This window comes from Anolis carolinensis, unplaced genomic scaffold (assembly GCF_035594765.1).
Source record: "Anolis carolinensis isolate JA03-04 unplaced genomic scaffold, rAnoCar3.1.pri scaffold_13, whole genome shotgun sequence".
NCBI classification, from domain to species: domain Eukaryota; kingdom Metazoa; phylum Chordata; class Lepidosauria; order Squamata; family Dactyloidae; genus Anolis; species Anolis carolinensis.
Genome location: NW_026943824.1, coordinates 539,541 through 611,629, shown reverse-complemented (window position 1 = coordinate 611,629; position 72,089 = coordinate 539,541). Strand labels below are relative to the sequence as shown.

Here is a 72,089-nt window from a genome sequence, read left to right as displayed (position 1 = left end):
GTCCGCCTGTCTTCCCAAGAGATTTGCAGGATTTTTTGAAGACAACGCTGATGGAATCGCTCCAGGAGTTGAGTATGATGTCTGTAGACATACTGTAGACATCGTCCACATTTCGCAGGCATATAGCAGGGTTGGACAATTGATGTTCAACGAGAGGCTGAGCTTCTCATATGCTTCTGCAGAAGTGTTGAGAGTGGCTTGTAGGTCTTCTTCTGAATGCGCACAGACTACGTTATCATCAGCGTATTGGAGTTCTATATGTTATTGTGACCTTGGTGTTGGCTTTCAGTCTGCTGAGGTTAAATGGCTTGCCTTCTGTCCGATAGATGATTTCCACTCCGGTGGGAAGCTTCCCATCAACAAGATGCAGAGATGCAGAGGAACCAATCACTTAGTCTCAGTGTGTTAAATATTGCCCAGAAATGGGTCGAAGGAGGAGAGGAATGAATGACAACTTTAGAAACAGCGGCCTCAAACTCAGTGTTGCTCCGTCAAGACCCAAGGTCTTTTTCAGTTTTGCTTTTGGTTTGGTGTTGTTTATAAGATGTGTGATCTTTCAATGTGCAGGAGCAGGCCAGGAAAGCAAGGAAAGCGTCAGCAGTGATGTGTTTGACCCTTCCTGCAAAGATCACTAACCAATTATCTTCCTAACAGCTCGGGAGATTAGTTGAACTCTATTAGCATGCATCTGTGTGTGCAGGCCGCGGATTTCGCCCGCAAGGGGACCACCTAGGGCTTGCCCGGGGAGACCTCTGCATACTTGACTCTGGTGGCCTGGCGTGAAGCCATTTGGAAAAGAAGCAGATTTGCGTTGAGACAAAACCGAGGAGCCATTAAGGCAACGAGGGGATTCCAAGCAAGGCGCTTTCCTAAACTACCTGCCCCTCGATCCCGCTGAAATTCCTCTCCTGTGCTGGACACAGCCTGACACCAAACACCAGAAACCCTTCCCGGCAAAGACAGCCTCGCAAAGCTTGCTCTCTGTAGTTATTTCATTTCATTTTTAGACTCTGAGACCACCCAGGAGTTAGAGAGTGAGTGAGTGGCATTCAGGACAGAGGATGTTAGATCCATAAACAAGAATGGTTTTGTTCAAGATCAGCATCTTTAAGGTAAAGGTAAAGGTTTCCCCCTGACATTAAGTCCAGTCATGTCCAACTCTGGGGGTTGGTGCTCATCTCCATTCTAAGCCCAAGAGCCAGCATTGTCCATAGACATCTCCATGGTCATCTGGCCACTGGCATGACTGCCTGGAGCGCCGTTACCTTCCTGCCGGAATGGTACCTATAAATCTACTCACATTCGCATGTTTTTGAACTGCTGGGTTGGCAGAAGCACGGGACGGGCAAGTTGATGCCAGAGCCTAAGGCCTGGCAATCCTGGAAGTTGTGCGTTTTCAGCAAACAATGCAAAACGGCCTGCGAGCCTCCCCGGGGCTTACAAGGGGGAGAAAAGCCACCTAACTATTAAAATAATGTATAATTATTAAAATAAATATAGTGCCCCTACTTTGTGGATTTTCACTTTTCGCAGGTGGTCCTGGAACGTAAATAAGTGAGGGAACACTGTGATATATATATATATACTAGCTGTGCCCGGCCACGCGTTGCTGTGGCGAAGTCTGGTGGTCTGGGAAATAAAGTATTGAGGAACTGGTGGTAGTTAAGGTAAAGGGTAAAGGTTTTCCCCTGACATTAAGTCCATTATAAATGGGTTATATAGCTGTGTGGAAGGGCCTTGAGTCTACACTGCCATATAATCCAGTTAAAATCTGATAATCTGTATTTTATAGGCAGTGTGGAAGAGGCCTAAGTGAGGCCTAACTCTGCCTGTCCCCTGGGCTGAGTGGGTTGCTAGGAGACCAAGCGGGCGGAGCTTAGCCTTCTAACTGGCAGCAATTGGATAAAAACAATTATTCCTCTCCCTCTAATTAGGACTTTGTTTTTCTTTTCTTTTTGTTGTATGAACGTAGAGGCATGGATGAGGGGTTGTGCTGCCAAGTGTAGTGTTTCTGGGATGTGTCGTTTTGTTGTTTTGTCCTAGGCCGAAATTTCATTACCTATATATATATATATATATATATATATATATATATATATATCTCCAGAACTGATACTGACCCCTCCATCCCTCGACCTTCTGCTTCCAAGGGAGGTGGGATCCTAATTGGAGAGCAAAGGCGGTTGGAAGACCTCTGTTTGGAAGCCATGTCTGCACAAAAACCACAAATCATTTCAGGTGCTAATAAAACCCGCAGAGTCGTGTCCCGGCCCCCTCCTTCCTCTCCAAACTTCCTCAAGCGTGCCTCTAATGAATCCCACCGCAGGATTAGCAATTAGCCAAAGAGATTCTGGGGTTGATGTGCCTTCGTTCGAGGAGGGAGGGAGGGAGGACCGAAAGCAAAGAAGCGCCCAAAATGTCAGGGAAGAACAACAACATCTGCTCGCATTTCAGAAGCGTTCTCCTTCAAAGGAAGAGTCCCTGCTGTTTTCGCAGGCGAGTCGGGAAAGTTGGACAGAAGTTTGCCGCACAATTCGGAAGCCAGGTTCGGATGCTCCTGCCAGATCCCCGAGTTCTTGCTTCCAATCTCCAAATCCCAGGATGAGAAATGAGTTCATGTCTTCTCCATGTATGGCACCGTTACACCACAACTCCTCCCAACAAGAGATAGTTATAACTAGATCCATGCATGGAAGACAAAGTCATCCATGGCTACTAGTCGGAAGGGCGATGGGTCACCTCTATGATCAGGCTTAGCACTTTTCTGGGTACGCGTTGATGAGATGATTGGCGCAGTTGCACTTGTGAGTGACTGATGGGTTTCTCAGATCCGCTGGGAGAGCAGAACATTGGATTCGATAGATAGGGCATTTGTTGTGCCACGATGACACAATGGATTAAACCCTTGTGCTGCTGAACTGCTGACCTGAAGGTTGGCCGTTCGAATCCGCATTGTGGAGTGAGCTCCTGTTGTTAGCTCTAGCTCTTCGAAAACATGTTGCAATACAATGAGATACACATACACAAGCAAAGGCTTCTCCTTTCATTTCCGGCTCTGGAGGCAGTGCGCATCTCTGGCTCTGGGGGAGGTACTCTTCTCCATTTCCAAAAAATGTGAGTAGATAAATAGGTACTGCTTTGGTGGGAAAAGGCAAAGAGATGGTCCAAGTAATCTTGCTGGCCACATGACCAGGAGATGAGAACGAAGGCTCCTCAGCTTGGAAATGGAGAAGAGTACCTCTCCAGAGCCAGAGATGAGCACCGCTTCCAGAGCCGGAAATGAAAGAAGAAGCCTTTGCCTTTGTTTGTGTTTGTGTATCTCATTGTATTGTAACAAGCCATTGAAAGTTTGCCTGTATCAAGATGCTGTTTCGTATAGGGATCAATCTATTGTTGCTTTCCAAGACTGGGCTACAGGTAGTTTTCTGGAGCAATACAGGGTCAGGGAAGCAGGCATTGTGGAACAATGTGGTTCAGAGGCCAAAGCAGAGCAGAGGAGCAGATGGCTTCCTAGACATCAAGGGGAAAAATGCATGACATGTCAAAACTCAGGTGGACCACTGGAACACATTCCTGAAGTATCAGGATTCTCATTCATAGGTGAACCAAACACATTTCTCACCTATCGCTATTCCAGGTCCTGTCACTTGAGATTCTCTAAATGGGGATTGAATAAGGGACGTTCTGCTAATGCTCCACCAACCAAGCTCTGCCTGCTATTCACCTCTTAAGGCGTTTGCTTGGGCTCCTTGAGGCCTTTGTTCCCCTCCATCCATGCTTACCTAAGTAGCTCCCTGAATGTGGCAAGAAGCATTCTCGGAAAGCTCGGAATGTGGCCGGAAGGAAGGTGAGCACCATGCTCTGAAAGGCTTTGAAAGACGGAACGATATACGCCAAGATAAACCACATCATGTTCTGCTTTTTACAGTGTTTTTTGTGTTCCATATTGTTTTAGATGTTCCATTCGAACTTATATGGTAAGCCACTGGGTCTTCTTAAATTCAGATACAAACGAATACGCGCCGCCTCTCCTGGGAGCACACATCTCCAGATTGAGAGCCCTCCTCTCCACATTCCCAAATGTTCTGATGCCACTGCCAGCTCCAAAAACATACCCAAATATATTTAGAAACTCTGCTTCCAAGAGAGAAAATGAATTTAGAAATGTCAAAACAATGGAAATGTGCATTCTAAGGCATATTTCAATGAAGAGTTTTCAGAGGCAAACCAGTAGCCAAAGGCGATGGGGAGAGGTTTAGGGCTTCAAGGTTAGGTCAAGGTTTTCCCAACATGAAGTCCAGTCATGTCTGACTCTGGGGGTTGGGGCTCATCTCCATTTCTGATCCGAAGAGCCGGCGTTGTCCGTAGACACCTCCAAGGTCATGTTGCCGGCATGACTGCATGCTTCCCGCCGGAGCGGTACCTATTGATCTACTCACATTTGCATGTTTTCAAACTGCTAGGTTGGCAGAAGCTGGAGCTAACGGCAGGCTCTCACTCCGCTCCCGGGATTTGAACCTGCGACCTTTCGGTCTGCTAGTTCAATAGCTCAGTGCTTTAACACACTTTGCCACCGGGGCTCCTCTAAAGCTTATATATATATATATATATATATATATATATATATATATATACACACACACATACACACACACACATATAGACATACACACACACACACACACCGGAGGCTGTGGTGTCACAATGGGTTAAACCACTGAACTGTTGAACTTGCTGACTGGAAGGTTGGTGGTTCGAATCCCATCTTATTTCTGGCATCTTGGAGGCTGTGCTCAACCCCAGTTGTTGCTCCATCTTCACTGCCGAGGAGCTTTGTCATCCTCCCGATTGATGTTCTTAAGGTGCCTTTATTGCCTCCCCACTAAAGGCCGTACCTATTTATCTACTCCCATTTCTGATTTCGATCTGCTAGGTGGGCAGGGAGCTGGGGCTAATGGCGGGTGCTCACCCCGACCCGGGTTCAAACTGCCGACCTTTTGATCAGCAAGATTTTTGTGCATGTTGCGGTATAACCCACTGTGCTAAGCCCGGCCCACTTAAGTCATCCGCAGTCATAATTTTTCCTTTCTTAATATTCAACAGTAGCCGTACATTCTTCCTTGACTTTTCTCGTCATTCCAAGTTGTTGTTATTTTCTGCTACAAGTGCAGTGTCATCTACATATATTAAATGGTTGGTGTTCTTTCCTCCAATTTTCACGTCTCTTTCCTCTAAGCCTAATCTAACTAACCTCCTGCATATGCTGTTAATATGTCAGGGTTTTATTTAATGCCTTGTTTTTATCAGCTTTCCTTTTTTAAATATTGAGAAAATGAGTTTTGTTTGTTTGTTTGTTTTGAGAGAGAAAAAGCAAGCTCAAGCCGCAAGAGAACAAACAGAAGGAAGCAAACAACCTATTTTTCAAGATCAGTGACTGAAGCGTGCCGCAAACCTTTTGCTCCCCGCGGAGAAGAAGAAAACGCCGCAAAGAAATGTCATTAATGTTGATATTTTTCCAGCCGGCAAAGGAACACAACTCGCTGCCTGGCTTTCCCTTTTGAAAATCAAATTTCCACTGAGTCACCTTGCCCAATAAAACGGCAATCAATAGCCGCCGTGCCGATATTAAAAAGCCGTCTCGTAAACCCTGCGAGGAAGCTTTTTGGCATCGAGATGAAATGATCTCAGGGAAGTAAAATACAAAGTATGGATTATTTTCCCCTTGTAATTGCTGCAAAGGAACTTGAAAGCAACAGTCCTGAGCGCTGAATTGACCAGCTGTCAGATTCGGCTGCCGTCGTCTTACGGGCGTCTGGGCAATCTATCCGAGCGGAGAGAAAACCAGCAGCAAAGTCACCTTGCGGATCAAAGGAGCCCGGCTTTGGCTCAGAATATTGGGAAGGAAATATGCAAACTCTGTCTCTGGACTTCCTCCTGGATGTGGTCGCTTCACGTTCTGAAGACCAGCATCTTACTCAGTGTTCCCAAACTTGAGTAGACCCCTTGGATCAATGGGATTTTCCAATGAGTTGAGTCACAATTGAGGGTCCCAGGAATGAGATTCCAGAGGTGCATCTACACCAGTGGTTCTCAACCTCCCAACTTAATACAGTTCCTCATGTTGTGGTGACCCTCAACCATCACATTATTTTCATTGCTACGTCATACCTCTAATTCTGCTGCCGTTATTAATCATAATTAAGCTCGGGCTGTGGCGCAGGCTGGAGAGCAAGCCAGCTTTAACCAGCTGCAATGAATCACTCTGACCTGGAAGTCATAAGTTCGAGGCCCGCTCGGAGCCTATGTTTATCTTGTCTTTGTTCTATGTTAAAAGGCATTGAATGTTTGCCTATATGTGTCATGTGATCCGCCCTGAGTCCCCTTCGGGGTGAGAAGGGCGGAATATAAATACTGTAAATAAATACATAAATAAATAAATAATGCAAATATCTGATCTGCAGGATGGACTTTCATTCACTGGACACAAATATCCAATACGCCCAAATTTGAATACTGGTAGGATTGGGAGGAGCATTGATTTTGCCATTTAGGAGTTGTAGTTGCTGGGATTTATAGTTTAGCTACAAGTGAAGAGCGTTCTGAACTCCACCAACGATGGAATTGAACCAAATTTCATACAGAGAACTCGAACAGAAAATACTAGAAGGGTTTGGTGAGCATTGACCTTGAGTTTGGGAGTTGTAGCTCACCTACATCCAGAGAGCGCTGTGGACTCCAAACAATGATGGATCGGGACCAAGCTTGGCTCAAATACCCAATATGCCCAAATGTAAACACTGGTGGAGTTTGGGGAAAATAGACCTTTGCATTTTGGAGATGTAGTTGCTGGGATTTATAGTTCATCTACAATCAAAGAGCGTTCTGAACTCCACCAACGATGAAACTGAACCAAACTTCGTACACAGAACTCCCATGACCAACAGAAAATACTGGAAGGGTTTGGTGGGCATTGACCTTATAGGTGATAACCAACACTTTGAATTGGGATTGGACATTTATTGGCAGCCAGTGGAGCTGTTTCCATAGGGGGATAGTCCTCTCCTTATAGTTTTCTCCCATTGGTAAACCGCAGCTTGTTGTACTAGTTGAAGTTTCAGAGCCGTCTTCAAAGGCAGTCCCACCTAGAGTGCATCGCAGTAGTCCAATCTGGAGGTAACTAAGGCGTGGACCACTGTGGACAAGTCAGGCTTCGTGAGTTATAGTTGCAGGTGTGCACAAGCCTTAATTGTGCAAAGGCACAACACACAACAACCCTGTGCAAAGGCCCTCCCAGACGTGGCCGACACCTGAGCTTCAGCATCAGCGCAGAGTCCTTTGGAGGAAGGAAGCGCTTGTGTCAGCCTGCGAAGTTGACAGAAGTTCCTACATGTCCATGTTTAAGATGGCAAAAAGTCACCCCAGAGCAATTTTGGCCGCTTTCCCAGAACACCGGCTGCTCAAAAGGAACAGAGAAGTCCTGGTTTCGTACAACTTCCTTGGTCTGGTAGATCAGATAAGTTGGCTCTGGATTAGTTTAGCTAAGAAAATAACTTAGCGTACAGGTGGCCACCGAGCCGAGCCATCCCTGTGCTTAGAGATATATACACAGTGTTCCCTCGCTACTTCGTGGTTCACTTTTCATGGGAAACTGGTTGGATCTTCTGCCGGCACTGGCCTTCACTGACCTTGGAGGTGTCTACGGACAACGCCGGCTCTTCAGCTTAGAAATGGAGATGAGCACCAACCCCCAGAGTCAGTCACGACTGGTCTTAACATCAGGGGAAACCTTTACCTTTACCTTTACCTTTTATATGAGCTTTGGGTGGCATAGGGAAGGGTGAACACCCTCGTGGCGTTTCCTTTGCTCCCTGTGCCCCTCTTCCGAAGCTTTTACCTCATTTTCTGTCCTGGTGAGAATGGGATTTTGAACAATGTGGCTTGTTGTGGAAACAAGGATTGGGGATACAGACCCCTTTCCCACATGATAATAACTCTTCTAGGAGTGGAGTCCCCTTCCTTCCGAGGGGAAGATTCCTCTCCTTTCCTGTTGTCTCACCTGTTTCGGATGTTTCGAAGTCGGATGTTTCGGAAGTCGGATGTTTCGGAAGTTGGATGTTTCAGAAGTCAGATGTTTCAGAAGTCGGATGTTTCAAAAGTCGGATGTTTCGGAAATCAGATGTTTCAGAAGTCGGATGTTTCGGAAATCTGATGTTTCGGAAATCTGATGTTTTGGAAATTGGATGTTTCAGAAGTCGGATGTTTCGGAAGTTGGATGTTTCGGAAATTGGATGTTTCGGAAATTGGATGTTTCAGAAGTCGGATGTTTGTAACTCGGGGGCTCCTTGTATATACACACAATCCGATTTAATACGGGGATGTTCAGGCTCTATGCCACAAATTATTCAGCAACCTGCCGCATTGTCTCTCTTGTCCCCTTCACATGGCCATTCCCACCTCCCTGCGCGACAGCCGTGAGAAATGCTTTCCCCTAAAGATCTCCAACAAAGATCATGCCAAACAGCAGGAGTGGGATGTGGAAATGAAAGCCATGGAGACAGCGAGCCTTGATGGACAGAAACGGACAATATGAGCCTCAATCATGTTGCGGGTATCACAGGGAGGGCAACCAGGTGAGCAGAGCAGGAGAGGCCGGTTCCCACACAAACCTGATCCTTCGGCAGGAACAAAAGAACAAGGATGTCTTCAGCACCAAGGAAACTCCAGCCATTCATTTTCCAACCAATCACTCAATGGATTACGAAAATTATAGGTATTGGGTTTTTTGGAGTACAAAGACCCGCCGTGCTAGTTCTTCTCCTTCTACGTTTTAATAAAAGTTCCCCTTCTTCATTGTGTTTAATCCAGGCATGGGCCAACTTCAGCCGTCCAGGTGTTTTGGACTGCAACTCCCACCATTCCTCACAGCCTCAGGCCGTTTCCTTTTCCCTCTCTGCCTTTTATGTCCGGATTCTCCAGTGATGTATTACTCTTTAAATAATGTTGGTCGAGAGCAAGACTTGCTGTGGCAAATATCCCCCTAATTACAGGAAGGAAGGGGGAAAAGGAGGGAGGCATTTGTCTTTTAGGAGATTCATCATGCTAGAATCGCATTTCTGTCACCAGGTTTGAACATCGATGGAGCATCAAGCTGATGATGTGGATTATCTGCTTGGCAACATTCCAAGTGTGCTTGAAATGCTGATTGGTGGGTTTATTTTTCTGAAAAATAAACTTCTGAAAATATTGCAAAGCCAGGTAAGGGAAATGACTCTGCTGGTCCAGCGAGTCGCCTGGATTCCGGATGGCTTCCTTCCTGCTGCTGGGTTTTTGCAGAAAGCAATGGCGAGCATGACACAGGGCTTCGTTTCTGAAAGTGACCTTTCCTCCCAGCTGCTCCTGGGGCTGCAGGAATGGCATGGCTGCTCCCTGAAATTGCTTGCCGGCTGTGCCGTTTCTGCAGCTCGCCATGGTTAGCTGCATGGCCAACCTGAAGGAGAGCCTTCGCCTCAATTACTTGCTGCTGTAAAATGTCAACAATAGGGAAGAACGGAGATGGAGGGGACGGTGGCGAGGGCAGGAGGACCGCTGCCCAGAAATAGCATCAAATGGCTCTTATAAAACAGATCAGAATTGACACTGGGTTGTTTATGCTTAACTATTAATACAGTAAGGTTGGTATCCTGTTAGTGATACACACACGTAGCGGGCATTGCAGTAATTCAACCTGGATGTAACTAAGGTGTGGACCACCGTGGCCAAGTCAGACTTCTTAATATAATAATAATAATAATAATAATAATAATAATAATAATAATAATAATACAGTAGAGTCTCACTTATCCAACATAAACGGGCCAGCAGAACGTTGGATAAGCAAATATGTTGGATAATAAGGAGAGATTAAGAAAAAACCTATTAAACATTAAAAAAAAATTTGTGTCAGGAGCAACCTGAGTTGCTTCTGGAGTGAGAGAATTGGCCGCCTGCAAGGACGTTGCCTAGGGGACATTGCCCGGATGTTTTGATGTTTTTACCATACTTGTGGGAGGCTTCTCTCATGTCCCCGCATGGAGCTGGAGCTAACAGAGGAAGCTCATCCGCACTTTCCCCGGGTGAGATCCGAACCTGGCAGCCTTCAGGTCAGCAACCCAACCTTCAAGTCACAAGGCTTTTATCCCCTAGGCCACTGGAGGCTCAAAATAGGTTATGATTTTACAAATTAAGCACCCAAACATCATGTTATACAACAAATTTGACAGAAAAAGTAGTTCAATACGCAGTAATGCTATGTAGTGATTACTGTATTTACGAATTTAGCACCAAAATATCACAATGCGTTGAAAACATTGACTACAAAAATGCGTTGGATAATCCAGAACGTTGGATAAGTGAGACTTTACTATACTTTATTTTTCTATCCCGCCACCATCTCCCCGAAGGGACTCGGACCCCCAAGCTCCAGACCTGCGTTCTCAGGGGGAGTGTGACCCTATCGAGCCCAGGTTGCCACCCTAGACCTCGATCGGCCTTGCGACTGACCGGCTTTGGCATCACATGACAAGCGTGAGTTCTTTTCTGATAGAAGATACATGTAATTTTCAAAACTTTGACAATGTGTGTCATAGTCCTTGAGATGCAGACACAGATGTCCTCATGACACAAACGCAAGGTTCCTCTTCCCCATCGGCCTCCTTTCTCCACTACGTTCATTCTATTCTTCATTCTTTGTTTTCCTTTGTGTGAGAAAAAACTTATGGAAGAAAAGAAAACCCAAGTTGACCTCTCGCCATGGCAAGAAAGGGGCAAGGGCATGGGATGTGAGGCCAAGCTTTGGACATTCCCATCACTCGTGGTGAAGCTTTGGAGTGGGAAGAAGATGTACTACTTTCCTTAAGCTGGAATTCCACCTCGGAGGGTGTGTTTATAGCTGAGTGGAGGACGGAGAGCACAAATGGCTCCAGGTTGCATCACAGACGGAGTGGTTACTCATTGCCCAAAGACCACGGCGTGAACCTGCCGATGGCATTTCTGACTCCACGTCTCTCTATCATTTGCAGATAAGGGAAGCCCAGCACCGTTCAACCTGCCAGCCTAATTGCTCCCCGTCATCCTCTCATTTATCAAACACAAACATCCATCCCTCCGCAAGCTGAGGAAGGCATCCCGGGAATTCCTAAATGCCCAGGGTCTTAAGTCTTCTCAGTTACAACCACCAAAGCCAGCGGCTAAGCAAATAGTCCATCATCGTTCACCACCCGACTGGATTTCAATCAGTTGTGAAAGGGCTTATCAACTAAATAGGTGAATCATTAACAACTGCACAAGGGCAGCTCTTATTAATACAAATTAACTAACTCGGTGTAAGTTAGTACAGGTTTGAGTTCATGGCATGGGACGGGGCTACAGGGAGGTGGAAGGAAGCTAATGGATAAGCCTGTAAACTTGAACTGTTTTGTGGTCCTATTTGCTTTCTCCAAACACCGAGTATTCCATAGCAATGAGCCATATCAGTTCAAGTGGTGTCAAACTGCATTAATACTTCAGTGTAGATCCACCCTAAGCTGGTCTGATACCCACACCATACCATAGAGCAATTGTGTCCAAACTATTGCCAGAGGTGGACTGAGGTTCAAGGGTTGAGTCAGGTGTCTCTTCATTTCAAGACAGCAAAAGAGATGGGAAAGTTACTTTTTTAACTGACTGTTCCCATCATCCTCTGGTCAACACACGTGTATTGACACAATTTACAAGTCCACCCAATGTATAGTAGATAGTATTATCTAGACCACATTTGGCTAGTTTGTTTGCAAGAAGATCGTGGAGGACCTTGTCGGAGGCCTTACTGAAATCAAGATATGTTACATCTACAGCATTCCTTGCATCTACCAAACTTGTAACTCTATTGTAGAAAAGAGGTAAGTTATGATAGTTGCATATAAATATTGAATACTTAAGAAATCTTTGGGAGCCTTCCGAGGTTTACAAAACTAAAATGAAAAAGTATGGGGTTAGTTTCGATTCTAAAATATTTGGTGTGGACTACGCAAACGCTTCAAATATGGCTTCCGACTTACAAAACTTACGATTTTCTTACGATTTCCAAAACTTCTGATTTTTTTTTTTTGCACAAGCCTAGATATTAGCATTCCATCGCATGTCATTGTCCATTCAGACTTATTTTCATATCAATGCAAGCCAATTATTGGGCCCAATGGTGCAAATAGAAAAACCCCCACTGAACTTTAGCTTATAGCATTTGAAAAGCAGCAAATTACTCATACCTGGGAGAAGAATTACAAACACACAGCCCATGATTTTGAAACCACATTTGCTATCTACTTTCAAATATATATACCGATATATATATATATATATATATATATATATATATATATATATACGTTCACATTCACCCAATTAACCTCAGATTCTCATTGTGAGCCAAAGAAGATCCCCATTTTGAGTGAAAAGATATGGCTGATTTAGCTCCAAATCCAGCCATGTTCCAACTAAATCTTTCGACAAAGCCACGGATGACAGGTGTGTTTTCTCTCCAGTGTTCCCATTAAATCCCCCTTTTTTCCTCCCTTGTTCAAACCAAGAACAAATCCGAAATTAAATCTCTCATTTCTATAATCCAAGCACAGAGGGATGTGTGAAAACGGAATTAGGCCGAATGAATTACGCTGGGATTCAGTTGAGCACTCGATGTAATCCCACGAAAGTCAACCCGGTGAAACTTGCCAAAATCCAAGCGCTTGAGGTGGTTGGGTCAGGCTATAAAACCTTGGAGAGCTCTGGATCCGACCACATTTGCATCTCGCACACAAAAGAATTTCAGACAGATTAGGAAAAGATTAGCCTTCACAGAGACTGGAATGCCATTATTCGTATTTCGTACAAACGAAAACCTGACCATTGTCCGCTGATCGGTGATATCTGTTTCCTCGTTGCACATTAGTTTTCAAAAACGCATTTCTCTTATAGGAAACTGTAATTTAAGAGCCTTTAATAATCCCAGGGGTGCGCAACGCATGTTGCAAAGTGAAAAGCGTCTCCCGCTATCATTATGGATTCTGAAAACGGCTCAGCATTTTCGTAACGCAATTACGTGCGATGCATTTCTGCTGTGCTCTAACTAAATCCAGTGGCCTGGGTCGATTTTCTTCAATCAATTGCGAAATGCTGAAATAAATCCCATTGATTCAATGTGTCTGCGGCATCTCAGACCAAGAATTCAGACCAGAGTTTTCCAAACTGTGTGTCAGGACACACTACTCGTGTGTCGCCTGCAGTCCGCAAGTGTGTTGCATGAAGAACGTCAACACACATAAACATTGTGGGACATACCAAGAAACCCACCTTTGCTTTGCCAAAGGCTAGAATTGATTTTGCTAAGCTCCAGGCGGATAGTTTGGCTGCCTCTATATGACTCTTCCAGTTCGCACTATATGAGAAGTGTATTGTCATGATCTCCGATCTTTGACATCTCCGGACACAGAGCAAGCACGGACAAAGAACAGATGCCAGCCATAAAATGGGCCAGCCATCAAACCTCAATTACCCTCTGGTATGTGAGAGCCCCTATATAAATGGGCTACAGAGAAGATTCTGGTATTCCGTACATTAAAACCTGTTGGAATCTACCAGCGTGTGTCTTGATGCTTTCTTCTGGTGGAAGACTTACCCACAGCACAACTGGAAGAAGAGAACCTAACAATCCATAAAACCTCAATGACTCTCTGGTATGTGAGAGCCCCTATATAAATGGGCTACAGAGAAGATTCTGGTATTCCGTACATTAAAACCTGTTGGAATCTACCAACGTGTGTCTTCGTGCTTTCTTCTGGTGGAAGACTTAACCACAGCACAACTGGAAGAAGAGAACCTCACATGTATGCCCAAGTATTTAAAGCTGGGACACTGTTCTATTGGGAGGCCATCCAGTTGCCATTTCGGTATTTGCTTCCTCTTGGAGAATATCATCGCTTTGGTTTTGGAATGACGAATCCTCAACTTCTCTATGAGTCCAGGGAGAGCCGTGTCGACTGCTCAAGATTATATGTGGCCATTTATATGGGTTTTTTGTAGGCTTCTTCCCCAATGCTCTTCCCCAGTCACTACCTCGGAAGACTTTCAAATGCACAAGAGTATGATACGACATGATTTTACATGCGTCTGTAGAGACAGGATCTGTTCAGATTTGCTGCAGGGGGGTTGACTGCTGGCAGCGAGAGGGAAGGAACCGTGTAAAAGCAAAAACATTCGGCAGAATATCAAACATTTCCTCAGAAGAGATTTATGAGACTGATGGGAACAAGAAATTCGAGACCTTTGATGAAGGGAGGGAAAAATGGAGAAGAAAACCCATTGCCCTCTATGAGGCATGGAGATAAAACCACGTGGATGCCTCATTCAGCTCCTCAAAGAATTGCCAAAGAGGAAAGGAAATTAAGCACAGGTTGAAGTGTTGAGGACTATCAGTATCCCATATTTTAGAGTTTTTCAGATTTTAGAATACGCCCATAAACACAATGAGATATTGTGGAAATAGGACTCAAGTCTAAACAAAAAAAAATCATTTATGTTTCATCTGCACCTTAGGCACAGGACCTCAAGGTAATATCGCACACAATATTTTTAAAATAATTTTGGTGCGTGAAAGGTTGTGCTAGGGTTATGTTTTGAGGTAAACTTGACCCGTTTCGTGTCCTGGCCTTTGGTGGGGGCCCCGATCCATTTATGGGAGTCTCCCAAAATCAGGAGGACAGATATCTGCTTTCACTCTGGACTATAGAAAAATATGTTTTTATTGGCCCATTATGGGGGGAGGGGGCTTCCCAGGCCCCCTTCCCATCATTTTAGGCACTAAAACTGTTTTATTCTAGAGGAGAGGTGCTTGGCTGCAGGCAGGCACTTTAAGGAGGCTTATTACCTTTTTATTTTCTAGAGGAGAGGCGCTCGGCTGCAGGCAGGCACTCGTTTTAAGGAGGCTTCTTACCTGTTTAGAGGAGAGGTGCTCAGCTGCAGGCAGGCACCCACTTTAAGGAGGCTTCTTACCTGTTTATACTCTAGAGGAGAGGTGCTCGGCTGCAGGCATGCACCCACCCACTTTAAGGAGACTTGTTACCTGTTTATACTCTAGAGGAGAGGCGCTCAGCTGCAGGCAGGCACCCACTCACTTTAAGGATACTTTTTACCTCTTTAGAGGAGAGGCGCTTGGCTGCAGGCAGGCACTCACTTTAAGGAGACTTCTAACCTGTTTATACTCTAGAGGAGAGGTGCAGGCAGGCACTTTAAGGAGGCTTCTTACCTGTTTATACTCTAGAGGAGAGGCGTTCGGCTGCAGGCAGGCACTCACTTTAAGGAGACTTCTTACCTGTTTAGAGGAGAGGTGCTCAGCTGCAGGCAGGCATCTACTTTAAGGAGACTTCTTACCTGTTTATATTCTAGAGGAGAGGTGCCTGGCTGCAGGCAGGCACCCACTTTAAGGAGGCTTCTTACCTGTTTATACTCTAGAGAAGAGGCGCTCGACTGCAGGCAGGCACTCACTTTAAGGAGGCTTCTTACCTGTTTATACTTTAGAGGAGAGGCGCTCGGCTGCAGGCAGGTATGCTTGCTTTCTGGGCCTGCGCACCACTCAATGTGACGTGAGAAGATGTGTGAGTCATGGTTTCTTAAGGTGGATGCTGCCCCTAAGAAGAAGCCCGAGAGCCAGAGGTGTGAGTCACTTTTGCTTCCTCTCCTCCATTCCCTCCAGTTACACTCACGATCAAGGTCATTCTTTGAGTCATCTTGGCAGAGAGGATGACTACCTTTTCCCACTGGGCAAGGGCCAAATCAGGCTTTGATGAGACAATTTGAAGAAGAAGAAACACCTCGGGCAATGCAAAAGCATGCTTTGCAGTTCGAGCAACATCAACTTTTGATTAGGAAAAAGCAAAACTTTCAGTAGCTTTAGAGGGACGTGTGGTTTGTCCATCCCAATGCTCTCCGTGCAGGACGTCCTTCGCTCCCCATGGCGTGATGGCAGAAACGTCATTTCCAACCACAGACAAACGGGAGAGTCATGTTCAACTGATTAGGGATGTTCTGCTTTTACAAGTCGTCCCTAATCTTAATTTAATTTGTCATTAAAGTATTGACCTTTTGGAGACTCGACATTAAACTCCAGAGATTAAAGGAGGAAAATAAGAAAACTCTTTTGGGCAAACTTGCAAGGCTATATATATATATATATATTTGCTGTGATAATTACAGGCTTGTGTAAATTTTTTCCAAAGGCTTCTTGAAGAAGAAGAAGAAGAAGAAGAGGCTTAAAAGGAGATAAATGCAGACTTAAGAAGCCAATGCACTGAAACGACCGAAGGAAGATGTCAGTGTGATTTAAGCAACTTATTTCATGTGGGCTTCGGAGCTATTAAAGGGGGCTGAATGGGTGCCATTTGTGTAGCGTTTGGGTGAAGGACGGGTAAAGAGAGAGGCAAGATCTAAGCAGAACGTGGTCGGTTCCTTCTCCAAAGGGCATCATCACAGGCCTTTCATGTGGTGAAACCACCACGACGGGGCTGAGAGGGCTTCGGGCTGGCAGGTCTCGGAAACCCCAAAGCAAACACCACTTCTCTTCATGTTTTCCCCACTTATGCCCAATCGAAACGTACAGAAAGGGTTTGGCAGAAGGGCAAGGGTTGAGGAGGAACGAGACATGGAAGCCAAACCATCTTCCCGGCGAGAGCTTTGATTTTAGCTAAAGCAAAACTTTCCCTTCAGGATGTCATTCCTCCCGTCTTCGCCGCTTTTCTCCTTTCGGCTTTCGGACATGTCCATTTCCAAACACTTTTCACCATTTGGGACTCCATCTGTACAAAATATATTTCCGTGGATCAGATTTTTATAATTTTTTTTCACTGGCAATTAGGATTGTGTGAAACAGCAGAAATCTGTTCTTTTTTGGTTCCATTTTAGAATATCCCTCCATTCTGTTTTCTGGAAAATTGGGGAGATTCGGGAGGGGTGGTTTGATCCATAATTCGAAATATGGAGTAATTGGGGCCCGGCGGTGCAATGGGTTAAACCCTTGTGCTGCTTAACTGCTAACCTGAAAGTTGGCAGTTCGAATCTGTGGGACGGGGTGAGCTCCTGCTGTTAGCCCCAGCTCCTGCCAACCTAGCAGTTCAAAAACATGCAAATGGCAGTAGTTAAGTAGATACTGTTCTGGCAGAAAAAGGCAAAAGACACTACAAGCATTCATGCCGACCACACAACTGGGAGGTCTCTATGGACAATGCAGTCTCCTCAGCTTGGAAATGGAAAAAGAGCCGGAAATGAAAGGAGAAGCCTTTGCCTTTGCCTGTGTATTTGTCATTATATGTCACTGCAACAAGGCATTCAACGTTTGCCTGTGTATGTTTATATACTGTAATACATTCTGAGTTCCCTCGGGGAGGAGGACAGAATATAAATATAGTGTTACTATATTATCATCATCATCATCATCATCATCTGCTTTGATAATCTGGATGATATGATACAACCTCTCCGTTTTAATCCATGTTTTTATTAAGTTTTGGTCATTTATTTTTATTGGTAATGTTTAAATTTTTATAATTTTGCATGTCTCTTGTCTATTGTTGTGTTTTATATTGTTATTGATTTTATTCGGGCTTGGCCCCATGTAAGCCGCCCTGAGTCCTCTTTGGGGAGATAGAGGCGGGATATAAAAATAAAGTTATTTATTTATTTTTTATTATTATTATTACAGTAGAGTCTCACTTATCCAACACTCACTTATCCAACGTTCTGGATTATCCAACGCATTTTTGTAGTCAATGTTTTCAATATATTGTGATATTTTGGTGCTAAATTTGTAAATACAGTAATTACTACATAGCATTACTGCGTATTGAACTACGTTTTCTGTCAAATTTGTTGTAGAACATGATGTTTTGGTGCTTAATTTGTAAAATCATAACTTAATTTAATGTTTAATAGGCTTTTCCTTAATCTCTCCTTATTATCCAACGTATTCGCTTATCCAACGTTCGGCCGGCCCGTTTATGTTGGATAAGTGAGACTCTACTGTATTATTATTATTATTATTATTATTATTATTATTATTATTATTATTATTATTATTATTTGGCAGTGTCGATCCATTCCAAGACAATTTGAAGGCCAGCCACAACAACAATGGGCTCAGAACACTAAACAGCCCGGGGCTGTGGCGCAGACGGGAGAGCAATGAGTCACTGACCAGGAGGTCATAAGTTCGAGGCCCGCTCGGAGCTATGTTTGTTTGTCCTGTGTTAAAAAGGCATTGAATGTTTGCCTAATATGTGTAATGTGATCTGCCCTGAGTCCCCTTCGGGGTGAGAAGGGCGGAATATAAATGATGTAAATAAATAAATAAATAAATAAACGATGCTGAGGCCCACAGGATTGTCGCTCTCGTCTTGAATTATAATAACCATGCACTGCATTGCCAAATTCAGAAGGCAAGAGCATAGCTATGGGGACAGCAACATAAGGGCACGCCCCCCCCAATGAGAGCTATCTTTCCCCCTTCCCAGTGGAATTTTGCCTCACTCCCCACATTTCCAGCATTGCAGTAACTTAAAACCTAACTTGAGCATTTATAAATAGAGTTACCAAAGGAAGACGAACATAAGAACGCTAAGCATTCTTAGGTGTGAACAGTTTTCACTTTCCGGGGAATTAATATAATATTCGGGGCAGGGTGGTCAGAACACTCATTTGAAAGGGTTCTGACCAATGGGTTGAAAAGAATCATTTTTCTCGGATGCAGAACAAAAACGCCAATTCGGCAGCGCATCGGTTTTCGGGAGGAACGTGAAAACGGATATGCAGAGCTTCCGATATCCAAATAGCAATTCACCCGAAATGCACAAGCCTAATGTTTGCTATAGTACGTTAAATGGCAGTGTAGATGCTGCACCAGAGTCCTAGTCCATCACTTAATCCACTACTCTCTCTTTTCTCAGTGCCCTCAACTCAAGAGTCTCCTGGACATTTGGACATTCCAGTCTGATTCCAGTTTGGCATCCTAGCTCAACTATACAAGTGTCAATTTTACACACACACACACACATATAAAAACTTTGCATCTCTTTTTTTGTTGCCATTTGCACGGGATACGTACATAGAGCTTCTGAGGCATTCCTGGAAGCGTGAGTCATACAATAGACATAAATTAAGCGGCAAAATCGCAACCGATTAGGATAAATCATGCTGTCAAAGGACTTAGGCAAGCTGATACAGAACTTGAGCACCGGCTCCACAACAGAATCCTCCTGTCTTGCAGACCGGAGGGGAGAGGAATGGCGGCTACTGTAAATGGTTTAATTGGGAAATTGGAAAGAACATTTTCCTTTCACTCTTGCTTTTTCCCCCTAAGAGGCGTAACAAAGCAGCCAGTGTTTCAGCTTTTGACAACAAAGGCAGGAATGATAAAAGGCCTGTTTGTAGGATTTCGTTTAGGAGGGAGATTTACTTCCAAGACAATGTTCCCAAACCGGTATTTTTCCCCAAGTCCCTGTAAACATCAGCAGTAAGAAGAGCATTCTTGCGACTGGGTTGTTGGGAGTTTTCTGGGCTGTCTGGCCATGTTCCAGAAGCATTCTCTCCTGACGTTTTGCCCACAACTATGGCAGGCGTCCTCTATCGTGTACAATATAGCTGTGGACAAGTCTACATAGGGACCACCCAAACACAACCGCATTGCCCAAACACAAATCAAGCACTATAATTCTGCAGTGTGAATGGTTCTCAGGCCTCTTCTACACTGCCATATAATCCAGATTACCGAATCAAATAATCCACATTATCTGATTTGAATTGGATTATATGAAGCCCCACCTATGCTGCCATATAAAATCCAAAATTATCTGCTTTGGACTGGATTATATGGCAATGTAGACTAAGGTAATCCGGTTCAAAGCAGATAGTGTGGATGATTTCAACAATCTGGATTATGAGGCAGTGTAGAGGGGGGCTGAGTCTACACTGATATATAATCCAGTTCAAAGCAGATAATCTGGATTTCATATGGTAGCATAGAAAGGGCCTGAGTCTACACTGATATATAATCCAGTTCAATGCAGGCGATCTAGATTTCATATGGCAGCGTAGAAGGAGCCTGAGTCTATACTGCCATATAACCCAGTTCAAAGCAGATAATCTGGATTTCATATGGCAGCATAGAAAGGGCCTGAGTCTACACTGATATATAATCCAGTTCAAAGCAGGTAATCTAGATTTCATATGGCAGCGTAGAAGGAGCCTGAGTCTACACTGATATATAATCCAGTTCATTGCAGGTATTCTGGATTATATATGGCAGCATAGAAGGAGCCTGAGTCTACACTGCCAAATAACCCAGTTCAATGCAGTTAATCTGGATTTTATGTGGAAGCGTAGAAGGGTCTTTTGACAGGAGCTGTTTCCCACCCAGGATGCCAACCAAAGACTTGAATTATGCAAAAGCTGGTCTGTCATCATGAGATGTGTATGGGTTTGGGGGATCCGCCAAGATCTACCATCATGTGAGAGCCCTTAGATCTTGGAAGAGACCACCTCACCGAGGCCTCCCAATGGAGTTCTCTTGACAATCCGACATCCCCTAAATCTCTGGAATGACTATCCACAGTTGAGAATTGTGTCACCCTTCCTATCCGGCATAACCAACGGTGAGATACTTAGAGTATCAGCCCACCCACATCTGGATATTATTGGATTCCCATCTGAGCATTCCTTGCTGTTGGGCTGTCATGATCTCCGATCTTTGACATCTCGGGACACAGAGCAAGCGCTGACAAAGAACAGATGCCAGCCATAAAACGGGCCAGCCATAAAACCTCAATTACCCTCTGGTATGTGAGAGCCCCTATATAAATGGGCTACAGAGAAGATTCTGGTACTCTGTACAATAATGATGTCATGATCTCCAATCTTTGACATCTCCGGACACAGAGCAAGCGCTGGCAAAGAACAGATGCCAGCCATAAACGGGCCAGTCATAAAACCTCAATTATCCTCTGGTATGTGAGAGCCCCTATATAAATGGGCTACAGAGAAGATTCTGGTACTCTGTACAATAATGATGTCATGATCTCCAATCTTTGACATCTCGGGACACAGAGCAAGCGCTGGCAAAGAACAGATGCCAGCCATAAACGGGCCAGTCATAAAACCTCAATTATCCTCTGGTATGTGAGAGCCCCTATATAAATGGGCTACAGAGAAGATTCTGGTACTCTGTACAATAAGGATGTCATGATCTCCGATCTTTGACATCTCTGGACACAGAGCAAGCGCTGGCAAAGAACAGATGCCAGCCATAAACAGGCCAGTCAAAAAACCTCATTTACCCCCTGGTATGTGAGAGCCCCTATATAAATGGGCTACAGAGAAGATTCTGGTACTCTGTACAATAAGGATGTCATGATCTCCGATCTTTGACATCTCCGGACACAGAGCAAGCGCTGGCAAAGAACAGGTGCCAGGCATAAACGGGCCAGCCATCAAACCTCAATTACCCTCTGGTATGTGAGAGCCCCTATATAAATGGGCTACAGAGAAGATTCTGGTATTCTGTACAATAAAAACCTGTTGGAATCTACCCAGCGTGTGTCTTGGTGCTTTCTCCTGGGGAAGTCTTACCCACAGCACAACTGGAAGAAGAGACTCTAACATGGGCGCACTGAATGGAGCTGCTGGGATTCCCAGTCCAAGAAGAGCTGGAAGCCCACGTGCTTCTCCCCTGTGTAGGTGTGAGGCTATTGCGCAACGAGGCCTACAAATAAGCCAAACCCATTCATGGGTATTCCTGGAAGGAATCCAGACCCCTCTCCCTGCCAAAAGCCACAGATGCCTCCTTGCAGAGGCCCTTCCATCTGTGCGTGTTATGGCCCTTGGAATGTGGGAACGGCATGCCATAGGAGGGCAGGGTACCTCCCCGATGACTTAATAGGTCAGACCTATCTTTAAGCCTGCGATCCAAAATAGAAGCCAGCGCTTGCCACTGGAGCCCTTTGGAAAGTTATCACTGTGAGCAAAAAACAAATACCCAGGGCTCGTTTGCTCTCCTTCTCTTGGGGAGTTTACCCCACAGGAATGTGCCAAGATGCTAAAGTGACGCAACGTGGCGCATGCTGTAAAGAAAAGTCACATTCGCTGCATCGGTATAAAGAACGCAATGGATGGTGCCGCCAGGCCCAAGGCATATTTCTCCAGGAGCGTGTGATCAAATTCATGCTGAGCGAGCTGCAGTGACTGATGCGAGCCTCTCTAGTGGTGTCAAGGAAGTCTGCTCTATTTTTAGAACCTAATGCTTGCTCAGGTGTAGGCTTTGCGATGGCTCCGTCTGCAAAAGCAAAACTGAGGAGGAAAATCAATAAGCATCATGTCAGATATGGGCTCGTAGGAGAATTGCCTCAGGCAGGCTGCTCTGCCACAGGCTTCTCCAAACTGTAAATAAAGGAAAGGAGCCAAAGACGCCATAAGTATCCATGGCCATCTGCCATGCAATGGAAACCACATACCATTGGCCACCATGTTGTGAGAGTGGAATCTAGGCAATAAACAATACATGACATGTGAAGCTGTTAACCAGTTTGGTTTAACCAATTCGGTGTTGTCTACTCTCAGTTGAGCCTGGTGAAGTTGACGTGTTGTTGAAGGCTTTCATGACCAGCATTACTGGGTTGCTCTCAGTTTTTTGAGCTGTGTGGCCATGTTCCAGAACATGTTCTGGAACATACATACAGCCCGAAAAACTCACAGCAACCCAACTTGGAGAAATTCCTTTTTGCATTGGTGGAGATTTCTGGAAGTTGGAATCTCCCAAGAGCAACTTTTCCAAACTTTGGTCCATAGTATCAGTCTTGATTTGCAATAATTTACAACTTCACTTAGACATGCAAATACCCGGATTTGGGACTCCCTGCATCTAACAGACATGTTCTTCCTACAACATAGTGTGTATGATCTAGTGGTTTAAATGTTGGCTTACAACTCTATAGACCGGCTTAGAGTCCCTATTTGGCCATGAAAATCGACAGACCCCATAATATCTTCAACTTAGAGTTGCCATAAGTTGGAAAGGACTGAAAGGCACACAACAAAAACAACATATCTGTTCTGTAGCAGCTATTTCTCCAAGTGTTGAGACAACTGGGTTCCCATCGAAAGACTTTATTATCCTGGGATTTTCTTTTTCAAAACTCCCAAAATAATAATAATGGCCAAGGATAAGGGAGCTGTGAGATATAAGGCACCTTATCTTCTCTTGAATCCCTTCCAGTTTTAGAAATCCAAGGTCTAAGATACGGGCAGAGCCAGAAATGTGAAACTCAAAATAAATGGTATCCAGGAATGTGAGGGTCATCTTCTAATGAGTGGTCTCACAGGAAGGCCCGTGCCAAGAACACGGCCTTCCTTGGATGGGAATGTGTCGATTCCCCTGGACCACGTCCAGACCACCGAAAGGAAAACGAGGCAGAGATGAGCAAGGGCTTTGCCAAGAGGTATCTCGCTCACGCAAGTGGCGGACCGAGCGATACAACTGGCAAAGGAGGATCGGCATTGGCACGGAGCCTCCGTTTCAGACAACGGGAGAGCAGGCACCGTTCCAGCCGAGGTCAGCATTCGGGCGGGAGGGGGTGCCCGTGCCTGCAAACACACTCGCAAATAGCTTTGCTGGTGATTAAGTCTGGCTGCAACACCAACCCATGGACCCAACGGCAGAAATATTCACTTATTGGACTCAGAGAGAAAAAAGAGCAGAAGCAAGAGATGTCTATAATTCATCCAGTCAAATGGACAATATCCTACTGATGTTTAGGGTTTAGGATTATTTGGGATTTTCAGAGCCCCAATTTCTTTCCTTTGATGGGAGTCAGCGTGGTCTAATGACCTAAACATTAAAATACAACTCCCTAATCTTATCCTCATAGGAAGGTAGTGGCAAATCTTGTTTGCCTTGGGGTTGGCACTAGGCTTGTGCAATCCAGGTAAACCGCAATCCGTTTCAGTGTCCTGATTTATTTATTTATTTATTTTATTTACAGTATTTATATTCCGCCCTTCTCACCCCGAAGAGGACTCAGGGTGGATCACATTATATACATATAGGACAAACATTCAATGCCCATATACACATAGAACTGAGACAGAGACAGACAGACGCAGCGGCAATTTAACCTTCTCTTGAGGGGATGTTCGATTCTGGCCACAGGGGGAGGGAGCAGCTGCTTCATCATCCACTGTGACAACACTTCCTCATTCCAACGTCGTAAATTAGTTAAATTTGCCTCCCCACTTTATAAGTGGTACCTTATTTCCTACTTGATAGATGCAACTATCTTTTGGGTTGCTAGGTCAGCAACGAGCAGGGGATATTTTTATTTTTAATTGACGGGTACTCACCCCGCCACGGGCTGGCCTCGAACTCAGGAGGACAGAAATCCATTTCCGGTCCGGGAAGCCAAAATATTCCTATTCTATCCAGCCCATTATGAGTGGGGTAGACTTCCCAGGCTCCCCTTCCAGTCGTTTTAGGCATTGTTTGTTCTTTTATCCATCATTAAGACCTGTATTAAAAGCATAAGATAGCACTCTTTCTGCAAATCTGGGATTTGTAGAGGGACGGAGTGCTGAAATTCCTCTATGAAACATTCCTAGAGGACCACACCGAGCAACGAGTCCCATAAGTTCCACGAGAGAGAAGCTCCAGGGCTATGCTTCATGGTCTTGTTTCTCTTTCCCTTCTCGCCCTCCTCTCTTTTGAAAAAAAATTGCAAACAGAGGAGGAAAACATAGCTGTAACTCTTCCCAGTGTGGAACGCAGCCCAATTGTCAATTACAACCCACCAGTGGAAGAACAATCGTGCAAAAAACCCGTTCCCATAACATTTCACCCAACATTACACCGCTAATGAATTATGACTTGCTCGTTTGTCATCCTTTTCCAAAATAGCCCATGCCTATTATACTCCACAACCACTTTCCCAACCTCCACTTACACCCAGGACAACAAACAAGGTTTTTGTAAACTCGGCCGGCTTTTCTCCCTCTGCGCAAAGAGATGACAATGAGGCAGCACAAATTTTTCATCCTGAACAAACTTGGGTGGGCTCCTCTGATCTTCTCGCCAGAGCAAGGGAATGTTTATTGGTGAACGGAGGGCTAATGGCAAAGTGGTGTTTGAAGGAACTTGACTTGGGAATAGCCAGGCTGAAGCGTCTCACAACCTGATACTTGGCATCCTGCAGAAAAGTAGTCTCTCCCTCTCAGTACAAGATTATTGGCCAGGATCCTACATCTCAGATGAAGTGTGCAATTCTTGCATCTGAGAATTCGGCACCACTTGAACTTGATGCTTGATGCTTTGGAATCACGGGAACTGTAGTTTGGTGAAGCTCCTTCCTTGGAAACCTTTAAACCAGGGATACTCAGCCTGTGGGTCCCCAGATGTCTTGGCCTTCAACTCCCAGAAATCCTCAAAGCTGGAAAACTGGATGTGATTTCTGGGAGTTGTAGGCCAACCGGGAGACCACAGGTTGAGAACCACCATAGGTTGAGAATCACCACAGGTTGAGAATCACCATAGGTCGGGAACCACCACAGGTTGAGAATCATCACAGGTTGAGAACCACCACAGGTTGAGAACCACCAAAGGCTGAGAACTACCACAGGTTGAGAACCACCACAGGCTGAGAACCACCACAGGCTGAGAACCACCACAGGTTGAGAACCACCACAGGTTGAGAATCATCACACGTTGAGAACCACCACAGGTTGAGAACCACCACAGGTTGAGACACACCACAGGTTGAGAACCACCACAAGTTGAGAACCACCAAAGGCTGAGAACTACCACAGGTTGAGAACCACCACAGGTTGAGAACCACCAAAGGCTGAGAACTACCACAGGTTGAGAACCACCACAGGCTGAGAACCACCACAGGCTGAGAACCACCACAGGTTGAGAACCACCACAGGTTGAGAATCATCACACGTTGAGAACCACCACAGGTTGAGAACCACCACAGGTTGAGACACACCACAGGTTGAGAACCACCACAAGTTGAGAATCACCACAGGTTGAGAACCACCACAGGTTGAGAACCACCACAGGTAGAGAACCACCACAGGTTGAGAACCACCACAGGTTGAGAACCACTGTTTTATACAGAGGTTAGATGGTCATGTGTCAGGGATACTTTGATGGTGCTTCTCCTGCAAGGCAGAATGGGTTTGGACTAGATGGACCATGTGGTCCCTTCCAGTTCTGTTACTCTACAATTCCAAGGTGCCAACGCAGGTTGACCTTCTCCTTGCACTGTCTTCATCTAATATATGCTTCTGCTAGAAAAGTCAGTTGGGTGAATTTAACTATTTTATAATTGGTAAATTTCGATGCATGTCAAATTCCTGAAATGGGATCCGAGATGAAAGAAGGTTCATGGAAGAGATCTAAGTTGAGAGTGCCTTCCTTCTGACGTCTTGTGTAATGGCTTTCCCTGCCTCTTGGAGATATCTCCAACAAAGCCATCTCAATTCACGCCGCGTTCTGGAGGAACCGAGCCCACGGAGGACGGATAGAGACGCATCATCATCCCGGCCCCTCCGTTCCCTGTTTCCGAGATGTCTTAGAGTCGTCTGGCTGCTGAGTCGCGAGGGGTGCGCAGTCCAATTTAATAGCTCGGAAATGGATTGCAACTCAATCTCATTTTCCACCGTGGTAAATATTATATCTCCAGGTAATGTCTGAATAGCCGTGGATGTCTTATTTGTGTTCAAGGAGAAGGGAGCCTCGGGAAGCACAAAAGGCACCTGCTGTGGTTAAGATAGCAAAGGGACAGCAGTGGTAATCCCAGCGCCAGGCCGGGCAGGTTTCTTTAGCGGCATATCATTTGGGAGCCAAGGATTGCCACAGACTCCATCGGCAGATGAGAGTAATTCATGAATTAATTTGTTTTAGTGGGTTGCTGTGAGTTTCCCAGGTTGTATGGCCATGTTCCAGAAGCATTCTCTCCTGACGTTTTTCCCGGATCTATGTTGATATTACTTTGCACGCCCTTTTCTGCCGATCCTCCCCACCTTCTTCCATCAAAACAGTCTAATTTCCAGAGAAATCGCCCTCCCGGACCAAAAAGCCTTGGTTGCAGGCAACGTTGTTCCTTCTGAGATGCCTTCTCGATGGGTCGAGCGCAACTCAAGTCCTCTCGCGTAGATCTGAAGCTTTCCTCCAAACCTCTCGATTCCTTATATGGCCAAACGTTCGAAAACGAGGAGTTATTTATATCGTATTTCTTTTCTTTCCTTTTTGGATTTTCGGAGGAGAGGCTGGAATGTTTGCAGTTCAACCGGAGTGTCATGAAGGAAACGGGGAATCTTCAAACGGCCCTGCAACGTGGTGATTAGAGCTATCTCCTTGGCCATTCGAATGTTTGTGGCCATGGCTTTGCAGCCATAGGAACAGGCTTGCAAAAAGGAATCTCGGGATGTGCAGACAAGGCGGGAGAGAGTATTTATTTTCGTGTTCTAAGCCAAGGAAAGATTCTAAGAGACCCTTGCCAAAGAAACGGGTTGTCGGCGGGGAGGGTTGGTCTGGTCCTAGCCATGGTCAGACTGGGTTGCGGAGAGTTTTCCGTGCTGTCTGGCCATGTTCCAGAAGCATTCTCTCCTGACGTATTGTCGAAAGTTTTCATGGCCAGAATCACTGGATTGCTGTGAGTCTTTCGGGCTGTCTGGCCATGTTCCAGAAGAAACACAACTTAAAGAGCAACATTAGGCTTGTGCATTTCGGGAGAATCACTATCCATTTCTGCTTCTTCTGCTTCTTCCAGAAGCCCACTCCATAGCGTGTTTTTGTTTACTGATCTATTGTTTACTGTTACTGTTTTTATCTAATATTATCTGTGAGCCGCCCCAAGTTCCTTTTGGGGGAGATGGAGGCGGTGTATAAATAAACTTATTATTATTATTATTATTATTATTATTATTATTATTATTATTATTATTATTATAACACAGCAAACAAGAGAGATATGCTGGATTTCATATCACAAAATCACAAGTCGAACACTTCCCAAGTGTCTAGGACTCTGTGTTGTATTTTTGGATGATGCGCACAGATCCCAGCAGGGTGGCCTTTTGCAGTTGGCGAATAATAATAAAAATTTATTATTATTATTATTATTATTGTTGTTGTTGTTGTTGTTGTTGTTTTTATTATTATTGCATTGAGCAATGACAGTTCCTAGAATCCTAGAGTTGAAAGAGACCTCATGGGCCATCCAGTCCAACTGCCTGCTAAGAAGCAGGAAAGTCACATTCAAAGCATCCCCGACAGATGGCCATCCAGCCTCTTGAGACTGGTTTGTAGATCAAAGCCTCCAAAGAAGAAGCCTCCACCACACTCTGGGGCAGAGAGTTCCACTGCTGAACAGCTCTCTCTCACACACAGTTAGGAAGTTCTTCCTTGTGTTCAGGTGGAATCTTTCTATACTGGTCTCCAAGGCAGACTGTTCAGTTAAAGTCATATCAAATTGTATTAATTTTGCAGCGTAGATATCCTGGAGGATATGGATATGGAAGACACTTGAAATGGTGGACCCCACACATCCAAATGCCGCTCGGGTGGTATTGTTAGGAAGGAACATGGCTGGGAAAACCGTTTGAAAGAAAACTGTTGGGAGACGCTGGCAGCAGCCAAATATCATTTTGTGCTTCAAAAATGCAACCTGTTTACTTGCATGGAAATGGCTGACCTTTTGTCTTAATGGCAGGAGATTTCTCCAAGGACTTGGTCTCAGAAGGTTCGAGGCACCATTGCCCTGCTACCCTTTCCAAATGTCAGCTGCTTTGCGCTTTCTGCTTGGGAGGAAACATGCTCGGAAGCAGGGAGGGAACAGCAAGAAAGGACTCCAATCCTCTCTTTGCCAGCGGTGAGAAATTGTGGGAGTTGGAGTCCAAAACACCTGGAGGGCTGAAGTTTGCCCATGCCTGTGCTCGCCCCTCTTTCCATGGAAGGGACAGATTTTCTTTAACTGCTTGTATTTTTAGAATCACCAGCATGACATGGGAAGATTTGGTGTTAGATTTGAGCTACTTTGGCACTACTGTTGGGTCTACATTCGTTGTTCGTTTCTTCCCTTCCTTCCTTCCTTCCTTCCTTCCTTCCTTCCTTCCTTCCTTCCTTCCTTCCTTCCTTCCTTCCTTCCCAAAACAGCAAACAAACAAATCAGTGCAACTCGTAAATGACAAATGGGAAACTGCAATGCCCAAACGGCTGGCTCCGAAAGCATGTTGCCATGGGAATGACGGCTGTGTGCTGGGGTAAATAGTAAAGCAAACCAAGTCTTGCGGAATTGCTGGACCGACGGAAATGAGCAGGGGGAAGGGGACAGCCAGGCTGTGGATCCGATGATGATCCTATGTTGAAAGTTGCCATGTGTGTGTGTGTATGCGCACGTATGCAGTACGCACATGCACATGTAGCAAGAAGGATAGGAAAAGACATGGCTTTTGTAGGCCAACCCTAATCCAAACCCAAAAGCTTTGTGACTGCTTTTTTGTGAGCACTTTGGTTTTCTCGATGTTCAAGGAGAGGCCAAGCTTCTCGTATGCTTCAGCAAAGGTGTCGAGACTGGTTTGTAGATCTTCTTCTGAATGCGCACAGACTATGTTATCATCGACATATTGGAATTCTATAACTGATGTGTAGGTCTTCTTCTGAATGCGCACAGACTGCATTATCATCGACATATTGGAATTCTATAACTGATGTGTAGGTCTTCTTCTGAATGCGCACAGACTGCATTATCATCGGCATATTGGAGTTCTATAACGGATGTGTAGATCTTCTGAATACGCACAGATTACGTTATCATCGGCATATTGGAGTTCTATAACTGATGTGTAGGTCTTCTTCTGAATGCGCACAGACTGCATTATCATCGGCATATTGGAGTTCTATAACAGATGTTGTTGTGACACATGTTGGTGTGTACATATGCAGTATGCAAAAAGTGTGAGATAACACACCCCGCCTTTGTACCCCAACCCTAATCCAAACCCAAAAGCTTTGCGACTGCTTTAACAACAATGCACTGGGAGCTGCAAACAGACACTCCAATTAACAAGTGATTTGGTCTTGTTGTTGTCGCCCATTGAAGCTGTAAACAAACACTGTGGTGGCTTCGAGGCAGAGAAAATGCTCGCTCCCCCCGCAACATGAAATGTCTGTTTCCAGAAGCAAAAAACCATAGAATATTAATGGGACACAGTCAGGACCAAAGACGTGAAATTCCAATTACGTAAAGAGCAGACAGCTGCATGTTCCGATAAAGCAACCCTTTAATTTCTCCTCCTCCTTCCCCTCTCTCTTGCTCTCGCTCATTTCCACGCTGTCTGTGCAGGCAAAATAATATAATTTCTTTCGTTGGCAGCCATCAAGGCGGTAATTTGGAAAGACACGTTAGACAAAAAAAAAAGCCTTGCCGTGTGAGATAAAATGGAAGGAAATAACTTGGCCGACGTGTTGGCGCTGGAAGCCAGGGCGAGTGTGTGGCTCAAATCTGCCCCAGTTTTAATGGCACGAGGCCTCGGCAGATTGGCTCCGCAAATTAGCAAATCAGACAGTGTCTGAAGGGAACAGGTTGTTGTCCGCTTAATGTCATTCCAGCCGTCCCTCCGCATTGGCGGGTTTGGTTTTTGTAGATTTTTCACTATTTGTGAGATGTTGTCTATAGAAATCTCTGGGCCAACGATGGGGCAACAGCTCGTCCAAGTTTGGCCCCAAAGTGTCTCATAAGGACTTCACCCTAAACTATTTTAAATAACACTGGGCAACACACATCTTGCAGCCTCAAATATTAGATCTATTTCAGTGGTCCTCAACCTGGGGTCCCCAGATGTTTTTGGCCGACAACTACAAAGACAAGTACCCACTATTACAGTAATACAGAAATCATTAAACCTAAATTTAGTTCAATACATCAATATGAAAACAGATACAAAAGGCGTTGTTAAACAATCAAACCAAGGACTGTTACATTCACAGCAGAAACAATATTTTTCTCTTGAAGGATGAATTTACTCCTCTTCTCATAAACAATAAATGTTCTTTAGTTCTTTGATTGTTCCACATACACAAACTGTTTAACAACGCCTTTTGTATCTGTTTTTATATTGATGTATTGAACTAAATTTAGGTTTAATGATTTCTGTATTACTGTAACAGTGGATACTTGTCTTTGTAGTTCCAGGGAACCCATTTTCTTTTTTGGCCTACAACTCCCAGAAATACCAACCAGTTTACCAGCTGTTAGAATGTGGCCACTGGCATGACGGAATGGAGTGCCGTTACCTTCCCGCCAATAGCAGCCGTACCTATTGATCTACTCACATTTGCATGTTTTCGAACTGCTAGGTCGCCAGAAGCAGGGGCTAACAGCAGGAACTCACCCCGCTCCCCAGATTCAAACTTCTGATCTTTCAGTCAGCAAGTTCAGCAGCTCAGCATGCTACCGGGAGCTCCATCCCATGCTTAGTACTGGGTTTTAGGACATAATATTTGGAAAGTAGTGCAAACCCAAAGGTAAATGAATGACTTAGCTGCACACTACAGAACACTTTTGCTCAAGCGCATCCGTCTTCTCGTTCGCCCACATCCTCTGATCTCTCTCTGCCACCGTACGAAGGCCGGCAGAGATCCAGGGAGCATTTACAGGGCATTTAAATAAATTGTTCTAAGAAAGGCAACCAAAGAGAGAGAGAGATAAAAAAAAAAACATTTGCGGAGATATAAATCAGAGGCGGCCGTCAAGTTCTACATTATGAGACCAAGGTCGCCGAAGGTTCACAAATAGAAAAAGGCTCCTCTGAAATATGAAATTACACCAAAGGGTTTTCTTTCAGAAGCAGATGGCGGCTGCGGCGTTTGTGACTTCACAACAAGTTGCAGCAAGCCTGCCCATTCCTCCCGCTCATTCCTTCCTCACTTCAGAGGTTTTGCTCTGCCTCGAGTTGCCAATCATTTCCAGTTCTGCAAAGGTTCTTTCAGACCAGGCCTGGGCCAACTTGGGCCCTCCCTCCGGGGGTTTTGGACTCCAACTCCCACCATTCCTAACAGCCTCAGGCCCCTTCCTTTCCCCCCTCAGCTGTTTAATGAATGAGAATGAGAGGAAAGATTGTTTTCAAAGTGAGGAGTCTGTAAGTCAATGATGGGCAAGCTTTTGCGCTTGGTGTGTCAAAATTAACCAAAAAACCTAGCATGACTTGGGTGGTGTGTCACTTGGAGAGAAAAAACCATAATTTCACAATATATATAGTTTAAATAACAAAAATATATAATTTTAATATATAACTGTATTTAATAAATCAAAAACTATTTACTACCATTATTTCCATGTACAACAATCTATGGTACCTCTTTGCAGTTACCCGCTGATTTCTCTCTATTCTAGTTTCAATGTAGTCATGAATAATGAATAATATAATAATAATATAATAGTAATAATATAATAATATACTACAATAATAATAGAATAATAGAATGAGATATATAGATGATAGATAGATAGATAGATCGATAGATAGATAGGTAATGTGCATAGATATGTAATGTGCATAATGTGCATAATTCCCATGGAGTAAACAACAAAACCACTGGACCAAATCACACCAAATTTGGCCACAAAAGACATTAGTCATCCAATCAATCTGCATGTGGCAGCGTGGCAGCAAAAATGGCTAGGCGTGTCAGTGCTGACACACGTGTCATAGGTTGGCCATCAGGATTCCTATGTTCATTCCCAGGCAACAAGGGAAAGTGAAAATTCCAGTTCCCTTAAAAAAAGGTATTGGGATGATGAGGAGTTTTCTCGGGAAACAAGATTATGCCTGAGAACACAAGGAGTGAAAAATAGACAAACGGGGTAAAGACCTCGAAGGCCAGGTGTCTTTGGTATGATTTCATGGGTGCCTGGAGGGGCTTAAATTAAGTGGTGGAGGCTTCAAGCCTCTCAATGTTGCCATAAGGGATGACTATGTTTTTAGGGCACTTTTTCTAGCCCCTTCCCCGTGTGGGGTGAGCACAGCGGATCCTGAAAAGGGCTGCTCACTCATGGATACAGCTGCCGGACTACTCAACTGCCTCGCTCCTTGAGCTAGAGCGACTGAGTCCATATCCATCGCCCATGTGCCAGTCTGTGACTCGGGGCTTCCGGATTTCACAGTCCTGCCCCCGTCACCATTCGCGGATCGCCATGGGACTTTTGTTGGTTTGTGTTTATTTTTCTTGGAATACACCTGTGCGTGATTTTTTTTAATGTGTGGAGGTCGGTGCACGGCTGGTCAACACACAGTCTTCACAGAGTGAGGTCCCAGCAGTGGTGTGGTTAACACAACTACTATAGCTTCTCAGTCTGTTGCAGCCTTCTTCCGCCTTGCGGACAAATGTCAGCGTGCTTGAGGAAGCAAAGACCACCAGCATTGAAGCCATGCTCCTACGCCACCAACTCCGCTGGACTGGCCACGTTGTCCGAATGCCCAAAGATCACAGTCTCCCAAAGCAGCTACTCTACTCCGAACTCAAGAACGGGAAACGTAATGTTTCGGGCAGGAAAAGAGATTGTAAGATGGGCTTAAAGCCAACCTTAAAAACTGTGGCAGAGACACTGAGAATTGGGAAGCCCTGGCCCTTGAGCGCTCTAATTGGAGGTCAGCTGTGACCAGCAGTGCTGTGGAGTGCCGGTTAGCTACTAAACCTTTGAAGTCTCCATTTCCCACAGAGCATGTGTGAAACTGCGCAGAGGCACTGGGTTGGCCATTCTGAATAACAGAGCACTTAAGACAAATGCCGTAACTTGAGCCGTGCATGCCTGGCTCAGCTCTGTGGGAATAAATGTCTATTTCACGTGGGAGATGCTGAATGTATTGACTTTCATTCCATCCTTGGAAGCAAAACAAACCAATTTCCGAGGGTTCTTCGGCTCACTAATTGGGGGACTGCCTGATATCCAAGGCTTCACATATTTTACAAAGCGAAATGCCTCCTTACACAACGTGGTCAGAGGAAAGGATGGCTCTGTTTCTATTTCGGAGGAAAAAAAATATTGTTTATGTAAAGTAAATTGAGCGGGAGCGGGAAAGAAAGAGGGAAACCAATTACTGGCTTCCAATACCACTTGTGGGAAGCTGGAGAAACAGATGTATCGCTCAGCTCCATTACACAATGCCACTTGAAAGAGTCTGAGAAATGACATTTTTATAATGCTAAAGAATGTTCTAGTAGCATTCTCTCCTGACGTTTTGCCCACACCAATGGCAGGCATCCTCAGAGGTTGTGAGGTATGTTGGGGTTTATATATCTCCAGGGTGGAGAAAGAAAAAAACTCTTGTCTGTTGGAAGCAGACGTAAATGTTGCAATTGGCCGGATTGATTAGCATGGAATAGCCTTGCAGCTTCAAAGCCTGGCTGATTCCCGTCTGGGGGAACCCTTTGTTGAATGAAACCATGTCTTTTAAGACAGAAGTTTGACTAAGAAGACGATCTCCATGCTATTTTTGCAATACGTCTGATTAAGTCCTCGAAGTGCTCTGGCTCCATGCTATTCAATCCTGGAAGTTGTAAATTTCACAAAGTCTTGAGAGTTCTCAGCAGGCAACACATTCCCATGGTTCTTGAAATCACCACTTTATATCCAGGCATAAAATTGAGAGAAGGCATAATAGCGGAAGAAAGGGAGTGCGAGCATGTCATAAAGCATCTGATAGACTGTTGCCGAACTGAAGGATCTACGAGTCCGAATTTGCTGAATTGGCACGGCCTTTGCATGCTCCGCTGCCAAGGGAGTCATGGGAGAGTGGCTGTTTTGATGGGCAGGAAATGACTTGCTGATGATAGCACAACAACCTCCTTCTCCGGAGCGTTATTATTTATCTGTTATGATAAACGGGGCCAGGACTGGGTTTCCATCTGCCTAACGTTCCCTTCGAAGAGATGGCATGGCTTCAAGGAGGATAACGTGGGTCTCATGAGGCCAACGAGGTCACTCAGAGATGACACCCAAAATCCAATTGTCGGCATCTCAAGACAATTCTATCTAGAAGAGTCCCATCCTTATCAGCTTTGAGGAGAAGCTTGGCTTGAAACTTCCAAGAAAACCCAAGGATTTTCAGGTCTCTTTCAGAGATACTGGTACTGAACGTGCCCTTAGGGCTTACAGTCTCAGACGTATAATTACGGGAAAGCTCTTCATCCAATCTTCAATTTCCCATTCCTTTGAAGTTAAAAATCTTGGACTGGCATTGATAAGGTACATGCCTTTACATGCTGGCCCTCTCGTTTTGGGAGAAGCACATTTCTTCGAAGGGAACATTGTTTTCCTTCAGGCTGAAACCCGATCCATTCCCTACTTACCTGGATGCGGGTCCAAGGACATTCTGGGACTTATTCTTGAATAGACAATAATAGCTATGCAACCAATATGCACACATTTGGGACAGTTTCCTCAATGATCGTAATTTAGTTCTGCGCATGCGCAATTACTGTAACAAAATAGTACCGGTGATCCGAGATAAACGGGCAGGCCGAATGTCAGATAACCAGAAATGTTGGATAATAGGGAGGCCCTATTATCCTTCCCGGCAAGCCGGGCGCTTTCCGAAGGGAAGAGCCTCCTACCTTCAGCAAGCGCCCGGTTTAGAGAAGTCCAGGCCTGGGCTTCTTCAAAATGTGGGTGCTTGCCGGAGGGAAAAGGCTCTTCCCTTCAGCAAGCACCCAGTTTAGGGAAGTCCAGGCACGGGCTTTTCCAAAGTGTGGGTGCTTGCCGGAGGGAAAAGGCTCTTCACTTCAGCAAGCACCCAGTTTAGGGAAGTCCAGGCCCGGGCTTTTCCAAAGTGTGGGTGCTTGCCGGAGGGAAAAGGCTCTTCACTTCAGCAAGCACCCAGTTTAGGGAAGCCTGATGCATGTTGCTAGACAGCAACACAGCCCGGGCTTCTCCAAAGTGTGGGTGCTTGCCGGAGGGAAAAGGCTCTTCCCTTCAGCAAGCACCCAATTTAGGGAAGCCCCGGCCATTCTGCTGCCTAGCAACACGGCCCGGGCTTGTCCAAAGTGTGGGTGCTTGCCGGAGGGAAAAGGCTCTTCCCTTCAGCAAACACCCAGTTTAGGGAAGCCTGATGCATGTTGCTAGACAGCAACACGGCCCGGGCTTCCCTAAACCAGGTGCTTGCCAAAGGGAAGAGTCTTGTCTCTCCGGCAAGCACCTCGGATAATACGGTAGGTCGGATAACCGGAAGTCGGTTAACCGAAACTCTACTGTAATGAAATTTCGTTAGTATTTTCACTAAGTATACTTTAGAAATGAAGCACCAGCGGGGCTCCCATCCCAATTTTGTAATGACTTTAGACCCATTTTTTAATGCATCGCACATCCCTAACTTTTATTGCGTCCATCAAATGCCCGATCTCGGCCTCTGCTCCTCCCACCTTCCCTTTGTGACCACTTTTGGGGTACAAGAAAACATATCAGGCTTTCTCGGGTATATAAAACCATTAATTTCAGATTAAAAAATACAAACTTCACCGTTTACAAAAGACACTTATGTTGTTGAATACACATAAAGCATAACTTTGTTTTTAATACCAAAAATAAAGGATTTTAGGCTTCCCGGCAAGGGTCGTCCCCGTGCCGCAGTGACATCATACAATACGGACAACAAGAAGACTTTGTACATCTCGCACAGCTTTAAACATGTGAAAGAGCAAAAGGGATTCGTTTTCGGGAGGAGAACAGCCATTGCCACCACAATATCCCTCGTGGGCAATCGGTATATATATATATATATATATCTTCAAAAGAAAGAAAAGAAAGATGGATGTTTCCGGCTTGCATAAAGGCTAAGGTTGCTTATGCACATCAATGGCATTTCGTAATGTTTTTCAAAACAGTGACTTTCAAATTGTCCTCAGAAGACCTTTCCCAGGTGGATTTGTCAGCCAAGGAATCTTTTGAGTTAACAGCCACAGAACTGTATTGTCAAAGGCTTACATGGCCGGAATCACTGGGTTGCTGTGAGTCTTTCGGGCTAAATGGCCATGATCCAGAAGCTTTCTCTCCTGACATTTCGCCCACATCTGTGGCAGGCATCCTTACAACCTTTCGGACTTCAACTCCCACAATTCCTTCAGTACATGGATGACATACTCATAGCACAAAAACTTGTTTTAGAAACTTTGTAATGGTTCTGAGATTGACCACCTGCTAAAGCAGGCATGCTAAATCCAGAGTCCGAGATAAGGCCTTGAAAGCCAGGTGTCTCCGGCATGATTTCATGGGTGCCTGGATGGGCTTAAATCAAGTGGTGGAGGCTTCAAGTCTCTCAGAGGAGACCACGTTGCCTCAAGGGATGACTTTCCACTTAAGTGGCTGAGTGGGAAAAGGAAACCGCCTGAGACTGTGAGGAATGCTGGGAGTTGAAGTCCGGAGGGAGAGTCGAAGTTTGCCCGTGCCTGCTCTATGGTCTACTCTAACCAGGTTTAACACCAGGATTGATATTCAACAAACATAGGCTATCAGACAATACTGTCCACAACGTTACACAAAACGTGTGTCCCAAAATGTCTTCTTCCAAACAGAGGATCCGTCGCGGCAGATCTTCCACGGAAGCTTCTCGGCCGATTTCTCTTTTGATCCTCCTCCCCATGTCCTGGTGACACTTTGAAAACCACTGTTGCGAACCAACCAGCGTGGCCCGTTGGGCAGGGACATAAACCAAGAAACCTTTTAAAAATTATGCATAGGTATACCATTTTTATTTTAATACATCTCATTGGTGTCGCATCCCGCCGGGAGACCTTTGCCAGCCCATCCTGCTCGCTCTCTCTCTCTCTCTCTCTCTCTCTCTCTCTCTCTCTCTCTGCGTGCTGCGCTTCCTCCTCCTCCTCCTCCTCCCTCCCGCCGTCTCCGCTTATGGGTTATCGGTAAATGTAGTCCAAAGGGATAATAAAAAGCTAGGCAAAGAGTAAAAAGAAAGCTTAATAATAATAATAATAATAATAATAATAATAATAATAACTTTATGGTGTGTAAAAAAAACAAAAACAAAACAAAACATCCACTTAAGGCGACCCAGAAGGATTTCTTTTTCTTTTTAAAACACCACCGAAAGCCAAAAATCCGCACTGTTTCTATAGTGTCGTTGGATACATTCCTGCTCTTGGCTTTGTGTGTGTGTCTTTCTCTCTCTCGGCTCCATCAGCGTCCGTCCATCTTCATCGAGAAGGCAGGCCCAAGCACACACACGTCTTGACAAAAACAAACAGAAAGAAGAAAGCACCATGGGCTGCTCTTTCGAGAGGAAATCCGCACTTAGCGGAGTGTTCCTTTTCCTTTCTTGTTTCTCTTTTGTGTCGTCTTGCTGGAGTCCGTTTGGTTACCTGGCTCCATCCATGCCACCTGTCTCCTCTCTTTTCGGGACAGGGAAACTCCGTCTCGTTTCGTCGAGTGCTACAATACTTGCTTTGATGTGGTATTAAACAAATGTACATTGTCTCTTTTTGTCCTCGCCAAGGGTGTCGTGTCGTCTCTTTCTCTCTCGTTTCTCCCTCGTTTTGTTTTTAAGCCAGTTTTGTCTTTTGGGTTCTCCCGGAACGTAGGAGAACGAACGAAGTATACAGTCAATAAAGCACCATACACAGTAGGTTCAGGAATGTAACAAACCATGTACATCCATGTCCCAGAGAGAAAACGTCGGCTAGCTTATTTTCACCTCACATCTGCAAATAGAAAAGAAAAGAAGGATCGAAATGAACATAGGGTAATTTTGTCTTTCTCCTATATATCCTCCGATTTTGAGGCTTAGTTGCATCGCTCCTTTAAGAAGGCAAACTCTTACACCTCCCAGGCCAATTCCCCAAACGAGGCCCTGGAAAGCGAGGAGATAGAGATACAAAAGACTATATTTGCAAATAAGAGACCTGTGGGTAGCAGCAGAAAAGAAAGTGCCACCTGAGACGCATTTCGTTTGGGGCTTTACAGGATTTCCAAGTACATTTCGCTCCTCCGAACATCCTCCTATCTCAGGACCTTTTTCCATTTCATGCTGCTTCATGGTACTTTGATCAGTCATTTATCAAAATAATTCAAGTAAGCAATTTCCCCACAATTTCTCGATTACAAATCATTCAATCTAGTTTGAACTTTCTCCCTTCCTTTGAGGCACCCATTTGGTTCAATAAATCAAAACCAAAATGCCATTCTGGTTTTGAGCTTTCTGACATCTAGAACTGTTGCTTCTAAGGTTTATGGTCTTGCCTGTATAAGCTTTTGTCAGCTAAAATTGATTCATCTCATGGATGATCAGAAGGGAGCCTCTGGTGCAGCGGAAGCGTGCTGGGCCCATAACCTATGTCAACTGACAGCTGAGCGGTCTGAGGTCAAAAAAATACAAAAAGTGGAGCATGAGACCCAAGAAACTTTCCCTAATGGCTTTCTCTTGCCTCCTCACCATAGGCGCATGGCCACAAGGACGGGAACATGGTCCGTGAGGCATTGCAACGGTGTAGTAATTGTGAGCCCGCAAACTATATTTAAGTTCTTGTGGACCACTGGTGGTCCACGGACCATAGGTTGGGAACCACTATTCTACAGTCAACGTCCAGAGCTGCACTGGTGGGCCCAGGAATTGCAAGACAAGAACATATTAATGAAACCCTGGAATTGCTAGACGAGAGCATATTAATCAAACCCTGGAATTGCTAGACAAGAGCATATTAATCAAACCCTCCAAAATGTGGGTGGCTGGCCTCCTTCTTTTTGCCTCTCCTGAACCTGAGATCCCTTCTACACTGCTAGATCATCCAAGTTATCAAATCAGATCATCCACATTAACTGCTTTATATGAGTCTACACTGCCATATACTCCAGATTCCATACGGCAATGTAGATCCAGCCTAAGCAGAGCCTAGGAGTTACATACATTGAGATGTTACAGCCAACTACTAGCAAGCGGCACAATTTGCGTCTCTATTCATTCTAGCATCATTGCAGAATGTCTCGACCCCCGGAAATCAACAACAATTAAGAGAAGGGAATGAGAGATGGAAATCGTGTCCGAATTAGTCCTCCCAGGAAAGAAAGGAAAGCAATTCCAGAACGTGCCATACTTTGGAGCTCTAGAGGCAAAAATATTCACAAACAGAACGATCCAAGCCAATCATCATTGATTTTCTTGTCTGCTCAAGGAGAGCCAGAAGCGAGTATTCTAAGCAGCGATTAGGAAGGAGAGTGGGAATAGCTGATTGTGTTTCCCGTGGCTTGTGGGATTAGGGGTAGCTTCAGCACGTGGATCCTACCTTGGTCATCGGCAGGATTTTTTTTAATGAGGGTTTTAACTTTTTTCGTTTCCGTTTTTTACTTTTCCCCTTTCCTGTTGGCACAAGGGCAGGGTAAATCAAAGCCTGAAGGCAACGCATTCCTTAGTTTAATCACAAACACAGCATTTCCATTCTTGCTCAGGACTCTTTAGAACTATCTTTATCTTTATCAGGGCAGATGTGAGCTCAATGGCACCGGAGGAGCCCATGAAAGGGGACATTGGTGACGGCAGGGATCGGGAGATGGGTTTCTCCACTTAGAGAGACCCTGACTGGGATCCTAACAATATCCAAGAGGCACAGATATCTATAACAAAGACCAAAAAGCAAAACAACAAGTAGTCAACTTATACAAAATAGCTGTACTCTGTAACAAGCTCTGTAACAAGCTCAGGCCATAAATTCTTCCCCTTTTGTGAGTAAGTTGCTCACTCCTGAAAGCCAAGCCAACTGTATTTGTAGAGAGCTATACATAAGTAACTACATGCTTGCAACTCTGTCTGCTGAAATATGTATAAGTATTTTATTGTCTTTTTGTGTTATCAGGTGCCACTGGCATATCTATTATGTTGTCTGTTATCACTTATTTAGGAATGTATTGAGTCTCAAGAAGAATCCTGAAGAAGGGATTTTCCCGAAACAAAGATTTACAAGCCCAGGGTTCTTTGCAGAAACTTTCCCAAGGACACCTCGAGTATCTTATTCATTCCTATGGAGACTCTTCTTAAACACATTTCTTTTCCATTGTTTATTAATCAACTATAAGACTATACAGAAGAGTGAAGATATAACTCTGACAGTCTGAACAATATACAAAATTACTAATGGGACTTAAATACTGTATATACAAGTGAAGACAAAAACTCTGACTATATGTATAATCTCTGTTAAAAATGCACTGGTAAACTGGCTAGGATTTCTGGGAGTTGTAAGCCAAAAACATCTGGGGACCCCAGGTTGAGAACCACTGGTCTATACCCCTATATATATATATATATATATATATATATATATATATATATATATAAATTGGGGATACATTTTTGAAATTACCATATATACTCAAGTATAAGCCGACCCAAATATAAGCCGAGGCACCTAATTTTACCACACAAAAAAAAATCTGGGAAAACATTGACTCCAGTATAAGCCGAGGGTGGTAAATTTCAGAAATAAAAATAGATACCAATAAAATTACATTACTTGAGGCATCTGTAGGTGCCTCAGGGTGAAGGGCGGAATAGAAATATCAGAAATAAAAATAAATAAATAAATGTTGTTTAATATTTACATATATTTAAGATAAGACTGTCCAACTCTGATCAAATCATTATTCTCATCTTCTTCAATGTAAATGTGCTTATGGATCCTTTTAATAATAATAAAAAGAGTAAAATAATACATGTAATAATAATAAATATAGGAAAATAATACAAGTAATAATAAATAGAGTAAAATAATAAATGCAATAATAATAATAATAAGATCAGAGTGAAATAATAAATGTATTAATAATAATAATAAAAATAGAGTAAAATAAATGTAATAGTAGCAACAATAATAGAGAAAAATAATAAATGTAATAATATCAATAATAGAAAAAAATAATACATGTAATAATAATAATAATAATAATAATAATAAATACAGGAAAATAATACAAGTAATAATAGAGTAAAATAATAAATGCAATAATAATAATAATATCAGAGTGAAATAATAAATGTATTTATAATAATAATAAAAATAGAGTAAAATAAATGTAATAGTATCAATAATAATAGAGAAAAGTAATAAATGTAATAATGCCAATAATAATAGAGAAAAATAATAAATGTAACATACATTCTCGAGTATAAGCTGACCCAAATATAAGCCAACCAGGACCCTCACCCGAGTATAAGCCGAGGGAGGCTTTTTCAGTCTTAAAAAAGGGCTGAAAAACTAGGCTTATACTCAAGTATATACAGTAAATAAATTAAAATGTCATGGGGACATTTCTCCATCGCCATCATATCTTCCTGCCATGAATGCTCATGCACAAGAGCCAACGCTGAGACAATCCGAAGCCACACCATTTCCACCCGCACCAAATGAACTTCCCATCCGTGCATCCCACCTACCGGTTTCTTCTTCTCGAAAATCTGAATTAGAATTTGACGATGTACAGGTGCACTCCATGTGCTCTTCTAGCTTTACCAGGACTTCTTTTAATTTTGGCTTTTTTCTAACATATTCCACTTTTGCCACCTGTGGGTTGGGGAAGAAAAACGAAGGCCCATTAAGCATGATGTTACAAAAAAAACAAGGTTTCTGGACAGGGCATTTATGTCCCTATTTTATTTCCCAAAGTTAGAAAATTGATCAGCTCCACAATCTCTTTAGTTTACAGTCCACTTTACAGAGGAAGACAAGTAACACTGATGGTTTCCCAGCTATTAAAAGCTGTGATCGTTCAAAGAAGAATGAAGAGACAGAGTTTCATCTATGCTGACAATCGTGCCATCACCGCCCAAGCAGAGAGCTTTGAAATCATTGAACAGAAGCTTTAGGTGCTCTTACTGGCTATTACAGGGAAAACTAGATGATTCCTAATCTGTCTAAAATGTAGATGTGTGCTTTCCATCTTAAGAACAGACAAGAATCTTGAGCTCTGAGGATCTCCTGGGAAGGAATCCCACAGGAGCTGTGGCGGGTTGTGGCGCAGGCTGGTGAGCAGCCAGCCAGCTGCAACAAATTACTCTGACCAAGAGGTCATGAGTTCGAGGCCAGCTCGGAGCCTATGTTTGTCTTGTCTTTGTTCTATGTTAAAGGCATTGAATGTTTGCCTTATATGTGTGATGTGATCCGCCCTGAGTTCCCTTCGGGGTGAGAAAGAAGGGCGGAATATAAATGCTGTAAATAAATAAATTACAGCACACCCAAGTACCTGGGAGTCACTCTGGACCGTGCACTGACTTAGATCCCATCCTGCCTTTTAATATATAGATGACATGCCATAGCTAGTCATTCCATTATCCCAAACTTGTTATCACCTGAGCACATTTGTCATCTCCGGATACTGGTTACCATACCAAGGCATCTGGAGGACAAAGGAAAGCGACCTAAAAGGCAAGAGAAACTTTGGGTGGTGACAAGTGACTGGTCTTCCTGCCAGCAAAGTTCACGGTCCTTTTTATCAGCCAATGGAAGTGACCAGAGTATTCATATTTGCAACATTTTCCAAAGCTGTCAGTTTCCCACGAAGAAAGGCTTCGTGGTCCCGAAGGATGCGTTGCTCCAAAGGTCAACCATGGGTTGAAGCCCTGCATTTCTGAGCTTCCTCTGGCATGAGCTTCAAGACAGCCGAGGGCAGAGCTGGGAGGAAAAGGCACGGCGAATGAGTCGGAGTCACTCGACATCAAAGGATGACTCATCCCTCCCTTTGAGAGCAACACAACACCGACTACAACCACCACGGAGATGGAACCACCATCATAAAGGAATAACTTTCATATCAGTTTCAGGCGATGGAATAGCACTGTAGGAAATTACGGATTAACGATTGTGCCTTCAAGTCATTTCCAGTCTACGGTGACCCAAAGGCCAACCTATGATGGTTTTGCAGTGGGAAGAGAGCTGGGAAGGAAAGTGAAGAGCCTCAAGGAGATCCTGCCCATGCGGTGCCACGTGGTGAGTTAGGTCTTCTCAGGGGTGGAGAAGGGGGAAGGTAGGTGGTCAGCGGTCCCAACGGCACTCAGGCCATCCTGGGTATATATGTTGGTTTCCATGTTGATCACCCTGACACTGCTTTGCCACACGTGAAACACGGGAGAGCATGCCACCCCACAGTAACCACAACTGAGAAGCTCCTTGTTATTCACTTGCAGTTCCTTCCAGAACTGGTTTCCAAAACCATCCAAAAGAATCCAAAGCCTAAGCGAGGGCATAAAATTGGAGGGAAGACAACAACAACAACAACAACAAAAAGAAACAAAAATATCCTCAGCTCCCGTATGATGGAATGTCTTTCAAAAGCTCACTCAAAAGCCCTTTTCTTTCCGATGGATTAACAGTGGAGTGATGGAATGACGGGCGAAGGGACCGGGCCATTCGGAAAAGGTTGCGAGGATCAGGACTGAGCCCCTCGAGGTGGAAACAGACAACACAAAGTCAGGGACACAAAAGCAGGAGCTGAGAGCGCAGAGGTGTTTGTGTAAAGGGGCTCAAGGATTACGAGGAGCGGATGGGGGCTTTTGGGGAGACAAGGGTGGATTTACAGCACCCATTCATCCTCCCGAAAAGGCAGAAGAGAAGACGGCACCTTAATGCCATGACAAGGGAGAGAGACCTGAGTGGGCGGCAAAGATACCGCCAGGGATCCAATTACCAAAAGGCAATTTGCTAAATGGAAGGCGCTCGTTTCTTTTGCTCCTAATAACAAACGGCCAAGAGCGGTTAATTCCGTTTTCCCCCCAACCTGATGCCTTCCTTCGACAGCAACATCTATCATTCCAATCTGGCTCTGGAGGACCAGACTTGTAGTCCCCAAAACATCGAATATTCCTGCATGGATTCAATGCTTCCCAGCTAATCAAGCTGGCCAATGGCAACATCCACATCTGCCTCGAACAGACAAGAGTTCTTTCTCCCACCCTGGACATCATTTCACACATCTATACACATAATAAAAGTGACCAGGCATCTGAGCATGAGTAGCATGCTGTGGCCGGGCTGTGGCGCAGGCTGTTGAGCAACCAGCTGCAGCCAGCTGCAACGAATCACTCTGACCAAGAGGTCATGAGTTCGAGGCCAGCTCGGAGCCCCGCTTTTGTCTTGTCTTTGTTCTATGTTAAGGCATTGAATGTTTGCCTTATATGTGTAATGTGATCCGCCCTGAGTCCCCTTCGGGGTGAGAAGGGCGGAATATAAATATTGTAAATAAATAAATAGCAGGAAAAATGAGATATGAATATATGACCTACTGACAGACCACACCTGGACATGGAAAGCGCTTTAAATGCATATTTAAATATATAATTATGTATATTTTTAATGTATATTCTTAATTTTATTGTAATTTTTAATCTTGATGGATTATATATATATGTGCGTGTTTATATTGTAAGCTGCCCTGAGTCCCCTGATGGGTGAGAAGGGCGGGGTAGAAGTGATGTAATAAATAATAAAATTAAGAATGTGTATGTGTGTATGTGGAGTGGGTGTCCACTTACACAGACGGCCTCCATAGTTCCCACTGAGCAGGAGACACCCATGTCCCTTCTCCACCGACATCCAGGTTACAGTGAGAGCCATGAACATGTAGGAAACACCATGTGAACACCGAACAGAAAGTAGCTGCACGCAATAACATCCTGTGAACATGTACTACCGTGTTTCCCCGAAAATAAGACAGTGTCTTATATTATTTTTTACTCCCAAAGATGCGCTAGGTCTTATTTTCAGGGGATGTCTTATTTTTCCATGAAGAAGAATTCATATTCATTGTTGAACAAAAAAAATGAACATTTATTCTATACTGTACAGTAGTTGTCATCACAAACCAACATAACTAAACCAGACAAACTGTGACTCCTGTCAAGAATTTCTTGTTACTACTATTATTTCCATATACAACTGTAAGCCGCCCCGAGTCCTTCTGGGGAGATGGAAGCGGGGTATAAAAATAAAATAATAATTATTATTATTATTATTATTATTATTATTATTATTATTATTATTATGTACATATACCAATCCTGCATGCTATGGTGTTTTGTTTGGCGGGCGCCACGCATGCTACCAAACAAAAACTTTGCTAGGTCTTACTTTTGGGGGAGGCCTTATATTTAGCAATACAGCAAAACTTCTACTAGGTCTTATTTTTTGGGGATGTCTTATTTTCAGGGAAACAGGGTAATAGCGCATGGGGTGCAGACCCAAAGTTAATGAGAACGTCAGAACTGGCCTTGTCTTCCTCAACGGCTGAGTTTGCCGGCCCTGTCTGGCATAAATCTGCCCACACGAAGCAGGTGAAAACAGCACTGAATGAGACGGGTAGAATAATCACAGGATGTCTTAAACCGACACCTGTTGATAAACTCTATAAGCTAACTGCCATTGCCCTCCCCGATGAGTGACGGGAAGTTGCTGCCAATTGTGAGAGAAATAAGGTTGAATATTGTGAACGCCACCCACTGCTTGGCTACCGGCCTCTTCTCAGTAGACGCAAATCAAGGAAAGGTTTCATGGGAACCACCGCTCCTCTCAATGTTCCTCCAGCAGCACCAAGGCATCTGGAGGACAAAGGAAAGCGACCTAAAAAGTCAACAGAAACTTTGTAGTCACTTTGGGTGGTGACAAGTGACTGGTCTTCCTGCCAGCAAAGTCCACTGTCCTTTTTATCAGCCAATGGAAGTGACCAGAGTATTCATACTTGCAACATTTTCCAAAGCTGTCAGTTTCCCACAAAGAAAGGCTTGGAAGTCCCTGAACAGACTCAGAAGCAGAATGGGCAGATCAAGGGACAACCTGGGCAAATGGCATGACCTAGAAGGATCCTACACCTTGTGCAAACAACTCCGCATCTGGATCCTTGCCCACCATGCCCTGCCTCGGGCACAGAGGAAGAACTACAGCTACAGACAATGCAGAGGAGATAAAGGAGGTGTGACCAACGTCGACTCCGCGATTGAGTCTTCCAAGCCCTTCTCACCTTGACGTTTCTGTGGTGTATCCTGGAGGGCTGGCATTTCACACTGCTGGTGTTGCAGCAGCCCGTGCAGCGCTTCACCTCCACGCACGGAGGCCAGATCAGAAAGTTCGCGGACGTCGGGTCGATCTGACTCCGTGGGATCTCGTAGATAACCGTCCGTGTTTTGCAGACGGCGGGAATGGCTTCCTCTGGAAAGGGAATGAGAGAAAAGTGGATTGGCAACATCTTTTTTTTTCCATTGGAAACGGCTCACAAGGGCCCATCTACCCTGCCACGTCATGCAGATTAATTGCACCGAGCTGGATTATATGGCAGTGTAGTCTCACATAATTCAGTTCGATCCATTCCGTTTTTGGATATTATACAATATATATTATTACTAGCTGTGCCCAGCCACGCGTTGCTGTGGCAAAGTGGTGGTGGTATTGGTTAAAAGTTGTTGTGGAATTTTTATTTGACGTTATTTGTATTTTTTTAAATTAATTTTATTGTAACTTATCTTTTTTATTTGTTATATTTTATTATTTTGTTGTATTATTTTTAGTTATTTTGTCATAGTATTTTATTGTATTAATTTTTTAGTATTTTTAATTGTTTTTATTGTATTATTTGTATTTATTTTATTTTTTATTCTTTTATTAACACTGGGCTGAGTGGGTTGCTAGGAGACCAAGTGGGCGGAGCTTAGCCTTCTAAGTGGCAGCAATTGGATAAAAACAATTATTGCTCTCCCTCTAAGTAGGACTTTATTTTTCTTTTCTTTTTGTTGTATCAACCTAGAGGCGTGGATGATGGGTTGTGTTGTCAAATTTCGAGGTTGGGGGGCCTGTAGTTTTGTTGTTTTGTGGGTCGCCGTGATGCCATTACTCTTTTATATATATATATATTGTTCATATGGATTTGGGCCCAACCCACATTCAAGAAGAGGATGCCCTTTCTCCTCTCAACAGTCCTTGAAAATGTCTGAATTGAATCAAGACAGCAGGACAACTCTATAGTCACGCTTCTCTGTGAACGTGCTGCAACATGAAAAAAAATGAATGCAAGGAATGTTTGGTGCATGTCACCTATACTAGACTATGACTGGTTGTAAAAAGGAGCAGATCATGAGTGTTTCTCCTCTTTGGGTTTGCAAGTTCATCTTCCTTGCCCAAGGGAGTCTGTATCGTCCTTCCAAAGCCAACCCTAAAGCTCCGTCATTGACCGCCGTTGCCCGGTTGCCTTCCTATGGAGATATGGCCTCCGCGGAGTTCCTTACCGACGCTTCTTTTCCTGCGGATGGGCCTGGGGTGGTTCTCTTGCAGGTGTTTCGCTGAATGAACACTGTGAGATATCAAGTTTGTCTCGGAAATGTCGTCATATCCTAGAAAACAAAGGAATGGAGTGTTTAGGGTCATAGCTACCGCTTTTTCATACCCCATATCATACCCCTACCGCTTTTTATTCCAACACTTTGCACCTTATCGCTATACCATTCCACTAGAACAGTGATGGCCAACCTATGACACGCGTGTCAGCACTGACACGCCTAGCCATTTTTGCTGCCACGCTGCCGCAAGCAGATTGATTGGATGACTAATGCCTTTTGTGGCCAAATTTGGTGTGATTTGCTCCAGTGGTTTTGTTGTTTACTCCATGGGAATTATGCACATTACATTTATATATATATATATATATATATATATATATATATATATATATATATTGCATAATTATATATATATATATATATATATATATATATATATATATATATATATATATATAAAATTTATTTGTTTGACCAGTCATATGACCATTTCAAAATGCAACATAAATAAAAACAAGGCAAAAAGGATGGGAGGACAGGCAGCTGACCATCTGTTTGCCGACAAAATCTTATTTTCCTGATTCTTCTTTCAGGAAATGTGCTCTTTTCTTGATAGCTTTCAGGATAAAAAGGCTGACTCTAATTATGGTGGATCTTTCTTGTCCTTACAAGAGGACTGTCAGAAGATCATTTCTGTTGGGAGACCTAAAATTAGATAGTAATGGATGTAAATAACTGTGTCTAAGTTCGGCATATGCTGGGCAGTCAATCAAAAAATGTTCAATGTCTTCCACTATTTGATCTCCCCAGACACAGAATCTCTCATTTCTTGGGATGTTACAGTAGCGACCAGTTTGCATCATAATACCGAGTTGTTCAAACCTGGCCCTGGTGTATATTCTTCTTAAGGGCAACGGAACTGGAATAGTCAGATATATATATATATTTGGGGGACACGGAAAGAGCCTCCCCGAAGATTGAGTAAATTCAGTCGGGCGTCCCCTGGGCAACGTTTCTTGTAAGCGGCCAATCTTTCCAAGCCCAAAAGCATTGGATGAATGGATGAATACCAAAGGTCTTTATCAAGGCCATTGCTAACGACTATGTCTATTAATATAGAAGGTTTGTCACTTGCTAAGGAAGAACTATTAGCCAAAATGTCTGAGGACATTTCGTGTGACATCCTATATATACAGGAAACACACAGAGACATCACAATGAGAAGACCAAAAATTCTTGGAGTGCAACTGGCAGTGGAACAACCTCTTAGAATCACCATGACTGTGCAGCTTTCCTTATCGTGTCGCCTATAGTTTCGTACAAAAATGGTGTCGACACGAAATGACAGCACGAAGGAAACGAAGGAAAAAATTTTGTGCACATCTCTAATTTCAGGACCTTGTTGAGAGCCCATGCCAGATCAAGAAACATGGATCCCAAAAGTCATCTCTGGAGGAGGGGAACATTTCAGTCCCTCCTGGAAATGTTTTTCTGGCTACGAGTCCGGATCCAACAGCCCTTCAGTACTTCAAGCAGAAATCTTTCCCAGCCTGGAGATCTATTTTTATAAAAAGCCCAGAGAAGCTGAGCACTGAGTCTTACATGCCGAGCATGTGTTCTACCTCTCTTCAAAAAACAAACAGTGAGAACTGCACACAACTGAACATTTATCCAACACGCGGTTATCAACGAGAGTGTTGAGCAAACAAACCCTTATCGAGACATTTCCGGGGTCACTTCAGGGCTGCCTTCATAAAGGGGAATATCTTTTCTGGAAGGAGAACATTAGTTCCACAACCTGTTCCAGGAACTTCTGTATCTCTGGACAACTCACACTTTCTGCACATCCCGCTGAGTATTTTTACAAACCGTAGAATGCTCTCTGGGTTTGGAAGCTCAGAGATTGAGGGTTTTGTGTGCCAAGTTTGGTTCAGTCCCATCATTGGTGGAGTTCGGAATGCTCTGTGATTGTAGGTGAACTATAAATCCCAGCAACTACAACTCCCAAATGCCAAGGTCTATTTCCTCCAAACTCCACCAGTGTTCACGTTTGGGAATATTGAGTATCCGTGCAAAGTTTGGTCCAGATCCATCATTGGTGGAGTTCAGAACGCTCTTTGATTGTAGATGAACTATAAATCCCAGCAACTACAACTCCCAAATGTCAAGGTCTATTTTCCCCAAACTCCACCAGTGTTCACATTTGGCCATATTGAGTATCTGTGCAAAGTTTGATCCAGATCCATCATTGTTTGAGTCCACAGTGCTCTCTGGGTGTAGGTGAACTACAACTCCCAGACTCAAGGTCAATGCCCACCAAACCCTTATAGTATTTCCTGTTGGGAGTTCTGTGGGCCAAGTTTGGTTCAATTCCATCATTGGTGAAGTTCAGAATGCTCTTTGATTGTAGGCAAACGATAAATCCCAGCAATTACAACTCCTAAATGCCAAGGCCTATTTTCCCCAAACTCCACCAGTGTTTACATTTGGGCATATTGAGTATTTGTGCCAAGTTTGGTCCAGATTCATCCTTGTTTGGGTACACAGTGCTCTCTGGATGAAAGTGAACTACAACTCCCAAAGCCTTCCAGTATTTCCTGTTGGGAGTTCTGTGTGCCAAGTTTGGTTCAATTCCATCATTGGTGGAGTTCAGAATGCTCTTTGATTGTAGGCGACCTATAAATCCCAGCAACTACAACTCCCAAATACCAAGGCCTATTTTCCCCAAACTCCACCAGTGTTTATGTTTGGGCATATTGAGTATTCGTGCCAAGTTTGGTCCAGATCCATCATTGTTTGAGTCCACAGTGCTCCCGGGATGTAGTTGAACTACAACTCTCAAACCCTTCCAGTATTTCCGGTTGGGAGTTCTGTGTGCCAAGTTTGGTTCAATTCCATCGTTGGTGGAGTTCAGAATGCTCTTTGATTGTAGGCGAACTATAAATCCCAGCAACTACAACTCCCAAATGTCAAGGCCTATTTTCCCCAAACTCCACCTGTGTTCACATTTGGGAATATTGAGTATTCATATTCGGTCCAGATCCATCCTTGTTTGGGTACACAGTGCTCTCTGGATGTAGGTGAACTACAACTCCCAAACTCAGGATCCACCAAACCCTTCCAATATTTCTTGCTGGTCATGGGAGTTCTGGGTGCCAATTCCATCATTGGTGGAGTTCAGAAGGCTCTTTGATTGAAGTGAACTATAAATCCCAGCAACTACAACTCCCAAATGACAATATCATTTGCCAATATTCAGATTTGGGCGTTGTGTGGCTTAACTAGCATGACATACAGAATCTTCTTAGGGTGCTTTGGTGCATGCCTGATCCTCCACATAGCAGCAATGCAACCTCGATCAATGCGCTCCTCTCTGCCTCCGTCTCCCATGTCTCCGGGGGGGAAATAAAGCCCTCGAATAAATTCAGAACAAGCTGCAACCTGTGTGTTGCGGAGCCAATCTTTTGCAGAGAGAGATCCGTAACCTTTCGGAGTGGCATCTGAGAGACAACTGCAGACGCCGGGGCCGTATCCAGACATGTCCCGTTCCTTAAATAATCCGACCGCGTGGGTTAAAGGGCCATGAGAAAAAGCAGAGATAGAAAACTTGGCGTGGCACGGATCGGGCGGCAACAACAAACCAGAGGAAGAGGAGGGTTGCCTTCTTGGTGAAAATAGGCGACCAAACAAGAGACTAATGAGATTCCTTTGCATTAACGAGAATCTTGTTTTCTTGGAGTTTTTGCAAAACAATGGGATATTTCCCTGCAAGAATAAGCAGACACTGGGTTGTGGTGAGTTTCCAACAGACCTCACAACCTCTGAGGATGCCTGCCATAGATGTGGGCAAAACGTCAGGAGAGAATGCTTCTGGGACATGGCCAGACAGCTCTAAAGACTCACCGCAACCCAGTGATTCCGGCCATGAAAGCCTTCGATGATACATTAAGAATATACTGATCTGGATTTGTAACTGTGTCCATTTTAATAGAATTGTTTTTGGTTCTGTCTTATGATGTTGTTTATTATGTTTACTGTGTTTAACTTTGTTGCGTGATGTTTTTGACAAGTGAATGTTTTTCGTACACATGTTGGAAACCGCCCTGAGTCCTCTCAGGGAAACTGAATGGTATATAAATAAAACTGTTATTATTGTTGTTGTGGTGGTGGTGGTGGTGGGAGCCCCCAGTGGCGCAGCGTATTAAAGTGCTGAGCTGCTGAACTTGTGGACCAAATGGTTGCAGGTTCGAATCCGAGGAGCGGAGTATCCCCAGCTTCCGCCAGCCTAGCAGTCTGAAAACATGCAAATGCGAGTAGATCAATAGGTACTACTCTGGCGGGAAGGTAACGGCACTCCATGCAGTCATGCCAGTGGCCACATGACCTTGGAGGTGTCCATGGACAATGCTGGCTCTTTGGCTTAGAAATGGAGATGAGCACCAACCCCCAGAGTTGGACACGACTGGACTTAATGTCAAGGGAAAACCTTTACCTATTATTATTATTATTATTATTATTGTATGACACAGCAAACAAGATAGATATGCTGGATTTCGTATCACAAAATCACAAGTCGAACACTTCCCAAGTGTCTAGGATTATTATTATATTATTATTATTATTATTATTATTATTATTATTATTATTATTATTTTATTATGACACAGCAAACAAGATAGACATGCTGGATTTCGTATCACAAAATCACAAGTCGAACACTTCCCAAGTGTCTAGGACTGTGTGACGTATTTTCGGATGATGCGCGCAGATCCCTGTTGTTGTTGTTGTTATTATTATTATTATTATGAAGCAGACAGTGATACAGAATGAAATACTTCCACCGCAGCTTTAAAATACACAGATGTCAGCAGAGAATGCAGCAGGAATGAATGGGCTTTTGGATGTTTGCAGGCGAGATAACACACTCAAAAAAGCCCAAATTAACTCCACCTCGACCTTGTGATGGAGAACAACAACCCCACACACCCATCCCATGGGGTTCCAGGGAGCGGATTCATGTCTGTCAAGCTTTCCAAGGCCTGTGATGGGCAGAGGACTGATTCCTGGGGTCCTTTGATAACACGGCAACCAGAGTGTTGAACATGGAAGGGCATCAGGGCCGGGAAGGAAAGCACGCATGATGCAGCAAAGGCTCTGGGAAGCCGGCCAGGCGCTGCCAAGCGACCGAGCACTCGAACCAAGCACACGGCTCTTCTGTGCGGATCGGGTGTCAACGGAGAATAATCCGGCTGCTGAATAAGCGGAGGAGACGCCGAGACGAGCCTGAAGTGCCGGGCACGGAATCGTCTTGTTCGAATCCTGACAGAACCGTGATGCTCACAAGGGAGGCACCGGACCAGCCGCGCTTTCTTTCAAACTCATATGGAAATATTTTTGAGAAATATACTAAACACATAACGATATAGGTAAAGGTAAAGGTTTTGAGGTTGACGTTAAGTCCAGTCATATCTGCTTTGAAGACTTGTTTGAGATGAGTGTGAATGTTGCCATTGGCCGGCTTGATTAGCATTGAGTAGCCTTGCTGCTTCCTGCCTGGGGGGGGGACGACTCCTTTCTTGGTGAAGTGAACCACCACCAAAACTGGGCTCTCCAGGCCAATGGAGACTCCACCACAGACATCAGAAGAGCTGCAAGGCCAAGAACAAGACCTACTCAACCTTCTGCCAAGGTAGCAGTTTGAAAACCTGTAAATGCGAGTAGATCAATAGCTACCGCTACGGCAGGAAGGCAACGGCGCTCCATGCAGTCATGCCTATGGCCACATGTCTACGGACAACGCCGGCTCTTCAGCTTGGAAATAGAGATGTTCAGCGAAGGACAAGAGGGATCCTTTCACCTCTGCAGAAGTCTACCATATCCCATGCAGCTGTGGACTAGTCTACGCAGTGGCATGGCCACATGACCTATGAGGTGTCTACGGACAACGCTGGCTCTTCAGCTTGGAAATGGAGATGTTCAGCGACGGACAAGAGGGATCCTTTCACGTCTGCAGGCGTCTACCATATCCCATGTCGATGTGGGAACACCACACGCAGGAGCATTGCCCAGACATGCATCAAGGAACATGAGAGTCTTTGCAGACTATTTCAGCCAGAGCAGAGCAACCCATGAACCAGCCTGGACACAGAGTATTATCCGAGGACACAGAAATGCTGGACCGCTCTCACAACCACATCAGACGACACAGAGAAGCCATTGAGATCCACCAGAAGCAGGTGGACCATTTCAACAGAAAGGAGGGAACCATGAACATGAACACAATGTGGCTCCAAATCTGTGAGCAGGAAAGCGAAAGAGCTCACTCGTCCCTTGGGTTTCCTTTCTCCGCTTCTTCCCTGTGCTCTCTCTTTCTCCCTCCATCCGCCCACCGCAGGAGACCTTGACGGATGCCTTTAATTTCCGACTTTCCAAATCTTTCTTCCGATGAGCAGACACGAGATGCGCCTGTGAAGGACACCTATGCCCAGTGAAACCAATTAGGGATCGTCGCAAGCGCCTGGCACATGGAAAAATAAACACATGCTGCTCACCTTAGTGCTCAGGTGGGAAAAGAAGCAGCTGGGTTTGACAATGCAACAGGCAACGTCTTGTGAAGATTCTCTCTCTGTTGTCAAGCCTGTGGATGAAGGCAGAGCTTGATCGTTTCATCTGCCGAGCAATTAACCACCATCCATTAGGATAGTTTCACCTTCTCTGCTAAGAATAGGCAACAGACGTCAACATGCACCAGGACACTCGGTCAAGGTAAAGACTTCCCCTGACATTAAGTCCAGTCGTGTCCGACTTTGGGGTTTGGTGCTCATCTCCGTTTCCAAGCCGAAGAGCCGGCGTTGTCCATAGACACCTCCAAGGTCATGACTGCATGGAGCGCTGTTACCTTCCTGCTGATAGGAGCGGTACCTATTGATCTACTCATATTTGCATGTATTCGAACTGCTAGGTTGGCAATAGCTTGAGCTAACAGCAGGCGCTTGGGATCGCCCAGTTGTCTATTTTATTTTATAGCATTTTTCACTCTGTTCGCCGGATATATTCTTCCTGTGCACTCCTTCCCTAGCATTGCAGCGGGACTACTGCCTCGGTTACCTGCCTCTCCCCTAATTATAGCTCGCACTACTCACACTTTTATTTACAGTATTTATTATTTACAGTATTTATATTCTGCCCTTCTTTCTCACCCCGAAGGGGACTCAGGGCCCATCACATTACACATATAAGGCAAACATTCAACGCCTTAACATAGAACAAAAACAAAGACAAACACAGACTCCGAGCTGGCCTCTTGGTCAGAGTGATTTGTTGCAGCTGGCTGCACCTGGCTGCTCAACAGCCTGCGCCACAGCCCAGGCCACTTTTGGCCCAGTTCGTTTTTAGGTTCTTTTCAGGATTTTATTCATGTATGATTTTTGTATATGCGATCTTATTTGTTGGGGTTGTTGTATGTCTTTCGGGCTGTGTGGCCATGTTCCAGAAGTATTCTGTCCTGTCGTTTCGCCCACATCTATGGCAGGCATCCTCAGAGGTTGTGAGGTATGGATGATCTTATTTGTTTTTATTGATCTGTTTTTATATTGTGGGTATTATATTGTCTGTTTCGCCTGGGCATGGCCCCATGTAAGCCGCCCCAAGTCCTTTCAGGGAGATGGGGCGGGGTATAAAAATAAAGTTATTATTATAATTATAAGTGAATTCAACTCATGTTTTTAATACCTATTTTGTATGCTGACCTTTTATGACTGTTTTTATCAATATTGCTGTTTTTATTGTTGATTGATTTGTTTTATTGCATTGTTCGCTTTTATATTGTTATGTCTGGGCATGGCCCATGTAAGCCGCCCCAAGTCCCTTCGGGGAGATGGGGCAGGGTATAAGAATAAAATTATTATTATTTTATTATGACACAGCAAACAAGATAGACATGCTGGATTTCATATCACAAAATCACAAGTCGAACACTTCCCAAGTGTCTAGGACTGTGTGATGTATTTTCGGATGATGCGCGCAGATCCCAGTAGGGTGGCCTTTTGCAGTTGGCAGATTGTGATTTTGTCAATGTCTATTGTTTCCAAATGCCGGCTGAGATCTTTTGGCACGGCACCCAGTGTGCCCATCACCACCGGGACCACCTGCACTGGTTTCTGCCAGAGTCTTTGAAGTTCAATCTTGAGGTCCTGAGAGCGGCTGAGTTTTTCCTGTTTTTGTTAAATTATTATTATTATTATTATTATTATTATTATTATAAGTTCAGCAGCTCAGGGATGTAACCCGCTGTGCCACTGGGAACTCCGCAGCAGGGCAACACAAGGTGCGACCTGTGTGATGCCTGGCTTGGGTGAAGAGTCAAGTATTCTTCACGCCCGGCTGGCTCTGCAAATAATAAGCCAAGCCTTGTGTTGCTTTTGCTTTGCCCGGGAATCACACCCAACGGGCCTGCCTGCGGTCATGACATCGCCGAGCGAGTGCCTCAGGTGTGCAGCCAGACGAGAGGCCAGCCCAGGTGCCTTCAGCGCCTTCCAAAGGAAACACAAAACGCACGCCCTCCGGGCTGTGATTCATCCACATCGCAACACCGTCAACACACAGACAAGCAGCAGCCCTGGGACCTTTCCGTGGCCGCCTTAGGTGCATGCCTTGTTTGGAGATCCAATGACTCCAAACTCCCGTGGATTTCGATTCTCGGTCTCCGAGCATGCCCAGCTCCAGACCCAACATAAAGGCCTCTGTCTGTGGTACTAAAGGGGAAGAAAGCTTAAGAAGTCGCCACAGTTCCTTGTTCCAAGGAAAGGTAATATTTAACACGTTTTCAGTAACAGTCATGCCCAAGGAGCAGAATTGTTATCCTATTAGTACTACCAACAAAGGGTGAGATCACATGGAAAGACAAAGATCTGTATGCCAATGTGTTTACAAGTCAAACGAAACCAGTTCCGGTCCCTGCTATCTGACTAAGCCATCAAACAACATTCATTACACACAGAATATATATACACCCCTTACATATACCAGTGGTTTTTCCTAATGCCACGACCCCTTAGTACAGTTCCTCGTGTTGTGCTGACCCCCAACCATCACATTATTTTTGTTTCTACTTCATCACTGTCATTTTTTGCTCCTGTTATGAATGGCAATGTCAATATCTGGTATGCAGGATGGATTTTCATTCACTGGACCACATTTCGCACCAATACCCGATACATCCAAATTTGAAAACTGGTGGATTTTGGGGGAAATAGACCTTGACATTTGTGAGTTTTAGTTGCGGGGATTTATAGTTCACCTACAATCAAAGAACATTCTGAACTCCACCAAACCAATGATGGAACTGAACCAAACTTGGCCCACAGAACTTCCAACAGGAAATACTATAAGGGTTTGGTGGGCACTGACCTTGAATTTGGGAGTTGTAGTTCACCTACATCCAGAGAGTACTGAGAACCCAAACAATGATGGATCTGGACCAAACTTGTTACATGTACTCAATATGCCCAAATTTGAATACTGGTGGGTTTTGGGGGAAATAGACCTTGACACCTGCGAGTTTTAGTTGCGAGGATTTATAGTTCACCGACAATCAAAGAACATTCTGAACTCCACCAAGAATCGAATTGGGCCAAACTTCCCACACAGAACCCCCAGGACGGACAGAAGATGCTGGTCTTTGGCGACCCCTCTGAACCGCCTTGTGGGAATTGTGGGAGTTGTAGTCCAAAACACCTGGAGGGCCCAAGTAGATGCACCCATGGTCATAGAATCATTGAATCATAAAGAGACCTCACGGACCATCCAGTCCAACCCCATTCTGGTAAAAAGCAGGAAAATGACATTCAAATCACCCCAACAGATGGCCATCCAGCCTCTGCTTAAAAGCCTCCACCACACTCCGCGGCAGAGAGTTCCACTGCTGAACAGCCCTTCTCACAGTGAGAAAGTTCTTCCTAATGTTCAGGTGGAATCATTAGGCGTGCTATCATCAATTAGCCAGCAAAAAGGCAATTAAAAAAAAAAACCTTTATGAAACAGCAGTCCTAAAAATAGAGTAATATGTTGACCTCCTTAGATACCGTCACACATTTCTGTATCAAGGCAGACATGTCTACAAGAGACTGCCAAAAGCCAGTTTCGTCTGCAGCAACTATAACACACACACACACATATGTAGGCTGTGAAACTCAGGGAGTGTGTCCTGATTTGGCCATTATTGTAGCCAGAATTATCTCCTTTCCTTATCAGCACATTGGTGATCTTTGCAGAACACTCTGCCAATGAACAAATTGGCCTTTCTGCCTGATGGAGCAGACCTGGCTCCTGGTTCATCAACAAGCCTGGTCGTTTCGCAAAGCGTTCAATCTGTTTTGAGCAGGATTATAAATACATTCTGAAAATAAACAAGAGGTGAAAAAAATTGGGCTTCCTTCCCTCATATGTGGGACAGAAGAGGCACACAAACCCGTGATTCGCCTTCACTCACTTCTATAAATTTAGCCCTGCAACTCCTAGAGAACAATACTCAGAAAACAGGGAAAATCCCAGTTAGGAAACAATCAGGGCCAGCTAACACCTCACAACAATCGATTCCCCCCCCCCAGGCAGGAAGCAACCAGGCTTTGAAGCTGCAAGGCCGTTCGATGCCAATCAAGGTGGCGGATTGTAACATTCACACTTGCACCCAACAGACAAGAATTCTTTCTCCCACCCGGGAGATTATTCCACAGGTATATAGATAGAAGGCAGCCAGGCTTTGAAGCTACAAGGCCGTTCGATGCCAATCAAGGTGGCGGATTGTAACATTCACACTTGCACCCAACAGACAAGAATTCTTTCTCCCACCCGGGAGATTATTCCACAGGTATATAGATAGAAGGCAGCCAGGCTTTGAAGCTACAAGGCCGTTCAATGCCAATCAAGGTGGCGGATTGTAACATTCACACTTGCATCCAACAGACAAGAGTTCTTTCTCCCACCCGGGAGATTATTCCACAGGTATACAGACAGAAGGCAGCCAGGCTTTGAAGCTGCAAGGCCATTCAATACTAATCAAGGTGGCCAATGGCAATATTCCCACTTGCCTCCAACAGACAAGAGTTCTCTCTCCCAGGCTGAACATTATTCCACAGATATATATAAACCCACTGGCCTAGTTTCCAACAGGCCTCACAACATTCTTTGGCAGAGAAGGCTCAGGACCTTGTAAAACTACTGCTCCCATGATTTCATCATGCTGCATTGACCAGCTGTGTAGATGCATCCCTAGTGAGGACTGGAAGATGTGAGCCTGCTGAGATGACAATGCTGGGCATAACTGTCCACTTGGAACTAGATTATAGGAGTCTAATCTGGGATAAGGAGCCCCCGGTGCTGCAGCGGATTAAGCCACTGAGATGCAGAACTTGCGGACTGAAAGGTTGCCAGTTCGAATCTAGGGAGTGGGATGAGCTCCCGCTGTTAGCCCCAGCTTCTGCCAACCTAGCAGTTCAAAAACATGCAAAGGTGAGTAGATGAATAGGTACCGCTCCGGCGGGAAGGTAACAGCACTCCATGCAGTTGTGCCAGTGGCCACATGGCCTTGGAGGTGTCTACGGACATGCAAATGTGAGTAGATGAATAGGTACTGCTCCGGTGGGAAGGTAGCAGCGCTCCATGCAGTCATGCCAGTGGCCAAATGACCTTGGAGGTGTCTGCGGACAACGCCGGCTCTTTGGCTTAGAAATGGAGATGAGCACCAACCCCCAGAGTCGGACACAATGAGACTTAACATCAGGGGAAAATCTTTGCCTTTACCTAACCTTACTGATGTTGTTTGATGTTCTTTTATGTATTCATAATGTTTTAATTTTATTGACCTGCGTTTTTACAAATGTGTTAGGGCTTGTCCCCATATGAGTCACCCCGAGTCCCTTCGGGGAGATGGAGGCCGGATACAAAAATAAAGTTGTTGTTGTTATTATTTGCTCAGTGCAAATGGGTCCGCGATCATGTTTTCCCCTGACATTGTCCAGTCATGTCTGACTCTGGGGGTTGGTGCTCATCTCCATTTCTAAGCCAAAGAGCCAGCGTTGTCCGTAGACACCTCCAAGGCCATGACTGCATGGAGCACCGTTACCTTCCCGCCGGAGCAGTACCTATTGATCTACTCGCATTTGCAGTGAAACCAGAGCGCCCTTCCTGAGAAGGCAGAGCAAGTGTTCAAGCTCAAGTTCAGCTTCCAAAGGGCCCCTGGAATCAAGAAAAAAAGAAAGAGCGGAACAACTATGCGGCCTTTGTTTCAACGGCGCAGCTCCTCCGCTATGAACAACGCAAGCAACAACTTGCCAGATTCTTGGCTCAGGAAACGCGATGGGTAGAGACGAGAGAGACTTCCCTTGGCGTACAAGTACGAGGGAGGGCTGCCTTCCCCCTCGCTTCCATATATATTTTTATATATATATATATATATATATATATATATATATATATATATATATATATATATCTCAAAATCAACACAGCCATCGCTCAGGGCGCAATATATCATCAGGCAAAATGCTGACAAGTGACAACAGCGTGCAAAGGGTCTCTTGCAGGAGAGAAATATTCGCAAGATGCAAGTCGGCCCTGCAAAGGATTTGTCATTCCATTGATGCAGAAAATATTATTTTATTAATATTTTTATGTATGTATTTTTATCCTTTACAATTTTATCTTGTAAATCGCCTAGAGCATCATGGATGGAGGGCGATTAATAAGTAATTAAATGATGATGATGATGATTGTGGGAGGGGTTGGTTTTCCCGAAGTATGTGAACATGGATTGAACACACACACATTCACTATTATTATGTATATGGATATAAATATATTGAGCCTGAAGCTCTGGACCTTAAGGATAACAACACAGTGGCAGAAACTACTGGCCATACGATGAGAATTCTTCCCGGCTGGAAAAATTCCCTCGGAAAAAATAACACGGAGCCGACCAAAATAGAAAGTCACACACAGTCCATAGAGTCGAAAATGCAGCGTCTCTCTTTTAAAGAAGCCGGCGAGTTCCAAAATAGAAATAACTAGAGAAAGGAAGCCTGCGACACGGAGAAATATATCAAATGACACGTGCACACAATCCCCGTCAGTATCTGGTTATGGGATCTGGAATGCAACTGTGCCAAGAGGCATCGTCCTCCAAAAAAATAAATAGTGGAACGCATGCACACATCTCTCCTGCACATGTTAAGACGATCGATACAGATTTGAGAAACACAGTCCAAACTTCCCTTTCAAATGGTCCCCAGCAGCCTAGGACCATTGGCTTCCATGGGAATTCCAACCTGGCTTCTCATAAGGAAAAACAAACCACAGCCCAACCCGTGCGCATGTGAACCAGTGTCGAAGTCAAAAGGAAGGAAACACTCTCGATATTATCAGTAGGAAACTGTTCAAAGCACAACTTGAACCACAATCTACAACCTGCAGAATGGGAACAGGAATGGCCTATGGTATCCACCATGAAGAATATGAAACTGCCACATTAATGAAACAATTTTATTCATAATTGTTTGGGCTTGGCCCCGTGTTAGCCACCCTGAGTCCCTTCGGGGAGATGGAGGTGGGATATAAAAATAAAATTATTATTACTATTATTATTATTGACACAACGACATTGTATGACACAGCAAACAAGATAGATATGCTGGATTTCGTATCACAGAATCACAAGTCAAACACTTCCCAAGTGTCTAGGACTGAGTGATGTATTTTCGGATGATGCGCACAGATCCCAGTAGGGTGGCCTTTTGCAGTTGTTATTATTATTATTATCATTATTATTATCATTATTATTATTGACACAAAGACATTGTATGACACAGCAAACAAGATAGATATGCTGGATTTCGTATCACAAAACCACAAGTCGAACACTTCCCAAGTGTCTAGGACTGTGTGATGTATTTTCGGATGATGCGTGCAGATCCCAGTAGGGTGGCCTTTTGCAGTTATTATTATTATTATTATTATTATTATTATTATTATTATTATTATTATTATTATTATTATATGCCGTCCCACCTCCCTGAAGGGACTCAGGGTACCTCACATGGGGACCAAGCCCAGCAACACACAATAAAATACTATCACATAAATACATTTAAAACACATAAACATAAAGCATCTAACACATTAAAACATACTCAAAACCAAGAGCGAATAGTCAGGCGCAGTGAACTTATTCCATTGGGGGCAAGGCAAATGCTGTCTGTGTGCAATCTATATATATAAAAGAGTAATGGAATCATGGCAGCGGACAAAACAACAAAACTAAACACCCCACAACCTTGAAAATTGACAGCACAACCCCTCATCCACGCCTCTGGGTTGATACAACAAAAAGAAAAGAAAAATAAAGTCCTAATTAGAGGGAGAGGAATAATTGTTTTTATACAATTGCTGCCAGTTAGAAGGTTAAGCTCCGCCCACTTGGTCTCCTAGCAACCCACTCAGCCCAGGGGACAGGCAGAGTTAGGCCTCACTTAGGCCTCTTCCACACTGCCTATAAAATACAGATTATCTGATTTGAACTGGATTATATGGCAGTGTAGACTCAAGGCCCTTCCACACAGCTATAGAACCCATTTATAATCTTATATTATCTGCTTTGCACTGGGTTATCTTGAATCCACACTGCCATATAATTCACTTCAGTGTGCATTTTATCCAGCGGTGTAGAAGGGGCCTCATATAATCCGGTTCTAAGCAGATAATATAAGATTATCAATATACGGTAGAGTCTCACTTATCCAACATAAACAGGCTGGCACCTTTACCCTTGACCTTAACTACCACCAATTCCTCAATACAGTAGAGTCTCACTTATCCAACACTCGCTTATCCAACGTTCTGGATTATCCAACGCATTTTTGTAGTCAATGTTTTCAATATATCGTGATATTTTGATGCTAAATTTGTAAATACAAATTTGTAAAATTTGTAATTACTACATAGCATTATTGCATACTGAACTACTTTTACTGTCAAATTTGTTGTATAACATGATGTTTTGGTGCTTAATTTGTAAAATGATAACCCAATTTAATGTTTAATAGGCTTTTCCTTAATCTCTCCTTATTATCCAACATATTCGCTTATCCAACGTTCTGCCAGCCCGTTTATGTTGGATAAGTGAGACTCTACTGTACTTTATTTCCCATACCACCAGACTTTGCCACAGCAACATGTGGCTGGGCACAGCTAGTATGTTATAAACCTCTACTGAATGGACCGGAAGAAGAGCAGTAACAGGGTCCAGGTATTTGCCTTGTCGCAGGAGAAGAAGAAGAAAAAAAATACTGGGACACAAGGGGTGATATGATTATTATCTCATCCCCATCACTGCGTTTTCGAATGTAGGAAAGGCCTGGGAATAATTTACCTACGGAGTCAATCTCCAGGAGGCGCTGCAGGTCGCGGATGCTGTGGATCTCGCTGTGCGCCAGGCGCTCAATCACCTCTTGCGGGATCTCAGCTTCCTTTGGGGAAAAACGAGAGAAAGAAGGGGAGGGAAAATGTTAAATCCATGTCCAAGCTGCATTCCAAACCCTGGGCCAGCAGCAAGAGGCAGGTGCCTATCCATGGCCAAAGATTTGTATGGGAAAGGAGGGTGGGATTGGCCTCTCCCCTCCTGAAAGCTCTCTTCTGTGAGTTGTCGAAGGCTTTCATGGCTGGGATCACAGGGTTGTTGTATGTTTTCCGGGCTGTATGGCCATGCTCTAGAAGTATTCTCTCCTGATGTTTCGCCCACATCTATGACAGGCATCCTCAGAGGTTATGAGGTTAACGTCAGGAGAGAATACTTCTGGAACATGGCCATACAGCCCGGAAAACATACAACAACCCTCTCTTCTGTGATTCGACTCCTTATTAAACGAGAGACCTAGTGGAAGGCATTGCTTTGAGAAACATGTGCCTTCAAGACTCAATCCGGCTGCCTTCATTGGGTTGACATTCAATGCCAAGCTACTCCCAAAAAATCACAATCATGGCCTAGATGTTTGAGTGTTGCATAGACACCGTAGCAATGATCCTATCTGGCAGCGCTTGGGATAACCCGAGGCCTTCTCTGTCAAAGAGGACTCCCATGGTCACGGATGAGGAACCAAACTGAGTTAATTTCACAGTGTGGACACACCCCAAACCTGCAGTTACAGTACACAGGGTGCAGGCAAAGAGAGACCATCCGGGATCATCCGGGAGATCCGTTTCTTGCTGCCGAGGAACGTGGCAAAACCTTTCTTGCACGGAAAGGGTGCGTGTGTTTTCTTGGCTGGCAATCCCTTCTCATGTCAACACAGAACTTTGTTCCCTCCCCATCCGCCTGGGTGGGGCATGAGTATGTACACACACACACACACACACACATATTTATATATAGACATTCCATATATATCTATAGATATCTATTCCTGAAGCAATGCCAATCCTACAGGTTTCCCCTCTTGGAAAATATCGAGAGGAGTCCTCCTTGCAAAGAACTCTTGTCTGCTTGAGGAAAGTGGGAACGTTGCCATTGGCAGCCTTGATTAGCAATGAATGGCCTTGCAGCTTCAGAGCCTGGCTGCTTCCTGCCTTAGGGGAGGGGTCATTAATGTCCTGGGTGGAAGAAAGAAACTCTAGTCTGCTTAAGGAAAGTGACAATGTTGCCCTTGGCCACCTTGATTAGCATTGAATTGCCTTGCAGCATCAAAGCCTGGCTGCTCCCTGCCTGGGGGAAGGTGATCAAAGTGGTCATCACAGAGGGACTCCTCACCTAGCAACAGCCAATCCTTCGACTACCAACAGCCAATCCAGTGACATCACAGAGGGACACATCACCTAGCAACAGCCAATCCAATGATATTACAGAGGGACACTTCACCCCCACTGATTGACTTAGCAGCTGAAAGGCTATTTGATGCTAATCAAGCTGGCTCATCAATCTGCCTGAGGCAGACAAGAGTGCTTTCTCCCACCCTGGAGATTATTCCACAGATATATAGGTAGGAAGCAGCCAGGCTTTGAAGCTGCAAGGCCATGCAATGCTAATCGGGGTGGCCAATTGCAACATTCACGCTTTCCTCCCACCCTGGACATCATTCCACAGGGATATATATACAGTAAACACCATTTGGCTAGTTTCCCACACAGGGCTCAAAAGCCTCTGAGGAAGCAGCCAGACTTTGACACTGCAAAGCTATTCAATGCAAATCAAGCTGGCCAATGGCAACATTCACACTTTCCTCAAGCAGACAAGAGTTCTTTCTCTCTCCCACTTTGGACATTATTCCACAGATACATAAACCTCACTTGCTTAGTTTCCAACAGACCTCAAAAACCTCTGAGGATGCCTGCCATAGAGGTGGGTGAAAGAGTCAGGAGAGAATGCTGCTAGAACATGGTCAGGCAGCCCAGACAACTCACAGCAACCCAATGATTCCAGCCATGAAAGCCTTCCTTCGACAACACAATAATCATCATCATCATACTCATAAAAATACTTATTCAAGCTACTAATAGGATGCCAATCATGCAGAGACCCCATCCCAAAGCAGAAAGGTTGTAATTGCAAATACTAATTATTTAATACTAATCACGAGGGGAGCAATAATACCAGAATAAAAATGCGAATACAACACTAATGCTGCTCATAAAATCCTCAAAAAGGGCACTGATCCTACCGAAGCCCGTTCCAAAGCAGGAATAATGGTCAGAGAATACTAATCGGGGTAGTAGCAATAATACTAATAAAAATGCTAATACTGCTAATAAAATGCTCATCGTGGGGAGGGGGAGGGGGGAGCCGGTCCCATAGCGGAAAGGCCGGAGTTCCAAATGCTAATCATGATACTAATAAAGATGGCTGTAATAATATTAATAAAAATAACTAATAAAATACTAATGAGGGGAGGAGTCAGTCCCAAAGAGGAAAGGCAAGAGTTCCAAACACTCGTCCTAATACTAATACTAGTAGTAGTATACTAATAAAAATACTAATGCTAATAAGGGCGCTCATAATGCCAGAGCAGACACAGGCGAGAGTCTCCAGTATTAGTCGGGAGGAAGAAATCATACTCATAAACACTACTGAGACTCTTCCAAGAGCTACTTATAACCCTGCTGAGAAGGGCACTCCACCCTGCGGGGAGACGGACTGGGAAGGGTGGCCAATGCCAGTCAGGAGGGACAGGGGGGGTTGGGGGGGTCCAGACAGGGCTGGGGTGCCAATCAAGGCGGGGGGGGGGGGGTTGCCGGGATCCTTGCAGGTTCCCCAAGGAAGACTCCCCCAGGGATAGGCACAGAGATAGGTAGCACGGGAGATACATACATGAATAGAGACATAAACAGATAGATAGATAGATAGATAGATAGATAGATAGGCAGATAGATAGATAGGCAGATATAGATAGGTAGATAGATAGATAGATAGATAGATAGATAGGCAGATATAGATAGATAGATACATTGATTGATTGATAGGTAGGTAGGTACATAAATAAATAAATAAATAGATACATAGATAGGAAGATAGATATATATATATATACAGATAGATAGATACATTGATTGATTGGTTAATTGACAGGTATGTAGGTACATATATAAATAGATAGATAGGTTGATTGATAGGTAGGTAGGTACATACATAAATAGAGACATAGATAGGCAGATAAATGGATAGATAGATAGATACATTGATTGATAGGTAGGTAGGTAGGTACATACATAAATAGATACATAAATAGGCAGATAGATAGATACATTGATTGATAGGTACATACATAGATACATAGATAGGCAGATAGATAGATAGATAGATAGATAGATACATTGATTGATTGACTGATTGATAGATAAGTAGGTAGGTACATATATAAATAGATACATAGATAGCCAGATAGATAGGTAGGTAGGTACATACATAAATAGATACATAAATAGGCAGATAGATAGATAGATACATTGATTGATAGGTACATACATAGATACATAGATAGGCAGATAGATAGATAGATAGATACATTGATTGACTGATTGATAGATAGATAAGTAGGTAGGTACATATATAAATAGATACATAAATAGCCAGATAGATAGGTAGGTAGGTACATACATACATACATAGGTAGGTAGGTAAATAGATAGATAGATACACAGATAGATACATAGGTAGATGAGCTAGATAGACTGACTGATAGGTAGATAAACAGATTAATACATGGATAGATATTTTAGACAGGTAGGTAGGTTGATACATACAGAGATACATACATAGACAGACAAGCAGATAGATAGAAACATAGATAAATAGGTAGGTAGGTAGGTAGGTAGATACATGTAGAGATACATACATAGGTACATAAGTAGACAGATAGATACACAGATAGACAGACAGACAGACAGATAGATAGATAGATAGATGATAGATAGAGAGATAGATAGATAGAAAGATAGGTTGGCGAATGGCGAGGCGGCTGTCGGTGTTCTTACCTGGGCCAAAGCGAGGGCCAAGGAGGCCAGTCCGACGACGAGCCAGAGGCCGGGCGCCCAGGGTCCCATGGTGGCGGAGGGCGAGGGAGGAAGGAGGGAAGGAGGAAGGAGGGAAGGGAGGAGAGGAGCAGGAGGAGGAGGAGGAGGAGGAGGAAGGCGCCTGGGAGGCAGTGGTGCCCGGCCCCGGGAGGAGCCCCCGCCCGCCTCCGTGCCCCCGGGGCGCCTCCACCATCCCCTCGGGGAGGGAGGGAAGGGAAGAAGGGAGGAGAGGAGGAAGGGAGGGAAGAAGAAGGGCTGGGAAGGCAAGCGCTGCCTCCTCCTCTCCTCCTCTCCTTCCTTCCTCCTTTCCTTTCCTTTCCTGGAGGGAGAGTGGGGTCTGCCTCTCCTCCTCTGCAGTGAAGGGAGAAGGGCTCCGGAGGGAGAAGCAGAAGGAGAAGAAGAAGGAAAGAGACGCTGGAAGGAAGGAAGGAAGGAAGGAAGGAAGGAAGGAAGGAAGGAAGGAAGGAAGGAAGGAAGGAAGGAAGGAAGGAAGGAAGGAAGGGAAGGCGATCCTGCTCCGCCTCTGCCTCCCGAAGCTGCGACGAGGCGGGGAAGGAAGGAAGGAAGGAAGGAAAGGAGGAAGGAAAGAGAAGGAGAGAGGGAGGGAGGGAGAGCCCAGCCTTCCTCCTCCTCCTCCTCCTCCTCCTCCTCCTCCTCCTCCTTCTTCTCCTTCTTCTTCTCCTCCTCCTCCTCTTCCTCGGCCTCGCAACGCCCCTCACCTGTCTGCAAAGAGGGAGGGAACGAGGGAAGGAAGGAAGGAAGGAGGGAAGAAGGAGCTCTCTCTCTCTCTCTCTCTCTCTCTCTCTCTCTCTCTCTCTCTCCTTCTTTCCCTCTGCCGCACATTCGCCGCTTGGCTTGTGATTGACGGGCGCTTTTGCCGGCACCCGACGCATCCCTCCCTCCCTCCCTCCCTCCCTCCACACACGCCCCTTTCCCCAGTCAGGAGCCCAAGGGAACCCACGAGGACACCTAGACCCACCCGCCTCTCCGCCTCGCCTCAACGCCTCCCAGGGAAGCAGCGCCGCAGGCAGTTCCACTGTTCCACAGCTGCCTCTCCTGCCAGGGAGTGCTTCCCAGGGTTCAGGTGCAGGGCTGGTAAGGGGTTCAACCACCCCCCCCCCAAATTTGTCAGGTTTTTTTTTGTTGTTTACTCATGAACCAAATCCTCATGAGTGTCCACTGAAGTTTACCTTTTTAATTTGTTGTCTGAGGATGCCTGCCACAGATGCGGGCGAAACGTCAGGAGAGAATACTCCTGGAACATGGCCAGACAGCCCAGAAAACATACAACCACCCTGTTTACCTTTTTAATTTTTTTAATTTAATAGAATTGAATAAAAATTAATTTAATCTTCATTATTTTATTTTATTTAATTATTTAATTTTTATTAATTATTTATGCCCCGAGTTCATATGGCCATGGGCACCAATGTTACCTTCCTGCCAATAGATCTACTCACATTGGCATGTTTTCGAACTGCTAGGTTGGCAGAAGCTGGGGCTAACAGTGGGAGCTCACCCTGCTCCCCAGATTGGAACGTCCTACCTTCAGCTACTTGCAGTACCTATCGATCTACTCACATTTGAATGTTTTTGAACTGCTAGGTTGGCAGAAGCTGGGGCTAACAGCGGGAGCTCACCCTGCTCTCTGGATTCGAACCTGCAACCTTTATGTCTGCAAGTTCACCAGCTCAGTGCTATAATATACTGCACCACTGGGGGCTCCGTTATATTATTATTATTATTATTATTATTATCAAATCTGCTTTGATAATCTGGATTATTCGGCCATGTGGAAGGGGGCTGAGAAGAATGTGTTTGTGGTGGTTCCTGCCTTTGCGCATGTCCCGAAGGGGTTCACAGTCAATGCCACCCCCCACAGGTTACACATTAAGCCCATCAGCATGGATTGGGTCCCTCCTTGTCCTCCCAAGAGCCAAGTGCCCAGGCAGATATTATGCAACCAGGCGGAGGAGGCCTCTCCCATGGACTTCCAGGCAAACCTGTTAAAGATTGACACCGGGCCTCTCAGTCAGCAGCACAGCTTTCCATTTGCATTTGCTTCCTTCCAGGGATAAGGTATGCTGTGATACGAGTGCCAGCTCACACATCGCCAACAAAGAGCCACAGGAATATACCCTCCGGCTTTTTCCTAGAGAGAAGTCGGGGCCTTTGTCTTCTCTTTCAGCGGCAAAAAGTCTTTTCTTTGGTGGATCCAGTCAGTTTATATTTCCAGTGAAGTGTTTGGTCACCAAACGACACCTTCCGGACTCCTCGCAACGTATAAAAAAGTGTGCAAGACTTTGTGAAATATCCCAGAAGACTTTTGTCGTTAACTATAACCCCCAAAGGTTTAATAAGAATGGAGATTGCAGCTTCTGTCATGTCCCTGCAAGCTAGAGCTGACAGATGGGAGCTCACCCGACTTGAGAACATACTGCAAGTCATTTCTGGTATGAAAGAATTGGCTGTCTACAGAGATGTCACCCAGGAGACAGCCGGATGTGTTAGCAGGGAGGCTTCTCTCATGTCATCTCAAGCTAGAGCTGACAGATGGGAGCTCACCTGACTTGAGGACATACTGCAAGTCACTTCTGGTGTGAAAGAATTGGCTGTCTACAGAGACGTCACCCAGGAGACAGCCGGATGTGTTAGCAGGGAGGCTTCTCTCATGTCATCTCAAGCTAGAGCTGACAGATGGGAGCTCACCTGACTTGAGGACATACTGCAAGTCACTTCTGGTGTGAAAGAATTGGCTGTCTACAGAGACGTCACCCAGGAGACAGCCGGATGTGTTAGCAGGGAGGCTTCTCTCATGTCATCTCAAGCTAGAGCTGACAGATGGGAGCTCACCCGACTTGAGAACATACTGCAAGTCACTTCTGGTGTAAAAGAATTGGCTGTCTACAGAAACGTCACCCAGGAGACACCTGGATATGTTAGCCAGAAGGCTTCTCTCATGTCACCCCAGGCTAGAGCTGACAGACAGGAGCTCACCCTGTCTCACGAACTCGAAGCGGCAACTTTCAGGTCAGCAACCCAACCTTCTGGTCAGCAGTTCGGCCAGCACGAGGGTTTAACCCATCGTGCCACCGTGGCTCCTAAAAAAGTGTCCAGAGCAACTTGTGAAACTGCAAGTCGCTTCTGGTGTAAGAGAATTGGCTGTCTGCAAGGATGTTGCCCAGGGGACACCCAGATGTGTTACCATCCTTCTCTCAAGTCCCCGCATGAGAAGCTGGAGCTGACAGATGGGAGCTCACCCGGCTCGCCAGATTCAAACCTCCAACCTCCCAGTCAGCAGTCTTGCCGGCACAAGGGTTCAAGCCATTATTCTATGGATACCGTGGGCTGCTAAAAAGAGAACGAAAATGGATCCTAGAGTAAATCGAACCCCTAGAAGCCAAGATAACAAAACGGAGGCTGTCGAGCTTTAGCCAGGTCATGAGAAGACACAACGGAGGGCACATCTACACTGTGAACATAATGCGCTTCAGTCCTGGCACACCGATGGTTTGAAAATCAACCTTCAACCGCTTTGTCCCACCTGTAATTCTCCTTTTCGCTCCCGGCCTCTAAACAAAGCAGGTGAAGAGAAGGAGCCAGGAATTCGGCCCTGAGTCTAACAAGCCCGGAGTGCATTTAAGTGGATTAAGTGCAATAACACAACCCAGGAGCCACAACTTCCGGCTCCTTTGGGTGAGACAATGGACTGCCAAAGGCACAGCCCTGGGCCACTGGCTGGGGGATTCCGGGATTTATAGTTGTCCCTACACTCTGGTTTCTCTTTGGCCATATCCGTGCTGCAGAATGTTAGCAGTTTTGCAACCACTTCTGTGGCCCACGAGGTCTCTTCAACTCTATGATTCTACGATTTCAAAGCTCTCTGCTTGGGCGCTAATGGCATGATTGTCAGCATAGAAAAATCTATATTCAATTCATTCGATCTCTACGAGGTTACAAGTGATGTTTTGAAGCTGCTTCACGCAATATATTTACATACTGTTGTGCATGAAACATGAATGTTTTGTGTTCATTGAACAAGAAGCAAAGGTGCCACTATCTCCATCGTCGTGTCGGAGTTTGTGGTCATCTTGGATTTCAGAATCCCGGATAAGGGACGCTCCTATGGG

General features: G+C 44.6%; 1 protein-coding gene across 2 annotated transcripts; it reads right to left on the bottom strand.

Annotated features, from left to right (window-relative positions):
• Positions 1 to 36,649: 36,649 nt before the first annotated feature.
• pdgfa (platelet derived growth factor subunit A) lies at positions 36,650 to 68,794 on the bottom strand. Of its 2 annotated transcripts, XM_062964222.1 has the most exons (7): positions 67,921 to 68,794; positions 63,830 to 63,926; positions 48,358 to 48,462; positions 47,100 to 47,287; positions 42,529 to 42,655; positions 40,385 to 40,458; positions 36,650 to 38,806 (listed from the first exon to the last, which is right to left on the bottom strand). In XM_062964222.1, exons 1-7 carry the CDS (start codon positions 67,987 to 67,989, stop codon positions 38,801 to 38,803), a joined length of 666 nt encoding a protein of 221 aa, XP_062820292.1. In that variant the 5' UTR covers positions 67,990 to 68,794; the 3' UTR covers positions 36,650 to 38,800. The 2 variants fall into 2 exon arrangements, with proteins under 2 accessions (XP_062820292.1, XP_062820293.1); XM_062964223.1 differs by lacking the exon at positions 40,385 to 40,458 and having other exon boundaries at positions 67,921 to 68,786.
• Positions 68,795 to 72,089: the final 3,295 nt, after the last annotated feature.

Bases quoted from the DNA above. Each gene is read 5' to 3' on its own strand.
- pdgfa (XM_062964222.1), bottom strand. From the start codon at position 67,989: ATGGGACCCTGGGCGCCCGGCCTCTGGCTCGTCGTCGGACTGGCCTCC. The intron at 47,288-48,357 runs GTAAGGAACTCC...TTCCCTTTCCAG, and splicing joins CCGCAGGAAAAGAAGCGTCG to AGGAAGCCATTCCCGCCGTC. The intron at 42,656-47,099 runs GTGAGAAGGGCT...CCCAACCCACAG, and splicing joins TACACCACAGAAACGTCAAG to GTGGCAAAAGTGGAATATGT.